Source organism: Triticum aestivum, chromosome 7A (genome assembly GCF_018294505.1).
Source record: "Triticum aestivum cultivar Chinese Spring chromosome 7A, IWGSC CS RefSeq v2.1, whole genome shotgun sequence".
NCBI classification, from domain to species: domain Eukaryota; kingdom Viridiplantae; phylum Streptophyta; class Magnoliopsida; order Poales; family Poaceae; genus Triticum; species Triticum aestivum.
Genome location: NC_057812.1, coordinates 36138535 through 36210197, shown reverse-complemented (window position 1 = coordinate 36210197; position 71663 = coordinate 36138535). Strand labels below are relative to the sequence as shown.

At 45.8% G+C, this 71663-nt stretch overlaps 2 protein-coding genes across 7 annotated transcripts; one reads left to right on the top strand and one right to left on the bottom strand.

Moving 5' to 3' along the window:
* Positions 1-43052: 43052 nt before the first annotated feature.
* Positions 43053-48230, top strand: LOC123149796 (uncharacterized). 3 transcript variants are annotated; one of them, XM_044569536.1, is made up of 6 exons: positions 43053-43212; positions 43307-43482; positions 44134-45400; positions 45595-45748; positions 45826-45887; positions 47787-48230. In XM_044569536.1, exons 3-5 carry the CDS (start codon positions 44180-44182, stop codon positions 45849-45851), a joined length of 1401 nt encoding a protein of 466 aa, XP_044425471.1. In that variant the 5' UTR covers positions 43053-43212; positions 43307-43482; positions 44134-44179; the 3' UTR covers positions 45852-45887; positions 47787-48230. The 3 variants fall into 3 exon arrangements, with proteins under 3 accessions (XP_044425471.1, XP_044425469.1, XP_044425470.1); XM_044569534.1 differs by having other exon boundaries at positions 44131-45400; XM_044569535.1 differs by having other exon boundaries at positions 43055-43212; positions 43298-43482; positions 44131-45400.
* A 6005-nt stretch (positions 48231-54235) lies between these two features.
* Positions 54236-65317, bottom strand: LOC123154103 (protein argonaute MEL1). 4 transcript variants are annotated; one of them, XM_044572894.1, is made up of 24 exons: positions 64969-65316; positions 63496-63588; positions 63015-63135; positions 62744-62937; positions 62509-62652; positions 62051-62184; positions 61132-61241; positions 60921-61027; positions 60672-60810; positions 60489-60605; positions 58611-58712; positions 58470-58532; positions 58169-58288; positions 57550-57718; positions 57349-57473; positions 57145-57267; positions 56872-57014; positions 56716-56778; positions 56574-56637; positions 56344-56494; positions 55729-55799; positions 55541-55635; positions 55422-55453; positions 54236-54576 (listed from the first exon to the last, which is right to left on the bottom strand). In XM_044572894.1, the coding sequence occupies exons 2-24, from the start codon at positions 63501-63503 to the stop codon at positions 54407-54409; spliced, it is 2565 nt and encodes an 854-aa protein (XP_044428829.1). In that variant the 5' UTR covers positions 63504-63588; positions 64969-65316; the 3' UTR covers positions 54236-54406. The 4 variants fall into 4 exon arrangements, 3 of the variants coding, with proteins under 3 accessions (XP_044428829.1, XP_044428830.1, XP_044428831.1); XM_044572895.1 differs by having other exon boundaries at positions 63015-63132; XR_006476672.1 differs by lacking the exons at positions 54236-54576; positions 55422-55453 and adding an exon at positions 55986-56257 and having other exon boundaries at positions 55578-55635; positions 64969-65317.
* Positions 65318-71663: the final 6346 nt, after the last annotated feature.

The window sequence follows — 71663 nt, the reverse complement described above, 5'->3', positions numbered from 1 at the left end:
TGAACCCTTCGAAGATCAAATTGAAGGAAATATGCCCTAGAGGCAATAATAAAGTTATTATTTATTTCCTTATATCATGATAAATGTTTATTATTCATGCTAGAATTGTATTAACCGGAAACATAATACTTGTGTGAATACATAGACAAACAGAGTGTCACTAGTATGCCTCTACTTGACTAGCTCGTTGATCAAAGATGGTTATGTTTCCTAACCATAGACATGTGTTTTCATTTGATTAATGGGATCACATCATTAGGAGAATGATGTGATTGACATGACCCATTCCATTAGCTTAGCACCCGATCGTTTAGTATGTTTGTCGGTGTCAAAACCGGCGGATCTCGGGTAGGGGGTCCCGAACTGTGCGTCTAGGCGGATGGTAACAGGAGACAAGGGACACAATGTTTTACCCAGGTTCGGGCCCTCTTGATGGAGGTAAAACCCTACGTCCTGCTTGATTAATATTGACGATATGGGTAGTACAAGAGTAGATCTACCACGAGATCAAGGAGGCTAAACCCTAGAAGCTAGCGTATGGTATGATTGTTGTATGTTGTCCTACTGACTAAAACCCTCCGGTTTATATAGACACCGGAGAGGGTTAGGGTTACACAAAGTCGGTTACAATGGTAGGAGATCTAAATATCCGCATCGCCAAGCTTGCCTTCCACGCCAAGGAAAGTCCCTTCCGGACACGGGACGAACTCTTCAATCTTGTATCTTCATAGTCCAGGAGTCCGGCTGAAGGTATAGTCCGGCTATCCGGACACCCCCTAATCCAGGACTTCCTCAGTAGCCCCCGAACCAGGCTTCAATGGCGACGAGTCCGGCGCGCAGATTGTCTTCGGCATTGCAAGGCGGGTTCTCTTCCAGATTCCGTGTACCTGTTGAATAATGTCCTTTTTTGTTAATGTAGCGCTCCTTGGCTTCTACGCCCAATAATGGCCTCCTTCCACGTGACAAACGAATACGAAAAGTCTGGGTGTTTTTACATTCACACCCCTAGCCGCGTAAATGAGCCGCCTATTTAAAGGGATGGGGATTTAGATCCAAACCACACCTTCTCCCCTCCGCGAGTAGTCATCAGAGCGCATCCAACAAAGGTCCATTCCACCATGGCCAGCCGTCGCAAATCCTCCTCTCGCCCTTCCGGTCCTAAGCCTGGAGACTGGGAGAGGTGATCCATCCCGCATAGCGAGCTAGTATCGCTTCAGACCAAGGGATTCCTCCCTCCGGCCTATATGGTCCCGGTTCGAGCCGGACTCGCCACCTATAATGGCGGAGAGCAAGCGGAGAGCGCCCCCAATCCCTCCAAAGGAGAGCGAGTATGCCTTGTCCCTTATCTAATAAGAGGACTCGGATTTCCAATTCATCCGTTTCTCCGGGGGCTTCTAGAGTTCTATGGCCTCCAGCTGCACAACCTCACGCTTGCCTCTATATTCCATATCGCGGGCTTTGTAGCCCTTTGCGAGCTATTCTTGGGTGTTGAGGCTCATTTCGCGCTGTGGAAGAGGCTATTCTGCCTGGTGCCCCGCTCTCAAGAGGGGTCAATATATCAAGTGGGCGGAGCCGAAGTGTGGCGCATCACCGGGACCGGATATCTATCCGGAACCCCAAAGAAGGCGTCCAAGAATTGGCCTTCGGAATGGTTTTATATAGAGGACGTCCCGCTGTCGGACCCTGTTCGGATCGGCCTTCCTGAGTTCGACACTGCTCCCCTGAAGAAACGCCTAAGCTGGCGTCCACGGAGCCCTCAGAGGGAAAGTGACAGGGACGTCCTTTACCTAATGGGCCGGATAAGATTATTAGCTCATTCAGGACTAACCATGATAGGAGTCATGGCCGCATGCATCATGCGGGGGGTGCAACTGCTTCAGTATAGAGGCCACCCCATGTGGGACTTCAACAGGGAGGACGACGCCACCCGTTACGGCCGTAAGGGACCGGACTCAGCTGTCGCTCTAATAAAGATCTTGTCCGCTTTGTATAAGGGAGAAGAGGAGGAATTTCTCCGCGTCAACCCTCAGGGTTGATTTACCATGTATAATCCTCCCAACTGGGTAAGTGGACACTTTCACTTGTCCATCCGTTTTGTATTCCCATTGTCAAGTATATAGTCTAACGACTTAAACGCAGGAGCTGCGCCAGGCTGTTAAAGAAATAAACAGCCCCCCTCCACAACCCGAGGATCCGAGACGGTCCCTCGACCTGGCCTCCAAAGAGGATCCGGACATATCTGTGGAGCTAATTGATGGGGTGTTTCATCAATTAAACAAGGACAACGCCTTGGTGGCCATTACGGCCGGTTACCCAGGGCTACTCCCAGCCTCCCAGGTAACTGAGATCGAAATCCTAGCACTTCGAACGAGGGCCCGTCCTCGCGTGTTTTCGATTACCGTATAACAACCGCGTTTTGCAGAGGAGGTCCCTGAGGCGGGAGGCCGAGCTTGCGGCGACTAGCCAACGAGGGGCCGCAAGGCCCCAGGGGCTGAAAAGGAGTGTGGTCTGGACTGACGCCGGCGCAAAGGTATAACATGCCATCTCACCCCCTGATGTTATTCCTTCAAGGCATGTTAACATTCGTGCTCTCTTCAGGACAAAGAGACCTTGCCGGACGATATCCGGAGAGGCTGCCAATCGCGCCCCCACTAGCGAGGCTCCAAAGCCTGGTCCGGAGGCGGAAGTGAACACGAGGCGCGCGCCGGATGCTCCTGAAGGAAATATGCCCTAGAGGCAATAATAAAGTTATTATTTATTTCCTTATATCATGATAAATGTTTATTATTCATGCTAGAATTGTATTAACCGGAAACATAATACATGTGTGAATAGATAGACAAACAGAGTGTCACTAGTATGCCTCTACTTGACTAGCTCATTAATCAAAGATGGTTATGTTTCCTAACCATGAACAAAGAGTTGTTATTTGATTAACGAGGTCACATCATTAGTTGAATGATCTGATTGACATGACCCATTCCATTAGCTTAGCACCCGATCGTTTAGTATGTTGCTATTGCTTTCTTCATGACTTATACATGTTCCTATGACTATGAGATTATGCAACTCCCGTTTACCGGAGGAACACTTTGGGTGCTACCAAACGTCACAACGTAACTGGGTGATTATAAAGGAGTACTACAGGTGTCTCCAAAGGTAGATGTTGGGTTGGCGTATTTCGAGATTAGGATTTGTCACTCCGATTGTCGGAGAGGTATCTCTGGGCCCTCTCGGTAATGCACATCACATAAGCCTTGCAAGCATTGCAACTAATGAGTTAGTTGCGAGATGATGTATTACAGAACGAGTAAAGAGACTTTCCGGTAACGAGATTGAACTAGGTATTGGATACCGACGATCGAATCTCGGGCAAGTAACATACCGATGACAAAGGAAACAACGTATGTTGTTATGCGGTCTGACCGATAAAGATCTTCGTAGAATATGTAGGAGCCAATATGGGCATCTAGGTCCCGCTATTGGTTATTGACCGGAGACGTGTCTCGGTCATGTCTACATTGTTCTCGAACCGTAGGGTCCGCACACTTAAGGTTTCGATGACAGTTATATTATGAGTTTATGAGTTTTGATGTACCGAAGGAGTTCGGAGTCCCGGATGAGATCGGGGACATGACGAGGAGTCTCGAAATGGTCGAGACATAAAGATCGATATATTGGACGACTATATTCGGACATCGGAAAGGTTCCGAGTGATTCGGGTATTTTTCGGAGTACCGGGTAGTTACGGGAGAAGTAATGGGCCTTGATGGGCTTTAGTGGGAAGAGGAAAAAGGCTGCTGCGCCCCCCCTCCCCTTTGGTCCGAATTGGACTAGGGAAAAGGGGGCCGGCCACCTTTCCTACTCCTCCACTTCCTTCTCCCTTCCTCCCCTCTTGATGGACTCCTACTAGGACTTGGAGTCCTAGTAGGACTCCACACCTGGCGCGCCTCTCCTAGGGCCGGCCTCCTCCTCCCTTGCTCCTTTATATACGGGGGCAGGGGGCACCCCATAGACACACAATTGATCATTGAGATCATTCCTTAGCCGTGTGCGGTGCCCCCTGCCACCATATTCCACCTCGGTCATATCGTTGTAGTGCTTAGGCGAAGCCCTGCGTCAGTAGAACATCAAGATCGTCGTCACGCCGTCGTGCTGACGGAACTCTTCCTCGACGCTTTGCTGGATCGGAGCCCGAGGATCGTCATCGAGCTAAACGTGTGCTAAGAACTCGGAGGTGCTGGAGTAATGGTGCTTGGATCGGTCGGATCGGGAAGAAGACGTACGACTACTTCCTCTACGTTGTGTCAACGCTTCCGTTGCGATCTACAAGGGTACGTAGATCATAGTCTCCTCTCGTTGCTATGCATCACCATGATCTTGCGTGTGCGTAGGAATTTTTTTGAAATTACTACGTTCCCCAACAGCTCCTCCAACAGAGGATGCGGACAGGTTGTCTGCCACCAATTCCGAGGTGGAGAGTGCCATGAACCACAGGCGTTGCCGGACAGTTCTTCGCGACGCTTGTTTCTCCCCCGAGGCATTGGATGCCTTCAATTCGGGAGACACGTACCTTCGTGCTGCTCAAGATGGTCTAGCCAGAGCCATGGAGCAGTATGTGAAAGACATACGTGTGAGAAAATTTGATGGTCATATATCTCAGTAGCCCTGAGACTTGAAACAGTTAGAATAACTGATTTAAGGATCATGTAATATGGAGGTTCTTTCAAAGAAGAATACCCAACTGTCCCAGGAGCTAGAAGAGTGCAAAGCCCAACTTGAGGCCGCACTAGCCGCGACAGGGGAGCCCAAGGAGACCCCCTCTGGTAATATATGCTTCAAAAAAGATAAGTATTATGTGAAGTGCGGCGTGTGTGCAAATCTGACAAATGAAATTGCAGATAGCGCCGGATTAGATCCGGAGAAGCAACAACTCCTACGTCAGCTAAAGGCTGGTAAGATCGTGCTGACAAAGGTGAGGCGGGAGAAGAATGATCTCCAGGATGCCAACACCAAGCTGGGCGTTGAACTAAAAGATGTTCGTGCCCAGCTGTCGGACTCCGCTAAGGAGAATCAGCGCCTTCGACACGGCATATTTAGTAAGTGCTTAAACGAACTTTGGAAAAAGAGTTCGGCGAGGAAGTCGACTAACAGAGTAATGTATGTAGGTGTGTTAACAGGTCGTCCTGCAGAGGAGATGCCCAGTTCTGCGGGTGACCTTCTTCCCGAGCTCTTGCAACTGCATGAGCGAGTTCGGCGGGTGATGCAAGGCGTCGCCCAGGCCTTGTGGCCATCCATCTCCATGCCCGAAGGCCTTGGAGAGCTTGCAGAGAAGCTGAAGGGAGCGCGGCGGCGCTTCCGATTGTGGAAGATATCGGCCTGCCGTCAAGGTGCTAGGGAGGCCTGGGCTATGGTGAAGATGCGGTACACGAAGGCTGACCCGAACCACATGGCCGAGGTCGGACCTGTAGGGCCCGATGGGAAGGAGATCCCTGTAAGCTTAGTATACGGCCAAGTAGAATTGGCCGCAAAGTATTCCCAGCAGGACTATAAATTAGACAGCCTGTTAGATGGTATTGAAGAGGAATACAATCAGTCAGAATGAGTATGTAATTTAATTGACATTTTTAATGCCTTCTAGCCGGATTGTAGATCGTTTGTCATGGCCGACCTTTTCGCTTCAACCTCGGGACCCGACGGTCCGGAGTGTGTCCAAATACCCTCGTGGTTATATAAGAACCGGAGTATGCATGGAGACCAGGCGTAGGGGTCATTAGTGCTTGAACAGATAAGTGCCCAACTAGTTATGTTATATTACATGGTTAGTAAGAAACATCTTCCAGGGAGTATAGTTTCGTTAAGGGTTCCTTTCCCTGGGAGGCATGCCCTAAAGTGCATGTCCATGCTGCGAAAAGAGACGCAGAAAGAAAATCGCCTGGGGGCGCATAAATGAATAAGTTAAAAGATCATCTTTAGTTCACCGAGCGAATATTCCCTTAAGAACGCTAGCTTTCGGCTTCACCTAGTCTGAGGTACACATCCGGCTGACCCGGCAGTAACAATCGCAGAGGTGCTCCCTTTACCACCTAGCCGAACAATCGGGAACGTAGGGGTAAGCACAGGAGCCAGGCAACCCAGCTTGGCCAAAACTTAAGTCATATCGATGCATATAATGGTGAATAAAGGTACATGCGGAAGTGTGACACATGTATTGGGCATGAAGCCCGTATGAATAAGCTTCTGTTCAAAGAAGCCCCCAGGTGTAATGAGCGCGGATAGCGCGTCACTTATTGGGCCTTTAGGCTATAAGAAAAAAGAAGGGGAGAAGGAGAGAAATGTAAGATAGAAAATATAAAAAATGGACAGAGGAAGGAGACGAACACAGAGTCCGGCGCTAGGCATAGAATCTTCGGAGACGGGTTGCGTTCCATGGGTTCGGCTCGAGTCGGTTATCCGATGCATCTCGCAGGCGGTACGCTCCACCAGTCAGGACTTGGTCAATTATGAAGGGACCTTCCCACTTGGGCTTGAGTTTGTCCTTTTCTTGTCCGGCAGGCGTAGAACTAATTCGCTGACGTTGTAATTTTTGGCTCGTACTTCTCTGCTTTGATATCTTCGAGCCTGCTGTTAATACAATGCGGAACGGGCTTTTGCCACGTCACGCTCCTCCTCCAAGGCATCCAAATTGTCCTGCCGATCGAGCTCGGCTTCTCTTTCTTTGTACATGCGCACTCGAGGTGATTCATGAATTATATCGCAGGGCAAAACTGCCTCTGCGCCGTACACCATAAAGAATGGTGTGTATCCGATGGTGCGATTCGGCGTGGTCCGCGGCCCCCAGAGTACGGAGTCGAGCTCCTCTACCCAATGCGTATTAGATTCCTTAAGGGACCGCACTAATCTGCGTTTGATGCCGCTCATGATAAGACCATTTGCGCGTTCGACCTGTCCGTTAGTTTGTGGGTGGTAGACAGAAGCATACTCGAGCTTAATGCCCATGTTTTTGCACCAGAGTTTTACCTCATCGGCCGTAAAGTTCGTGCTGTTATTAGTGATGATGCTGTGGGGGACGCCATAATGGTGTACGACCCCAGATATAAAGTCTATCACCGGTCCGGATTCGGCCGTCTTAACAGGCTTGGCTTCTATCCATTTGGTGAACTTATCCACCATGACCAGTAAGTATTTTTTCTTGTGGGTTCCGCCTTTAAGGGGTCCAACCATGTCAAGCCCCCAGACCGCAAAGGGCCAAGTGATGGGGATAGTTTGGAGGGCGGTGGGTGGCATATGGCTTTGGTTTGCAAAAAGGTGGCAACCGACGCATCGTTGGACCAAGTCCTGAGCGTCTACCCGGGCCGTCGGCCAATGAAAGCCTGTACGGAAAGCCTTGCTTACAAGGGACCGAGCTGCAGCGTGATGACCACCGAGTCCGGCATGAATTTCAGCCAACAAGTTCCGCCCTTCCTCTTCGGAGATGCACCTTTGAAGGACTCCGGTAGTGCTCTTCTTATAAAGTTCTCCCTCATGGACTTTATAGGCTTTAGATTGCCGCACTATGCAGCGTGCCTCGTTTTGGTCCTCTGGGAGTTCCTGCCTAGTAAGGTAGGCTAGGAATGGTTCTGTCCACGGGGCGATGACAACCATTATTACGTGGGCTGAACTTGTAATTTCATTGGCAAAGCCTCCAATTATGTCAGATTGTTCGGTGTCGGGCAGTGCGGTTGGGTCCGGGCTGTTATTGCCAGGTTCCCCTTCCCATGCTACGGACGGCTTGAACAGCCTTTCCAAGAAGATGTTGGGGGGGGGCTACATTGCGTTTTGCGCCGATGCGTGCCAGGACATCTGCCGCCTGATAGTTTTCCCGGGCTATATGGTGAAATTCAAGCCCTTCAAACCGAGCTGACATTTTTAAGACGGCGTTGCAGTAAGCTGCCATTTTTGGATCCTTGGCATAGAAGTCTCCATTTATTTGGGATATCGCGAGGTTCAAATCCCAGCGCACCTCTAGGCGTTGAATGCCCATGGATACTGCCATCCGGAGGCCATGTAACAGGGCTTCGTATTCGGCTGCATTGTTGGAGTCTGTGTACATAATCTGGAGTACATATTGAACTGTGTCTCCTGTGGGGGACGTCAAAACCACGCCAGCCCCTAGACCGGCCAACATTTTGGAGCCGTCGAAATGCATGATCCAGTTTGAATATGTGTCGTACTCTTTAGGGAGTTCGGCCTTCGTCCATTCTGCGATGAAGTCGGCCAAAATTTGCGACTTAATAGCTCGCCGTGGCTTATAAGTTATGTCGAATGGGAGGAGCTCGGTGGCCCATTTTGCAATCCGGCCCGTTGCGTTGCGGTTGTTTATAATATCGTTGAGTGGTACTTCCGAGGCTACTGTTATCGAACACTCTTGAAAGTAGTGCCGCAGCTTCCGGGATGCCATTAATATCGCGTATGCAATCTTTTGATAATGCAGGTACCGTGATTTTCATGGAGTGAGGACAGTGGACACATAGTAGACCGGCTTTTGAAGGGGGAATTCGTGTCCGTCCGTTTCTCGCTCGACGACGAGCACTGCGCTTACAACCTGATGGGTTGCTGCAATGTACAATAGCATTGGTTCGCCGATGTTTGGCGCGGCCAGGACTGGGTTTTCTGCCAATATGGCTTTTATTTCGTTGAGTCCGGCCGTGGCGGCATCCGTCCACTCGAAGTGTTCGGTGCGTCGAAGGAGGCGATAGAGGGGTAGTGCCTTTTCTCCCAAGCGGGAGATGAAGCGGCTTAGAGCCGCCACGCATCCGGTTAATTTTTGTATTTGTTTGAGGTCCTTAGGGATATCCAATTGTGACAAAGCTCGGATCTTGGCTGGATTTGCTTCAATTCCTCTACCGGATACAATGAAGCCCAAGAGCTTTCCGGCGGGAACGCCGAAAACGCATTTGTCTGGGTTGAGCTTGATGTCGTATGTTCGGAGGTTATCAAATGTAAGCCTCAAGTCGACTACTAGAGATTCAACATGTCTTGTTTTTACGACCACGTCATCCATGTATGCCTCCACTGTTTTGCCGATTTGGTTTGCCAGACATGTCTGAATCATGCGCTGATATGTTGCGCCGGTGTTTTTGAGCCCGAAGGGCATTGTGTTGAAGCAGAATGGGTCGTATGGTGTGATGAATGTCGTTGTGGCTTGGTCTGACTCTGCCATCTTGATTTGATGGTAGCCAGAGTATGCGTCGAGGAAACACAACGAATCGCGTCCTGCGGTAGCGTCGATAATTTGATCGATGCGGGGGAGGGGGAAGGGATCCTTTGGGCAAGCCTTGTTAAGGTCTTTGAAATCAACGCACAGGCGCCAGGATTTGTCCTTCTTTGGTACCATCACCAGGTTTGCTAGCCAGTACGGATGTTTTATATCTCTGATGAATCCGGCCTCCAATAGCTTGGCTAGCTCCTCTCCCATGGCTTGTCTCTTAGGTTCGGAAAAACGCCGAAGAGCTTGTTTGGCAGGTTTGAATCCTTTTAGGATATTTAAGCTGTGTTCGGCCAGCCTGCGTGGGATTCCTGGCATGTCTGAAGGGTGCCAGGCGAAGATGCCCTAGTTTTCACGTAGGAATTCTCGCAGTGCGGCGTCTACATCAGGGTTTAATTGTGCCCCGATAGAAGCTGTTTTATTGGGGTCCGTTGGATGCACCTGGAATTTGACTATTTCGTCCGCTGGTTTAAAGGAGGTGGACTTGGATCTCTTGTCGAGTATCACATCGTCCCTGTTCACCGTGGAGTGCAGCGCAGTCAGTTCCTCAGCCGCTAGGGCTTAGGATAGTGCCTCAAGGGCCAGTGCGGCTGTCTTATTTTCAGCGCGGAGTGCTATGTCCAGATCACTAGCGAGAGTGATGATTCCGTTCGGCCCGGGCATCTTGAGCTTCATGTACCCGTAATGGGGTATTGCTTGGAAGATTGTAAATGCTTCCCGCCCAAGCAGAGCGTGGTATCCGCTACTGAACGGGGCCACATGGAACATGACCTCTTCGGACCTGTAATTATCCGGCGTGCCGAACACCACATCTAGTGTGATTTTTCCTGTACAACGCGCTTCCCGACTAGGTATTATTCCTCTAAAAGTTGTTCTGCTTCGCTCAATGCGGTTCCAGTCTATTTCCATTTTTTGAAGGGTTTCCTCATACATGAGGTTTAATCCGCTGCCTCCATCCATGAGTACTTTGGTGAGGCGAAAGTTGTCCACTACTGGACTGAGGACCAATGCGGCTGGTGCTCAGGCTGTTCGGAATTTAGGTTCATCACTGGCATTAAAAGTAATAGCCGTGTCACTCCATGGGTTTATTGTTGCTACTTGGTAGACTTCGGCAAGGCTGCGGAGTGTTCTTTTTCGCATATTATTTGATGCGAAAGTCTCGAAGACTGTTAGTACTGTATTGGTGTCCCTGGGGTGGCTTTCTATGGCCTCTGGAATTAGGAGATCTTTGCCAATTTTGGCCACCTGCCGGAGTATCCAACATGCTCTAAGGTTGTGAGTTGGTGTGGCGCCCTCTGTACTGTGAATTTTACAGGGTCCATTAAGCCATCCTTCCAGTACGGTTCCATGCCCTGTAGAGGGTTTTTGCTTTTTGGTGTTTAATCCGGGTGTCTGGCGATGATGCACCCTTTTATATCGGATTGGGTTTGTATTCAGAGCCGGATCGTCCCAAAATTTTATTTCGGTTTTCCAGGCGCTTTCCATCGCACAGTACTTTTGTACTATGGACGCCAAGTCAGCGAAGCGTGTAATATCACGGCAACTTATGGCGTGGAGGATTCCCTTGTCCGTGCAATTATTGCAGAAAATTGATATTGCGTCTTCCTCGCGGCAGTCCTTTATCCTATTCCTAACCAGGAGGAATCTGGCCCAGTAATGATGTACTGTTTCTTTGGGCTTTTGCCTGATTTGGGATAGATCACTTATGTTCGGGTGGGTGGGTGGAATTAGATCCGAAACCTCGCCCAATCTGAGACTCAGAGGCCAAGAAGTTTCCGAACTCAAAAGTTTGGATTCTTGGATGTTGTCCAATGAATCCAGCCCGTCGCCTGATTCTAAGTTCAGGTTTTGAGTCATATCCTCCCCTCCGTGGGTATCCGGCTTGGAGGGATCGGGAATCCGGACGTAGTTAGTCCTTAAGATAGATGAAGGGTCGCCGCACTGCCCCTCTACCACGGCAACATGATGGGTGACTTGGGGAGAGTTGATCTCTCTTGGATCAGGTTTAGGCCCAACCTGGTCGTAATCCGTAGCGACCCGCAGGGCGGTGATGCGATCCAAGAGCTCGTTTATGGAAGAGAGATCCATTGGATCTAACTGCTCGGCGAGTTCCGAACTGACATGAAGATTGCTTTTGATGACCCAAGAGGTCATCGTCGGCGCAGAAGCCGAACAGGCGGTCATAAGAAAACCACCTAGCCGGAGAGTTTGGCCGACAGCCAAAGCTCCCTTAGCAACGGTGCCGTCTTTAAAGACGGGATGAGGCATCCTTCCTGATGGCGACGGCACAGAGGAACTCTCAATGGAAGCACCAATGTCGGTGTCAAAACCGGCGGATCTCGGGTAGGGGGTCCTGAACTGTGCGTCTAGGCGGATGGTAACAGGAGACAAGGGACACAATGTATTACCCAGGTTCGGGCCCTCTTGATGGAGGTAAAACCCTACGTCCTGCTTGACTAATATTGATGATATGGGTAGTACAAGAGTAGATCTACCACGAGATCAAGGAGGCTAAACCCTAGAAGCTAGCCTATGGTATGATTGTTGTATGTTGTCCTACGGACTAAAGCCCTCCGATTTATATAGACACCGGAGAGGGTTAGGGTTACACAAAGTCGGTTACAATGGTAGGAGATCTAAATATCCGCATCGCCAAGCTTGCCTTCCACGCCAAGGAAAGCCCCTTCCGGACACGGGACGAAGTCTTCAATCTTGTATCTTCATAGTCCAGGCACTACTAGAAAAAGGGCTATAGATGGGATTGACACTAATGGCGCACCAGACAAGCGGTGCGCCATTAGTATATACTAATGGCGCACCACCTTCTGATACGCCATTAGAGTTGAAACTACTAATGGCGCACCTGGCCCAGGGTGCGCCATTAGTATCAAAAAAAATTTTGAACTAGTGTGCCTGTCCAAACATACTAATGGCGCATCCAGACACAGTGCGCCATTACTAGTTGTAACTAGTAATGGCGCACCTGTCGGAAAGTGCGCCACTAATGTTGTTTTTTATTATATTTTTTATTCCTTTTTTTGCAAAACTACTAATGGCGCACTGTTCCACCGTGCGCCATTACTAGTTTAAACTAGTAATGGCGCACTGTGGGACAGTGCGCCATCAGTATGTTTTTTTTTGCAAAACTACTAATGGCGCACCACCAGAAGGTGCGCCATTAGTAACCTGGAATACTAATGGCGTATTTAGAGTTGGTGCGCCATTAGTAATCCCTCCCCTGCCTCGTCTCACCCACGCCTGACCACCACCGCCCACCACTTCCCCTGCCGTGCTCGCTTCCCCCGCCGCACCCGACCACCTCCCTCACCATCCCCCCTCCGCCCGCGCCCGCGCCCTCGCCGTCCCCCTCCCCCCGCGGTCCCGCCTGCGACAGCTAGGGTTCCTAGCCGCCGCCACCGCTGCCGGCGCCCCCGCGCCCCCACGACCCCCACCACCGCAGCTCCTCCATCGCCGACGCCTCCGCGACCTCGCCGTGGCCGCCGGCCTCCCCACGACCAACCGAGGCATCCCTTCGACGCCGCCGCCGCCGACCCCGACACCAACCCCGACCCCGACCCCTCCGGCGACCGGCCGCGCCCGCCCAGGTACCTCTCCTCCTTCCTCCTTCCTCCCTCTCCACCCTTCCTCCTCCTTGTCGCCTCCAAAATTGGCCATGACCCAGTGCACTTTAATTTGTTAGAAAGATAAATATTTTGTTGGACAAAGTAGTTCAACATATGCCACACATGACATTTTTACAAATCTACATGGGCATTGTACACATTTGGTAAAATTTTGCCAATGTATGGTACACTAGTTTGGCACACGTGGGCAATCATCTACACATTTAGTATAATTTTAGCATTGTTTCTCAGTTTGGCACACTACACATTATAGCAAAGATTCTCTATCTGGCACACTACACATTTTAGCATACTACACATTTTAGCACTGTTTTGGCAATGCACTGATTTGGAGTGATATCATTGGCTCATTGCTGCCTTTGTGCAATGCAGAACTGTTAAGAGTGATCTGGAGCAGGAGGGCGACGCCGAGCTCGGTTGGGGCCTCCTCGGCGACCGCTGCAGCGAGGTCTGCGCACTCAGTCTCTGAGTCCCCGCCGCGGAGAGTTGTACATACGCCAAGACCTTCTACCGTGAGCCCCTCACTCACTCAGCACCGAGTACTCTGCAATCTGGTCCTCTATCGGTAGCTTTTGTAGTAGTTCTTGCAGCGAATATGTCTTCCTGTTCAAATACAGAAGCAACACCCGGCGAGTACACAAACAAAGACAATATGTATTCACAAACTGCAGTATTTCTTCCTATTCCACAACTTTGACGAGTCTGCTTGATCAACTGAATTTAAACACTTGCAGTAGTACTTTGACGAGTCTGCTTGATCAACTAAATTTAAACACTTACAGTCTTTCTACTGCTGCTTGATCAACTGGAGTACTTTGGTACTTGATCAGTAGCTTTTTTGGTGTAGCAAGTGCAGCAGCTGTAGTACTCCATTTGGTACTCCATCTGGAGACTTTAACTGGATCAGATTAGGTACTCCATTTGCTGTAGTACTCTAGTTAACTAAAACTAGTGACATCACTTGAAGCAACTTAAGTCTGAATAATCAAATTCATCATACACTATTACTTGAATAAAAGATTATGTGCTTGCAGTGGAGTGCATGCGTTTTGGAGTAGCATCAGTAGCTACTGTTACTTTTCCACATGAAGTACAGTACTGGAGTAGCAAGTGTACTAGTATTATTGGAGTAAAAAATTCAGTTAAGTTGTGCAGTAGTGTGCTCCTGCTTGCTCTTCTCTGAATCTTTTAAGTTAAATGAAACCTTTTTACTCCAGTAGAATTAGATGAATTTTGTCAGTACTGTGTATTTAAATGAATCTTTTGTTGTGTATTTAAATGAAAGGGGAGTATAAATACTGTTTGGTTAAATTTGACTTGGTGTAGTAATCCAATACTCCAAACTGTTGATGGACAGATGGCCATTAGTTGGTGTAGTACTGCTTGGAGTAGCTTGCTGTAGAGATTTGTGTATTCTGTTTACTGAATTTTGTTTCCAGTAGATGCACTATTAGAGTATTGGATTACTGCCTCTGTTTTTAATTAACAGTAATCCATGATCAGCAACAGTTTCTTTCACTAATTTTCAGTTAACAACAATCCATGATTTTTTCAGCTAAAACTATTGATGATTTTTTGTTGGGTGACCTATTAGATCTTGAATGGAATCTCACATAAGTTGAGCTGATTTTTGTCCATATGAAAGCAGAGGACCATATGGTCTGTGGCCTTTTCATCCATATGAAAGTAGAGGCACATTGTGGTGCTAGTTTGCTGGCTTTTGTCTCTGACCGTCGTGTCGTGATGATTTTGCAGGTACCCCGAGAGGCCCTTGAGTTTGCCGGAATATCGATTAACTTCCGTTCCGGCAAACTCGGGTACTCCATATGTCCTATTTCCAGCAAAGGTCATGCTGAAATTTTCCGTGAATTTTAGCATGACTTTTCTAAAAATAGGACATATGGGGTACTTGCGACTAATGCATGGGCCGGGTTATCTTAGTACTTAGTTAAGTAGGATCAACTGCCCCGCCATTCTTGCTGCATTAAACCATAGGTGGCAATAGAGCCAAGTGATTAGTGCCAAGTGATTAGGCCCAACCTAGGGTGCCTCGGCATCGATAAACCCTAAATGATGAAAACTTAACTTGGCTGCCCCGGATGCCTCGGTGTCGATGAGAACCTAAATGATGTACGCTTAGGCTTTTAGGGTGCCTCGGCGTCGAAGCCCTAAATGATGAAAGCTTAGGCTTTTAGGGTGCCTCGGTGTCGACAAACCCTAAATGATGAGACCATGATCTTGTTCCTTGACAATAACCAACTTTTTGACCAAACTTTTTTCCTATTTAGAGCGAAACATGGCCCACAACGATGAGGCCGGTGGTTCGGGCGGCAAGCAATTCTGGGAGCTGTCCCAGGATATGTCGTCATCATCATCGGATGAAGAAAGTCTCCCGGCGGAGTGCGACTGGTGCCATGACAATCGAGGTCAGTGCGACATGCCTCACCTGGACGATGATCGGCGCTTCAGCATTAAGCTCGAGGAGACCTTCGAAGTCGAAACGGTACACAACGACGACAAGTGTTATTTTCATAATTAAGCATTACTTCAACTATTTCAATGTGTAATTTTCATCTTTTTCAATTCGAGTATAGCTTATCCCATGCCATGCAAGACGCTATGTCTTGGAGAGGATGGATTTTGAAGACCATGAAATTTCTGAAATAAAGAAAATTCACCTAAGGACTCATCACGATGTGGACTTTGAAGTAAATCTATATAATTCCGAGAGCGTAACCCATTTTGGTTGCAAAAATTGGGAAGCATTTTGCAAGATGTATGGTTTCGATGAGGGTATGCTTATCACCATGGATCTTGGTAATCCTGACATCAACCAAGACAATATGGACATTTGGGTCCTTGTTGATACGCCTCCAGTTCTACCGCTATGTGAGTTTCTCAAACATAGTTATTAGCTAATTTATATTGTTTATTTCAAAATAGTTGACAGCTTATTTCCATTGACAACTTATTTTTATTGTTCAAAGAATGTGCGGGAGATGGTAGAAAAAACCCACTACACCGATGGCTCCGAATTAACAACTTACAAGGAGAAAAATCATCTGGTCAGATTTTGTACTGACATTGAAAATTACATTATCCACAAACAAATTCCTCAACATTATGGTAAATATGTGCCACTAGTGCATGTGTTCAACTACAGTAACTACCATGGAGATACCCTGGTAAGATTTTTACTATTACGACATCCGTGCATCTTTTGCATACTTCTAAAACTAGTACATCATTGCTAACTATGAAGTTATTACTATGTTTTTCAACAGATAATCCCAGAGAATTGTGTGCCTCATATGATGTATCTGAAAGGTAGTGTTAATGTTTTGAACATACAGCCAGGTCATCCTACGAATCTCAACTGTCCATACAAGATTTCTAAAAGAAGTGGAGACATGAAAATCAAAGGACGGAAAAATGTATGGACAGTCATAAGGAGCTTCTTGGAAGCAAAAGGAAGCGAAGCGCAAGAATTGGAGACAGGATGTTCTCCATTCTCCATAATGGAGAGTCAGGGTCTATATTGTTTTACGCTATTTTAGCTTAAATAGGGTATTTAGGTCCTGCCTAATACTGATGATCATGTGCTGATGAACAATTAAGTAGGGTTGGTTCGAAGACTATCAAGATGATGATCGTATGACTTGTTATGAATAACGAGTAGAAGTTGTATGATGATGATTAGTAGGACTTGTTAGGATTAGTATTACTTCCGACAAACTCGATACTCGCGGTCTTGAGACTTGTAATGTTTTATCTTTCTTCGGTCTTTTCAATTCGGAGACTAATATGATGAATTGTATTCGGAGACTAATATGATGAATTGTATTCAGAGACTAATCTTCTATTGTATTCGATGAATCTGTTGTTGATGTGTGCGGTCTATATTTTGTCCAATTATACATTTTGTAACATTTGCAAAAAACAGAAAAATAAAAAATAAAAAAAACCTAATATTCATACTAATGGCGCATCACATCACAGTGCGCCATTAGTATGCCAAAGGATACTAATGGCGCATCATTAAACAGTGCGCCATTAGTATGCCGAAGTTACTAATGGCGCATCTTGTTGTCGTGCGCCATTAGTATGCCAAAGCACCTGGGTATACATGGCCCCCTGGGAGGCATACTAATGGCGCACTGTTGTATATACTAATGGCGCATCTGAGGTGCACCATTAGTATACCAGATACTAATGGCGCACCAGTGGTGCGCCATTAGTAAAATATACTAATGGCGTGGCACTAATGGCGCACCACTAATGCGCCATTAATGGCCAAATTAGGTGCGCCATTAGTAGGCCTTTTCCTAGTAGTGAGGAGTCCGGCTGAAGGTATAGTCCGGCTATCCAGACACCCCCTAATCCAGGACTCCCTCAATGTTGCTATTGCTTTCTTCATGACTTATACATGTTCCTATGACTATGAGATTATGCAACTCCCGTTTTCCGGAGGAACACTTTGTGTGCTACCAAACGTCACAACGTAACTAGGTGATTATAAAGGAGCTCTACAGGTGTCTCTGAAGGTACATGTTGGGTTGGCGTATTTCGAGATTAGGATTTGTCACTCCGATTGTCGAAGAGGTATCTCTGGGCCCTCTCGGTAATGCACATCACATAAGCCTTGCAAGCATTGCAACTAATGAGTTAGTTGTGAGATGATGTATTACGGAACGAGTAAAGAGACTTGCCGGTAACGAGATTGAACTAGGTATTAAGATATCGACAATCGAATCTCGGGCAAGTAACATACCGATGACAAAGGGAACAACGTATTTTTTATGCGGTCTGACCGATAAAGATCTTCGTAGAATATGTGGGAGCCAATATGAGCATCCAGGTTCCGCTATTGGTTATTGACTACAGACGTGTCTCGGTCATGTCTACATTGTTCTCGAACCCGTAGGGTCCGCACGCTTAACGTTACGATGACAGTTTCATTATGAGTTTATATGTTTTGATGTACCGCAGGTTGTTCGGAGTTCCGGGTGAAATTGGGATTTTACCGGAGTACCGGGGGGTTACCGGAACCCCCCCCCTCGGGGGGGGGGGGGGGCGGGGTTAATGGGCCTACATGGGCCCTAAGGGAGAAAAGGAGGGCCGGCCAGGGCAGGCCGCGCGCCCCCTCCCCCTAGTCCAAATAGGACAAGGAAGGGGGGCGGCGCCCCCCTTTCCTCTTTCCCCCTTCCCCTTTCCTTCTCCAACAAGGCAAGAGGGGGGAGTCCTACTCCCGGTGGGAGTAGGACTCCTCCAGGCGCACCCCTAGGGGTCGGCCGCACCTCCCCCCTCCCCCCTCCCTCCTTTATATACGGGGGCAAGGGGGCACCCCAAGACACACAAGTTGATCTTCGTGATCGTTCCTTAGCCATGTGCGGTGCCCCGTTCCACCATATTCCACCGTGTTCATATCGTAGCGGTGCTTAGGCGAAGCCCTGCGATGGTAGAACATCAAGATCGTCACCATGCCGTCGTGCTGACGGAACTCTTCCCCGACACTTTGCTGGATCGGAGTCCGGGGATCGTCATCGAGCTAAACGTGTGCTAGAACTCGGAGGTGCCGTAGTTTCGGTGCTTGATCGGTCGGGCCGTGAAGACGTACAACTACATCAACCGCGTTGTTATAATGCTTCCGCTTTCGGTCTACGAGGGTACATGGACAACACTCTCCCCTCTCGTTGCTATGCATCACCATGATCTTGCGTGTGCGTTGGAATTTTTTTGAAATTACTACGTTCCCTAACAGTGGCATCCGAGCCAGGTTTTATGCGTAGATGTCATATGCACGAGTAGAACACAAGTGAGTTGTGGGCGATATAAGTCATACTGCTTACCAGCATGTCATACTTTGGTTTGGCGGTATTGTAGGATGAAGCGGCCCAGACCGACATTACGCGTACGCTTACGTGAGACTTACCGACATGCTTTGCACACAGGTGGCTGGCGGGTGTCAGTTTCTCCAACTTTAGTTGAACCGAGTGTGGCTACGCCCGATCCTTGCGAAGGTTAAAACAGCACCAACTTGACAAACTATCGTTGTGGTTTTGATGCGTAGGTAAGAACGGTTCTTGCTAAGCCCGTAGCAGCCACGTAAAACTTGCAATAACAAAGTAGAGGGCGTCTAACTTGTTTTTGCAGGGCATGTTGTGATGTGATATGGTCAAGACGTGATGCTATATTTTATTGTATGAGATGATCATGTTTTGTAACCGAGTTATCGGCAACTGGCAGGAGCCATATGGTTGTCGCTTTATTGTATGCAATGCAATCGCCCTGTAATGCTTTACTTTATCACTAAGTGGTAGCGATAGTCGTAGAAGCATAAGATTGGCGAGACGACAACGATGCTACGATGGAGATCAAGGTGTCGCGCCGGTGACGATGGTGATCATGATGTTGCTTCGAAGATGGAGATCACAAGCACAAGATGATGACGGCCATATCATATCACTTATATTGATTGCATGTGATGTTTATCTTTTATGCATCTTATCTTGCTTTGATTGACGGTAGCATTATAAGATGATCCCTCACTAAATTATCAAAGTATAAGTGTTCTCCCTGAGTATGCACCGTTGCGAAAGTTCTTCGTGCTGAGACACCACGTGATGATCGGGTGTGATAGGCTCTGCGTTTAAATACAACAGGTGCAAAACAGTTGCACACGCGGAATACTCAGGTTAAACTTGACGAGCCTAGCATATAACAGATATGGCCTCGGAACACGGAGATCGAAAGGTCGAGCGTGAATCATATAGTAGATATGATCAACATATTGATGTTCACCGTTGAAACTACTCCATCTCACGTGATGATCGGACAAGGTGTAGTTGATATGGATCACGTGATCACTTAGAGGATTAGAGGGATGTCTATCTAAGTGGGAGTTCTTTAGTAATATGATTAATTGAACTTAAATTTATCATGAACTTAGTACCTGATAGTATCTTGCTTGTCTATGTTTGATTGTAGATAGATGGCCCGTGCTGTTGTTCCATTGAATTTTAATGTGTTCCTTGAGAAAGCAAAGTTGAAAGATGATGGTAGCAATTACACGGACTGGGTCCGTAACTTGAGGATTATCCTGATTGCTGCATAGAAGAATTACGTCCTGGAAGCACCGCTGGGTGCCAGGCCTGCTGTTGGAGCAACACCAGATGTTATGAACGTCTGGCAGAGCAAAGCTGATGACTACTCGATAGTTCAGTGTGTCATGCTTTACAGCTTAGAACCGGGTCTTCAACGACGTTTTGAACATCATGGAGCATATGAGATGTTCCAGGAGTTGAAGTTAATATTTCAAGAAAATGCCCGGATTGAGAGATATGAAGTCTCCAATAAGTTCTACAGCTGCAAGATGGAGGAGAATAGTTCTGTCAGTGAGCATATACTCAAAATGTCTGGGTATAATAATCACTTGATTCAGCTGGGAGTTAATCTTCCGGATGATAGCGTCATTGACAGAATTCTCCAATCACTGCCACTAAGCTACAAGAGCTTTGTGATGAACTATAATATGCAAGGGATGGAAAAGACTATTCCCGAGCTCTTCGCAATGCTTAAAGCTGCGGAGGTAGAAATCAAGAAGGAGCATCAAGTGTTGATGGTCAACAAGACCACTAGTTTCAAGAAAAAGGGAAAAGGAAAGAAGAAGGGGAACTTCAAGAAGAACAGCAAGCAAGTTGCTGCTCAGGAGAAGAAACCCAAGTCTGGACCTAAGCCTGAAACTGAGTGCTTCTACTGCAAGCAGACTGGTCACTAGAAGCGGAACTGCCCCAAGTATTTGGCGGATAAGAAGGATGGCGAGGTGAACAAAGGTATATGTGATATACATGTTATTGATGTGTACCTTACTAATGCTCGCAGTAGCACCTGGGTATTTGATACTGGTTCTGTTGCTAATATTTGCAACTCGAAACAGGGACTACGGATTAAGCGAAGATTGGCAAAGGACGAGGTGACGATGCGCGTGGGAAATGGTTCCAAAGTCGATGTGATCGCGGTCGGCACGCTACCTCTACATCTACCTTCGGGATTAGTTTTAGACCTAAATAATTGTTATTTGGTGCCAGCGTTGAGCATGAACAATATATCTAAATCTTGTTTGATGCGAGACGGTTATTCATTTAAATCAGAGAATAATGGTTGTTCTATTTATATGAGTAATATCTTTTATGGTCATGCACCCTTAAAGAATGGTCTATTTTTGTTGAATCTCGATAGTAGTGATACACATATTCATAATGTTGAAGCCAAAAGATGCAGAGTTGATAATGATAGTGCAACTTATTTGTGGCACTGCCGTTTAGGTCATATCGGTGTAAAGCGCATGAAGAAACTCCATACTTATGGACTTTTGGAACCACTTGATTATGAATCACTTGGTACTTGCGAACCGTGCCTCATGAGCAAGATGACTAAAATGCCGTTCTACGGTACTATGGAGAGAGCAACAGATTTGTTGGAAATCATACATACAGATGTATGTGGTTCCGATGAATGTTCAGGCTCGTGGCGGATATCGTTATTTTCTCACCTTCACAGATGACTTAAGGAGATATGGGTATATCTACTTAATGAAACATAAGTCTAAAACATTTGAAAAGTTCAAAGAATTTCAGAGTGAAGTTGAAAATCATCGTAACAAGAAAATAAAATTTCTACGATCTGATCGTGGAGGAGAATATTTGAGTTACGAGTTTGGTGTACATTTGAAACAATGCAGAACAGTTTCACAACTCACACCACCCGGAACACCACAACGTAATGGTGTGTCCGAACGTTGTAATCATACTTTACTGGATATGGTGCGATCTATGATGTCTCTTACTAATTTACCGCTATCGTTTTGGGGTTATGCTTTAGAGACGGTCGCATTCACGTTAAATAGGGCACCATCGAAATCCGTTGAGACAACGCCTTATGAACTGTGCTTTGGCAAGAAACCAAAGTTGTCGTTTCTGAAAGTTTGGGGCTGCGATGCTCATGTGAAAAAGCTTCAACCTGATAAGCTCGAACCCAAATCAGAGAAATGTGTCTTCATAGGATATCCAAAGGAGACTATTGGATGCACTTTCTATCATAGATCCAAAGGCAAGACTTTTGTTGCTAAATTCAGAAACTTTCTAGAGAAGGAGTTTCTCTCGAAAGAAGTGGGTGGGAGGAAAGTAGAACTTGATGAGGTAACTATACCTGCTCCCTTGTTGGAAATTAGTTCATCACAGAAACGGTTTCTGTGACACCTACACCAATTAGTGAGGAAATTAATGATGATGATCATGAAACTTCAGATCAAGTTGTTACTGAACCTCGTAGGTCAACCAGAGTAAGATCCGCACCAGAGTGGTACGGTAATCCTGTTCTGGAAGTCATGCTACTAGATCATGATGAACCTACAAACTATGAAGAAGCGATGGTGAGCCCAGATTCCGCAAAATGGCTTGAAGCCATGAAATCTGAGATGGGATCCATGTATGAGAACAAAGTGTGGACTTTGGTTGACTTGCCCGATGATCGGCAAGCAATTGAGAATGAATGGATCTTTAAGAAGAAGACTGACGCTGACGGTAATGTTACTGTCTACAAAGCTCGACTTGTCGCAAAAGGTTTTCGACAAGTTCAAGGGATTGACTACGATGAGACCTTCTCACCCGTAGCGATGCTTAAGTCTGTCCGAATCATGTTAGCAATTGCCGCATTTTATGATTATGAAATTTGGCAGATGGATGTCAAAACTGCATTCCTGAATGGATTTCTGGAAGAAGAGTTGTATATGATGCAACCGGAAGGTTTTATCGATCCAAAGGGAGCTAACAAAGTGTGCAAGCTTTATGGACTGGTGCAAGCCTCTCGGAGTTGGAATAAACGCTTTGATAGTGTGATCAAAGCATTTGGTTTTATACAGACTTTTGGAGAAGCCTGTATTCACAAGAAAGTGAGTGGGAGCTCTGTAGCATTTCTGATATTATATGTGGATAACATATTACTGATCGAAAATGATATAGAATTTCTGGATAGCATAAAAGGATACTTGAGTAAGAGTTTTTAAATGAAAGACCTCGGTGAAGCTGCTTACATATTGGGCATTAAGATCTATAGAGATAGATGAAGATGCTTAATTGGACTTTCACAAAGCACATACCTTGACAAAGTTTTGAAGAAGTTCAAAATGGATCAGGCGAAGAAAGGATTCTTGCCTGTGTTACAAGGTGTGAAGTTGAGTAAGACTCAATGCCCGACCACTGCAGAAGATAGAGAGAAAATGAAAGATGTTCCCTATACTTCAGCCATAGGCTCTATCATGTATGCAATGCTGTGTACCAGACCTGATGTGTGCCTTGTTATAAGTCTAGCAGGGAGGTACCAAAGTAATCCAGGAGTGGATCACTGGACAGCGGTCAAGAACATCCTGAAGTACCTGAAAAGGACTAAGGATATGTTTCTCGTATATGGAGGTAACAAAGAGCTCATCGTAAATGGTTACGTTGATGCAAGCTTTGACACTGATCCGGACGATTCTAAATCGCAAACTTGTTACGTGTTTACATTAAATGGTGGAGCTGTCAGTTGGTGCAGTTCTAAACAAAGCGTCGTGGCGGGATCTACATGTGAAGCGGAGTACATAGCTGCTTCGGAAGCAGCAAACGAAGGAGTCTGGATGAAGGAGTTCATATCCGATCTAGGTGCCATACCTAGTGCATCGGGTCCAATGAAAATCTTTTGTGACAATACTGGTGCAATTGCCTGGGCGAAGGAATCCAGATTTCACAAGAGAACCAAGCACATCAAGAGACGCTTCAATTCCATCCGGGATCTAGTCCAGGTGGGAGACATAGAGATTTGCAAGATACATACGGATCTGAGTGATGCAGACCCGTTGACTAAGCCTCTTCCACGAGCAAAACATGATCAGCACCAAGGCTCCATGGGTGTTAGAATCATTACTGTGTAATCTAGATTATTGACTCTAGTGCAAGTGGGAGACTGAAGGAAATATGCCCTAGAGGCAATAATAAAGTTATTATTTATTTCCTTATATCATGATAAATGTTTATTATTCATGCTAGAATTGTATTAACCGGAAACATAATACTTGTGTGAATACATAGACAAACAGAGTGTCACTAGTATGCCTCTACTTGACTAGCTCGTTGATCAAAGATGGTTATGTTTTCTAACCATAGACATGTGTTGTCATTTGATTAACGGGATCACATCATTAGGAGAATGATGTGATTGACATGACCCATTCCATTAGCTTAGCACCCGATCGTTTAGTATGTTGCTATTGCTTTCTTCATGACTTATACATGTTCCTATGACTATGAGATTATGCAACTCCCGTTTGCCGGAGGAACACTTTATGTGCTACCAAACGTCACAACGTAACTGGGTGATTATAAAGGAGCTCTACAGGTGTCTCCGAAGGTACATGTTGGGTTGGCGTATTTCGAGATTAGGATTTGTCACTCCGATTGTCGGAGAGGTGTCTCTGGGCCCTCTCGATAATGCACATCACATAAGCCTTGCAAGCATTGCAACTAATGAGTTAGTTGTGAGATGATGTATTACGGAATGAGTAAAGAGACTTGCCGGTAACGAGATTGAACTAGGTATTAAGATACCGACGATCGAATCTCGGGCAAGTAACATACCGATGACAAAGGGAACAACGTATTTTGTTATGCGGTCTGACCGATAAAGATCTTCGTAGAATATGTGGGAGCCAATATGAGCATCCAGGTTCCGCTATTGGTTATTGACCAGAGACGTGTCTCGGTCATGTCTACATTGTTCTCGAACCCGTAGGGTCCGCACGCTTAACGTTACGATGACAGTTTCATTATGAGTTTATATGTTTTGATGTACTGAAGGTTGTTCGGAGTCCTGGATGTGATCACGGACATGACGAGGAGTCTCGAAATGGTCGAGACATAAAGATTGATATATTGGAAGCCTATATTTGGATATCGGAATCGTTCCGGGTGAAATCGGGATTTTATCGAAGTACCGGGGGGTTATCGGAACCCCCCCCCCCCCCCCCGGGGGGGGGGTTAATGGGCCTTCATGGGCCCTAAGGGAGAAGAGGAGGGCCGGCCAGTGTCGTGGTTCTAACTCTGACAGTGATGTAGGGGTGTGAGTATGGAGAGGCTAGATCTTAGCTATTGGGAAGTTGTTGCACGCAAGATTTACGAGTTCAGGCCCTTCTCGGAGGAAGTAATAGCCCTACGTCTCGGAGCCCGGAGGTGGTCGACCGGATTTACGCGTGTATGGATTACAGGGGAGCCAACCCTTGCTACTGAGGAGGGGGGTGGCTTATATAGAGTTCGCCAGCCCTCTCCTGTCCTCAGTAATGCAGGGTTTAAGGTACATTAAGGCGGGGCGTTACTGGTAACGCTGGTAATAAAATGCTATAATGACCATAAAGACTACTTAACAGACGACTGTTTGCCTACGGAGTGACTTTAGGGCTTCTGGCAGTCGAGTGGTTAGCTTTATGGTCGAGTGACAGCTTATTGGTCGAGTGTCTTGAATCTGTCGAGTGGGTACCTTCGAGTCGACTGAAAGGTGACTTCTTCTGGGGATGTCCTTGGGTAGGGCTCTTTAGGACAGACCCGTGCCCCTACCCTAGGTACATAGCTTCATCATTAGCCCCCGAATGGATCGAGGTTAGAGTGGGAAAGAGTTGGGGATCTTTTCCGACTGGTTCTTTGGGGCTGCATGAGTGCCTTGTCTCGGGCCAACTGTCACGGGTGACGTCATCAACCTCTTTCAGTCGCCTTGATCCATTCCAGGCCTTTCGTCGAGTGAATACCTTCGCTTGCGACATGCCGAGTGTTGGCGCGAGCGGGATCTTCTGTTTTGGCAAGTTATTCTGCAGCCCGCGGATCTCGCGGGATTCGGATTTTGGGAAGCGCGCGGGACAGGAGCAGCCGTAGTAATCGGAAGCGATAAAGCGGAAGCTCCTCGATCTCCACGTCGCCTTTTTCGCCACGTACTGCGCGCGTGTCTGCTGCGGGATTTGACTGGATGGCCCTGGCCTACCAGTCAGCCACTCAGGAGCGGCCCCTTATAAGTTGCCGGCTTGGAGTTCCCAAACCGCACGCTCTCTTCTCCTTCCTGCTTCCTCTCTCTTTTCACCAGTCGTTCCGCTTCCTCCGCTCTCCTTTCGCCAGCACCGCGAGCCCGTGAGAGACCTCGCCGGCGACGATGGCGAAGGGCAAGACCACTGCTTTGGAGCGCGCGAAGAAGGCGGCGGCGGCGGGGAAGGGAAAAAGGTCTGCACGGGGCGGGTCTTCCTCTCGGACCGCTCTGCCCCCGGGTTGGATCCAGGGCGACTAGATGCCGTCGGCGCTCCGGCAGGAAGATCTCGACGACATGGTCGAGGGGGGAGCCATTCCCCACGAAGCTGCGCGTCTCCCGGGGGGGAGATCGAACCTCAGCCCCGCGACGGTGAGTGTGTGCTCTTAGCCACCCACATCGACCGCGGGTTTTCTCTGCCGCCCCATCCCTTTTTCCGGAGTTTCTTGAACTTTTTCGGAGCGCAGCTCCATCACTTCACTCCCAACTCCATCGTATACCTTGCCGCTTTCATCTCCATGTGTGAGGCCTTCTTGGGTTGTCGCCCCCACTGGGGGCTCTTCAAGCACATTTTTACCTGTCGCTCTCAATCGGTCAAGAAGACCAAGTCGAGTGACGAGAGGACGCGGGTGATCCAACTGTGCGTGGGCCTGGCGATCCAGACGAGGGCAAAGAGCTGTTTTCCATCAATCACCCTCCCGGAGTCGGTCCGTGGTTGGCAGTCGACCTGGTTCTACTGCCAGGACCAGGTGACCCCAGGACAGTCGACTGGTCTTCCTCTTTTTTCCCTCGACCGAGCCAAGAAGCCTGTCTCTCTGAAGGTCGCGCCGGAGGAAAGGGCCCAAGTCAAGGTGTTGGCCGGTCGAGTGGTTGAGCTTGTCCGTGAAGGTGTGACTGGTATGGACCTGCTGGAGGTCTTCCTCCAAAGGCGCATCCAACCGCTCCAAGCCCGCGACCACCTGATGTGGCTGTATTCGGGCCTCGACGACACCACTCGGATCCACCTGGAGGAGGTCACCGACGAGATGCTGGAGGGGTGGATGATAAGTATTACGGGGAACAAAGACAACCCCCGAGGAGCCAGGAGGGTAATCCCACTCGACAACTCGTATGAGGTGGACCAGGTAAGTCTTTGTGCTCCCGACTGATATATTGTCTTATGTCTCGTTCTTCTTCGAGTTAGTTGATTGACTTTCATCTCGTATGTTGTTTCCCAGGCGACCACCGAGATGTACTCGACGCCCAACGGGGCACAGGGGTCGACTGAGGAAGGGGAGGCAAGCGGAGGCGAGAGCGGGGACGACCAAGGCGAGTGGGAGTCCGACGGTGAGGGAGAGGGAGGCGACGACATCTTCTCCAGCGAAGGGGAGGAGGAGGAGGCTGAACCTCCCCGCCTGGAGGGGCGATCCAAGCTCACCCACGATCCGGCGCGGGAACGTGGCAAGGTGACTGCTCCCGTTGGGCAGTCATCAAAACGCCCTCGGACCTCCTCTCCTCCGCCGACTGAGAAGGTTTCCAAGCACCCACGAGCGACGCCATCCAAGCCGCCCAAGGCTCTGCCCAAGATGAAGATAGTTGTTCCCACCATTTCCTGGTAATAATAAGACTTGCTTTCTTTTGTCAATCGTGGACGGATCCTTGGTCGATTCACTGAGCCAATTGACTGACTTTCGAGATTTGCAGCGGTGCTACTTCTGAGGTCTCCGCCAAGAACGACGACCAAGAGATGGAGGACGCCGTCACCTCCAACCCTGGTACGATCGCTGACGTCCCGCTTTTGAGTCGACTGAACCTTTATTGCAACGCTGGTCGATTGAATGTTTTCCTTGCAACTCTTCCCCATGTTATCGACCTCCCGGACGATGATGACAACGAACCACTGAGAGCGAGGAGGAAGAAGAAGGCGTCGGCTGATAAGACCCCACCATCCACTCCGGCGCCTGAGACCGCAGCTCGGGATGATGGTGAACCCACTCGGGCTACCGTGACCTTCGCCATTCCTCCGGCGAGTGTGCAGCCTTCAGCGTCGACTGCGGATCCGTCTTCGCTTTTTGCTGCGTACCCCGTCCCTGAGGACCAAGCGGCTGCTGCGAAGGAGGCTGTACGCCAGACGGGGATCATGATGGAACAAGTGAAGGTGGCTCGAGAAGCCTGTCAGGCGGCTTATGACGCAAGCTCGGCCCTTCAGAGCAACGTCCAGGTTAGTCGACTTCAACACTTGGTCTGTTACGATATGTTCTTTGAAGAATCTCTTTTCCGAAGATCTTTATGTTTGTACACCCAGTGGGTGTGTCTGCCAATTCTTGGACGAGTGGGGGCATGCTAAGTGCACCCACTGGGTGTAGTCCCCAAAACTATGGTGGACCGCAGGCGGTCGACTGTAGTCTTTCTGTTCGGGCCATATCGAATGGAACGGTATCCTGTCGACTGCGGGCAGTTGACTTTCTTCCTCTCTTTTTTTACAGTGGGGGCATGCCGAGTGCACCCACTGGGTGTAGTCCCCGAGACTATTGTCGAATGTTTTTGCTTCGGCTATAGTCTTAGAAACGTCGTTATTGTCTCTTAGTTACTCGGAAGCAACTCATCTTGGACTCGACTTTGGGGGCCGGTCGGGTGGGATAGGAACCGGTGGGGGCATGCTAAGTGCACCCACTGGGTGTAGTCCCCGAGACTATGGTGGACTGCTGGCAGTCGACCGTAGTCTTAGTATTTATTGCCTTCATTGTTTTTTACTGTAATGATAACTCCTCCCCTTCGACTTCAGAAATCTTGTGATCTTGGAGCCTGTTTGGCTGACTTGGAGAAGCAGCAAATTCAACTGAACCTTGATCTGGAGCTGGCCAGAACAGAGCTGCAGAAGGTCAGAGACGGCGCCGCAGGTAAGAAGCCTTTGTCGACTGGTTAGTTTCTAGGCTTGAGTATCCTTCTGCTATTTCTGAATCAATCATCATTTCTCTGCAGAAAAACTGAACGAAGCTCTTGTGAAGAAGGATCAGGACTTGGCTGCCGCCCGTAAGGAGGCTGATGACAAGACCGCTCTGGCCGTACAGAAGCTGGCTTCGGTCGACCAATTAGAAGGAGAGAATACCAGGTTGAAGACCGCTCTGAATGAAGCCAACAGGCAGACTTCACGTTGGAAGAAGGAGAACCTCATCCTGGGCGAGAAGATGGAAGGCATCGCTCGCAGGAGGGACGACCTGGAGAGCTACTTAAGGAGCCTCGCCAAGAAGCTGTACATCAAGCTCGAAGGTGCGCATTCAGCTCCGACTGTTTTTTGTATCGACCCAGTCTTATGAAAATTGACCTATCCTTGGATCGTGTATGCAGAACTTTGCCAGAACTTTAAAGAGGAGACTGGGCGGATCGAAACAGGTTTGGATCCAATCAACTCTCCAGTGAAAGACGAAGCTGCCATGAATCTGCTCCGACTGGAATCTCGTGTTGACGGCGTCGTGGATTACCTGGCTCGGCTGAAGGTTGCCATGTCGCGGATCGACCCGATGCTTTGGCCAGAGTCTGCGCTCCAGAACGATCTCGAGTCTCTGATGACTCGACTCAACGGAATCCCTGATCGAGTGCAGGAGTGGAAGAAGTCTTCCGCTCGGTGTGGCGCTGATGTGGCTATGTCTCTGGTCCGTGTCCATTGCAAGGAGGCGCGGGAGGAGAAACTGGCCGCCATCCAAGTTGCCAACACGAGGAAACACAACTTCCAGGACTTCATGGAGACATTCATCGCTGCTGCTACCCGCATCGCAGACGGGATCGACTTGGATGAGTTCATCGCCCCTGCCAGTCCTCCGCCTGAGGAATGAAAAACTTTTAAGCTCTACTTCAATTTTCCTCGGAATGCCGGGTGGATCTATAACCGTTGAACCTCTGCCTTGAATTTGCCTCGGAATGCCGAGTGGAATTGTAATAGTTAAACCCTGCCGAGCCGAGGGTTCGAATACTTTTGATCTGAGGTCTGGGACTCTTTAGGCTTTATTTGAACTTGATTTATCGTTGAATATCTTTGTGGACGATCCGTCGAGTGGAACTTGGCCTTCACTTGAAGGAGAGGGTGGTGGTCGACCCACACCCCGTTACTGCAGAGTGGGATGGAGCGCACATTGTATTTGTGGCGAAGCTCTCTAGGAGAAGGCGGCGGTCGACCTACACCCTGTTACTACGGAGTGGGACAGAGCACACATTGTATTTGTGGCGAAGCTCTCTAGGAGAAGGTGGCAGTCGACCTGCCCCTCGTCGTCCTTGAGGAATGAGATGTGTTTCATACTTAGGCGAGCACTGGGCTGCAGCTAAGCCCCTGAGTGGGAGGTTTGCTCTCACTCGGTAGGATTTTGTTAACACTTAGGCGAGTGCTTGACTGCAGCTAAGTCCCTTAGTGGGAGAACTTAGGCGAGTGCTGGACTGCAGCTAAGCCCCCGAGTGGGAGGTTTGCTCTCCACTCGGTAGGATTTTTTCATACTTAGGCGAGTGCCTGACTGCAGCTAAGTCCCTTAGTGGGAGAATTTAGGCGAGTGCTGGACTGCAGATAAGCCCCCGAGTGGGAGGTTTGCTCTCCACTCGGTAGGATTTTTCAAACTTAGGCGAAATGGATCCGCGGCTAAGTCACCCACTGGGGGATTTCGTATGCAAACAGTTGTCTTTGATAAAAATGAACTGCGGAAGTTTCTCTTATTACATCTTTTAGACTAAGGAACTTAAGTGTAAAAGGGGCGGAGCAGTTCCGCATTCCAGGCTCGTGGCTCGTCGATCCGGCGATCAACATTGTAGAGGTGATACGCTCCATTGTGGAGGACTCTGGTGACGATGAAGGGACCTTCCCAAGTAGGAGCAAGCTTGTGTGGTTTCTGTTGATCCACTCGGAGGACTAAATCTCCTTCTTGGAAGGCTCGACTCTTCACATTCCTGGCGTGGAATCGACGCAAGTCTTGCTAATAAATGGTCGATCTGATCATGGCCATTTCCCTCTCTTCTTCTAGGAGGTCGACTGCGTCTTGCCGGGCTTGTTCTGCTTCATCTTCGGTATAAAGTTCGACTCGGGGTGCGTTGTCGAGAAGATCACTCGGCAGAACTGCTTCGGCTCCGTAAACCAGAAAGAATGGAGTTCTTCCAGTCGACCGGTTCGGGGTGGTCCTCAATCCCCACAGAACTGACGGAAGCTCGTCGACCCAAGCACCTGCTGCATGCTTGAGATCACGCATCAGTCGAGGCTTTAGTCCTTTGAGAATCAGACCATTTGCTCTCTCGGCTTGCCCATTCGACTGGGGATGGGCGACCGATGCGTAGTCGAATCGCGTGCCTTGAGAGGCGCAAAAGGCTCTGAACTGGTCTGAATCGAAGTTTGGCCCACTGTCAGTGATGATGCTGTGAGGGACTCCATATCTGAATGTTAATCCTCTGACGAAACTGATAGCAGTGTTAGCATCAAGGTTCTTGATGGGCTTAGCTTCAATCCATTTGGTAAACTTGTCGACTGCCACAAGCACATGAGTGAAACCGCTCCTGCCTGTTCTCAGTGGGCCGACCATGTCTAGCCCCCAGACAGCAAAGGGCCAGACGAGTGGAATGGTCTTCAGGGCTGATGCAGGTTTGTGCGACATGTTGGAGTAGAACTGGCACCCTTCACACTTGTCGACTATCTCCTTAGCCATCTCGTTTGCTCTTGGCCAGTAAAACCCTGCTCGGTATGCTTTAGCCACAATGGTCCGAGAGGACGCATGGTGACCACAGGTTCCCGAGTGGATATCATCAAAGATTATCCGACCCTCTTCTGGTGTTATGCACTTCTGACCGATTCCAGTCGCGCTTTCTCTATACAATTGTCCCTTTATGACTGTGAAGGCTTTGGATCGGCGGACGATCTGTCGAGCCTCTTCCTCGTCCTCTGGGAGTTCTTTCCTTAGGATATATGCGATGTATGGTATCGTCCAGTCGGGGGTGATGGCCAAGACTTCCATGATCAGGTCGACCACAGCAGGAACTTCGACTTCAGTCGGATCTGTGGCACTTTTCGGCTGCGGGGCTTCTTCTGTAAAAGGATCCTCCTGGACTGACGGCGAGCGGATGTGCTCCAAAAACACATTGCTGGGAACGGTCTCTCTCTTGGAGCCTATCTTTGCCAGATCATCAGCTGCTTGATTTTTCAGTCGGGGGATGTGATGAAGCTCTAACCCCTCGAATTTCTTTTCTAGCTTTCTCACTGCATTACAATAGCCAGTCATTGCCGGACTTCTGACGTCCCATTCCTTCATTACCTGATTAACCACCAAATCTGAGTCGCCATAGACCATGAGGCGATGGACGCCGAGTGAAATGGCCATGCGCAACCCGTACAAAAGAGCTTCATATTCTGCTTCATTATTGGAGGAATCGAAGTGAATCTCGAGAACATATCTGAGCTTATCTCCTCAGGGGGAGACCAAAACTACCCCAGCACTAGAACCATTCAGCATCTTGGACCCATCGAAGAACATGGTCCAGTGCTCCGAGTTAACTTGAGTCGGAAGCTGCTGTTCGATCCACTCGGCGACGAAATCTGCAATTGCTTGGGACTTGATAGCCTTCTTTGCTTCAAACTTGATATCTAGGGGAAGGAGTTCAATCGCCCACTTCGCCACTCGACCAGTTGCATCTCTGTTATGCAGAATCTCTGACAGTGGGGCGTCGCTGACGACTGTAATGGAGTGATCAGAGAAGTAATGTGCAACCTTCTTTGTGGTCGTATAAATTCCGTATACAAGCTTCTGGTAATGAGGATATCTTTGCTTTGAAGGTGTCAAAACTTCAGACACATAGTATACTGGGCGCTGAACTCTGAAGGCCTTTCCTTCTTCTTCCCGCTCGACCGTAAGTACTATACTGACAACTTGTCATGTGGCTGCAATGTAAAGCAGCAAGGGCTCTTTACTGATTGGGGTAGCAAGCACCGGCTGGGTGGAGAGCAGAGCTTTGAGGTCTGCAAATGCCGTATCAGCTTCTGGAGTCCACTCGAACTTGTCAGACTTCTTCATCAGTTGGTAAAGAGGCAACGCCTTTTCACCGAGACGAGAAATGAATCGACTTAGAGCGGCCAAGCAACCTGTAAGCTTCTGGACATCGTGCACACGCACGGGGCGCTTCATCCGGAGTATGGTGCCAACTTTCTCGGGATTGGCGTCGATTCCTTGTTCGGAAACGAGAAAACCGAGTAACTTTCCACCCGGAACTCCGAATGTGCACTTTGATGGATTAAGCTTGATATCATACCTCCTGAGGTTGGCAAAGGTTTCAGCAAGGTCAGTCAGCAGGTCGGAACCTTTGCACGACTTGACCACAATATCATCCATGTATGCTTCCACGTTCCGACTGATCTGAGTGAGCAGGCACTTTTGAATCATCCTCATGAACGTGGCTCCAGCGTTCTTGAGGCCGAAGGGCATGGTGACATAACAGAAGCACCCGAAAGGAGTGATGAAAGCTGTTTTGATCTCATCGGGTCCATACAGACGGATCTGATGGTACCTAGAATAGGCGTCTAGAAAAGGCAGTCGCTCACACCCCGCGGTCGAGTCGACTATTTGGTCGATGCGAGGGAGAGGAAAATGATCTTTCGGGCAGGCCCGATTGATATGTTTAAAGTCGATGCACATGCGAAGCGACTTGTCCTTCTTGGGGACCATGATAACATTGGCGAGCCATTCGGAGTGATAAATCTCTCGGATGAACTCCGCTGCTAAAAGCCGAGCCACCTCTTCGCCAATAGCTTTCCTCTTCTGGATGGCGGACCATCGAAGATGTTCTTTCATAGGCTGAACTTTGGGTCGACTCGTAGACGGTGCTCAGCCAGTCCCCTGGGAACTCCAGGCATGTCAGAGGGCTTCCATGCGAAGATGTCCCAGTTCTCACAGAGGAACTGGACGAGCGCTTCTTCCTATTTGGAGTCGAGCGTTGTTGAGATGTGATTCGGGGCAGCATCGGGGTCGGTCGGGTGAATGTGGACTGTCTTTGTTTCACCGGACGACTGAAAAGCTGATTCTGAAGCAGGCTTCTTGGCTCGTAACAACTCACTCGGATCTGCAGTCTTTTGGTACTCTTGCAGCTCGACCACTGCCATCTGCGCATCTGCAATCTTTGAGCCCTTCTGAAAACACTCTTCTGCCTTCTTCCGGTTGCCTGTAACAGTGATCACACCTTTGGGGCCAGGCATCTTCTTTTGAGATACACGTAACATGGTCGGGCCATGAAGCGTGCGTAAGCTGGCCTGCCCAAAATGGCATGATAGGCACTTTGGAAGTCCACAACCTCGAATGTCAACTTTTCCTTGCGGTAATTCTTGGAATCACCAAAAACCACATCAAGAGCAATCTGGCCGAGTGATTGGGCTTTCTTCCCGGGAATGACTCCATGGAAGCTCATGTTGCTGGTACTGAGCCTGGACATCGGAATGCCCATCCCTTTCAATGTTTCAGCATACAATATGTTCAGGCCACTGCCTCCATCCATCAGGACTTTGGTCAGTCGAGTGCCTTCGACAACCGGGTCGACCACCAAAGCTTGCCTCCCAGGGGTGGCAATGTGCGTCGGGTGATCAGACTGGTCGAATGTGATGGCAGTCTGAGACCATTTCAGGTAACTGGGTGTTGCCGGGGCAACCATGTTCACCTCGCGGTTAATGACTTTTAGTCGACTTTTGCTTTCGACATCAGCAAAAATCATCAGGGTGGAATTGACTTGGGGGAATCCATCGTCACTATCTTCTTTGTCCTCAACTCTGTCTGGCTCTTTTTCTTTGTCTTTGGACTACTTGCCCTGAAACTGCTGGATCAGGAGCCGGCACTGTCGAGTGGTATGTTTTGGGTAAATAAAATTACCCTCTTCATTCTTCTTGGTGTGGATGTGACATGGCAGATCCAACACATCATTTCCATCCTGATCCTTGACTTTTTTGGGCTTCCAGGCGCCCTTGGGTTTTCCTTTGAAGTTTCCCTGGGCCACGGCCAGGGCCTCTCCAGGGGCGGCCGGTTCAGCCTTCCGCTTTTGCTTCCGACTGGAGTTCCCTCCGGTTTCTTGGGCGACTGCCTTGTACTTGCCGCTTCGGAGTCGATCTTCGTCTTCACCGTTAGCGTACTTGGTGGCAATCTCCATCATCCGATTCAGAGACATCTCTCCAGTTCGACCGAATTTCAGATTCAATTCTCTGTACTTGACGCCTTCGTTGAAGGCGCAAACTGCTTGATGGTCTGGCACATTCTCAACCGAGTGATGCAGTGTGATCCACCTCTGGATGTAATCCCTCAGAGTTTCATTCGGCTTCTGCACACAAGACCGCAATTCCGTAAGGCCCGCGGGTCGCTTGCATGTTCCCTCGAAGGTTGTGACAAACACTCGGGAGAGGTCCTCCCAAGTGTAGATGCTGCTGGGTGCCAACTGATTTAACCACGCTCTGGCCGAGCCCTCTAACATGAGAGGCAAATGCTTCATGGCCACTTCGTCATTGCCACCGCCAATCTGTACGGCCACTCGGTAATCTTCGAGCCAAGTGTCAGGCTTGGACTCACTGGTGAACTTGCTGACTCCAGTCGCCAACCTGAAGTTGGGGGGAATCACTGCGGCTCTGATGGCTCGACTGAAACACTCTGGCCCCGAAACATGTACTCTGCTGCTGCTGGCAGGTGCATCCCTGTTGTGACCTTCCCGATGAGCTCTAGTCCTGTCAACCAAACCTTGAACGAGGATAGATCTCGCATCAAAGCCTGGGTCCCTGGGGTCGACTGGTATCCTCTGCCCAATACTGTGAGGGCGTCTGTCATCTCGCCACCGAGGCGCATATGACCCACTCCTCGAGGGAGGGGTTGGCACTCGACGTCGGTCATCACGATCGGGTCGGTAGTCATACTGCTCATTCCTCCTGTACTGATCACGCCGATCACCACGTCCCTCATGCCTCGGGGGCGAGCTCGGGCTATGAGCTGACTGGACTGTTTCTGTTGCAACGGATCGACTGTGGATCCTATCTCGCGACTGAGAAACAGCCGAATTCTAATCACCCGCCGCCCGGAGCAGCGCTCTGATCTGCAACAAGCCCCTGCCGGCCTCCGATTGGGAGGGCTGAATTGATTCTGCTATACGGGCTGCGGCGGCCAAATTCTGAACTGGGGTTCGATATACCTGGGGCGGCGAGAATAGCTGACGCCGACTGGACTCGGGAGCTCGCTGACATCGACTGGACTCAGGAGCTCGCTGACGTGCTTGCTCGTCGAGTATTCGCTAGAGATTCTCCAATCGAGTGCGCTCGGCCAGGTTAGCCAGGCGCGCGTCCTCCAAGGCCCGGGCCTCGGGCGTTTCTCCGATAATTGGAGTGTGGAGCGCGTCCATGTTCCGGCGGCGAAGTTCCTCTCGCTGTAATGACGTGAGAGGCTCGGGGAGATACTCATCGTGGGGACGCGACGGGTCGCTCCTACCTATGCCCCCGTCAGCGCGAGGGAAACCGGGCGGACTGGGTGTTCCATCGACCGCCAGGACCTCAGCCGCCGGGTCGCTACTGTCGCACTCGGATGCGGTCTCCGTGGAGCCAGTCGAACAGGCCGTAGAGCGATTCGACGGGCTTGATTGCCGTGACTTGTGGGGCTGCCGACTGGCGGGCCACGGCATGTCTCACCCACCGCTGGAGTCTCGACCGACCAGAGCGCTTGCGCTGGTGGGAGACAGGGTGGGGAGACGACGCAGGGGCCGACCGATACTGGGTCGACGGCTGCCGCAGGAGGACGCCACGAATGTAAGCGCGGAAGTGCGTCGCACCGCGGACGGGGAGCGCGTCGATGTCGAGTGGTGCCTCCTGAAGCCAGGCGGAGTCATCGACGGTGAAGGTGAGCGCGCCGAGACGGATCTCGCGGCCCTCCACCAAAACTCCGCAGGAAACCATGATAAAAAAGGATCGGAAAAGATTGCAACTTCTCCAACTAAGCGCTAAGATTCCTGCCCCACGGTGGGCGCCAACTGTCGTGGTTCTAACTCTGACAGTGATGTGGGGGGTGAGTATGGAGAGGCTAGATCTTAGCTATTGGGAAGTTGTTACACGCAAGATTTACGAGTTCAGTCCCTTCTCGGAGGAAGTAATAGCCCTACATCTCGGAGCCCGGAGGCGGTCGACTGGATTTACGCGTGTATGGATTACAGGGGAGCCAACCCTTGCTACTGAGGAGGGGGGTGGCTTATATAGAGTTCGCCAGCCCTCTCCTGTCCTCAGTAATGCAGGGTTTAAGGTACATTAAGGCGGGGCGTTACTGGTAACGCTGGTAATAAAATGCTATAATGACCATAAAGACTACTTAACAGACGACCGTTTGCCTACGGAGTGACTTTAGGGCTTCTGGCAGTCGAGTGGTTAGCTTTATGGTCGAGTGAGAGCTTATTGGTCGAGTGTCTTGAATCTGTCGAGTGGGTACCTTCGAGTCGACTGAAAGGTGACTTCTTCTGGGGATGTCCTTGGGTAGGGCTCTTTAGGACAGACCCGTGCCCCTACCCTAGGTACATAGCTTCATCAGCCAGGGCAGGCCGCGCGCCCCCTCCCCCCCTAGTCCGAATAGGACAAGGAAGGGGGGGCGGCGCCCCCCTTTCCTCTTTCCCCCTTCCCCTTTCCTTCTTCAACAAGGCAAGAGGGGGGAGTCCTACTCCCGGTGGGAGTAGGACTCCTCCAGGTGCACCCCTAGGGGTCGGCCGCACCTCCCCCCTCCCTCCTTTATATACGGGGGCAAGGGGGCACCCCAAGACACACAAGTTGATCTTCGTGATTATTCCTTAGCCGTGTGTGGTGCCCCCTTCCACCATATTCCACCTCGGTCATATCGTAGCGGTGCTTAGGCGAAGCCCTGCGACGGTAGAACATCAAGATCGTCACCACGCCGTCGTGCTAATGGAACTCTTCCCCGACACTCTGCTGGATCGGAGTCCGGGGATCATCATCGAGCTGAACGTGTGCTAGAACTCGGAGGTGCCGTAGTTTCGGTGCTTGATCGGTCGGGCCGTGAAGACATACGACTACATCAACCGTGTTGTTATAATGCTTCCGCCTTCAGTCTACGAGGGTACGTGGACAACACTCTCCCCTCTCGTTGCTATGCATCACCATGATCTTGCGTGTGCGTAGGAAATTTTTTGAAATTACTATGTTCCCCACAACACAAATCTCCTCGGATATCAGCGACATAGTTTAGGTTCCCGAAACTGATCTGGTGACCAGGGGCGTAGCTGTCGATCTGTTTAAGGTGGCCAATCAAGTTAGCACGTAGAACGAAGCCACCGAACACAAATATCTGGCCGGGGAGGAAAACTTTCCCAGAAACGGCATCATTGTTGATGATCGAACGAGCCATCGAACCTTCCGTTGATGGCACAGTGGAACTCTCAATGAAAGCACCAATGTCGGTGTCAAAACCGGCCTATCTCGGGTAGGGGGTCCCGAACTGTGCGTCTGAGGATTGAAGGTAACAGGAGACAGGGGAGACACGATGTTTACCCAGGTTCGGGCCCTCTTAATGGAGGTAAAACCCCACATCCTGCTTGATTGTATTTGATGAGTATAGGGGTTACAAGAGTTGATCTACCTCGAGATCGTAATGGCTAAACCCTAGACGTCTAGCCTATATGATTTCTGATAGCCTCTACGGACTAAAACCCTCCGGTTTATATAGACACCGGAGGGGCCTAGGGTTGTACAGAGTCGGTTTATAGAGAAAGGAAATAATACATCCGAACGCTAGGCTTGCCATCCACGCAAAGGAGAGTCCCATCCGGACATGGGGGAAGGTCTTCTGCCTTGTATCTTCACGGCCCATCAGTCCGGCTCATATCAGATAGCCCGGACACCCGAGGACCCCTTAGTTCAGGACTCCCTCAGAAACCCCTTATTAGCTGCGTGCAAACTTGCTCTCCAGCCGCATTCGAGGTGGACACCAGCAGTACAACGATGTGGGTAATGCCCCTTTAGCCGCGTGTGTCATGCACACGGCTGGTGGTATACGTTTAGTAGTGTGTGCAGCGCACACGACTATTGGGCCATATTTAGCAGGGTGCGCAGCGCACGCAACTAGTCTGTTGATAACCAACAACGTTCCCTCCCTATACACGTCGGTAGTTCATCAGACAATAGCACCATTCGATATGCTAGACATGGCTGGTGTCAGAGCTAACTTGCAGCATTCTGTTCACCCGAACATTGCTAATCTGCTATACTGTTAGTATCGTTTGCTTAATTGCTACTAGTTTGTTTTGTAGAAGGGCAAATAAAAATGCTGGCACGGTGACATTTTTTGTTAGTAGCATCTGCACATTTCATACATATAGAAATACTCATGTAACTATATAATGAATGTTATTTTGTAATACATTTTACATGAATTCAAGTTGCAACATATGCATATACACATTCAATCCACATAACACATTGATATTGTTGAATTACAAGCATATGCATTCCGCGTGCCAAATTTATAAAAGAATTGCGCATTTGACAGCCACGGCTTGGTCTTGGTGCGGGGGCTTCGAAATATTGAAGTTGCATCGACGAATCATCTGAAAAGAACAATGTGAGCATGCATAGAGAGCAAATTAACATAGCACATGCATGACAACCTATAAAAAGATTAATAGCGAAAGATGGCATCAGTTATGAACCAAATTAAGGGTTAACTTTGTTGTCCTACTTGAGTCATCATGTCTCAATACATGTCTCTATACCTGCAACAAGTACTAACATTACAGACTTAAGGGCTTAACTAATTTTAGAATGACACGAAAGTTATGGTACAACTACCCAGTCTTGTTTAGAACAACGTTTTCAACACGACCATTGTTGTTCTACAAAAGACCATGAGTCAACTATGCATGAATGTCCTTCATTTAATGGACATGGTCGTTATGTTGTCGCTTTTGTCGATCCCACCACTCATCAAGGGGTTTGTCGGCGTCGTAGTACATCCCCTCCTTGCTGACAACATCGTTGTTAATGATGGTTGCAAGGGTGCTTGATGGATCTATATTTTACACATTTTTAGAGCTCATTTGTTGTGTGTTCACTATATTATGTCCCATTGAACCAAATATGTGTCCATTATGCATGATTACCGGGTTTTGCACTTCTCCCTTCGTGGCACCGGCGCCGACTCTACTACGGGTTACTTGACTAACTCTGTTGTGATAGAATCACCTACATGATCATCCCCGCGTGAATCTTGAACTTCTTCGAGTCGGACTGACCTCCCATTAGCCTTTCGACTGAGAAACTCTTTCTCAAGGAAAACTCCATGTTGAGCGACAAGCACTTTGCCCTCTTCACACTTGTAGAAGTAATATCCCAAGGTTTCCCTCGGATATCCCATAACTAGCACTTGTCCGACTTGGGTGTGCGCTTGTCCGACTAGAGTCACTTGACATATGCCTCACAACCCCAAATCTTAAAAAAAAGATAAAATGTGACTCTTCGCAGTCCATATCTCATACGGTGTCTTATCTACGGACTTTGATGGTACCCTGTTTAGTGTGAAAGCTACATTTTATAGAGCGTATCCCCAAAATTACAAGGGTAAATCTGACTGACTCATCATTGACCGAAGCATGTCTAACGGAGTCTAATTCCTAAAGGTAAATTAAGTTGCATAGTGTCGATGGCTAATGCAGCAACTCTTATTCCAATGGTGTATGTCAACTTCTCCTCTTGTGACATTCCTAGTTCTTCTTAGCCCCGACATCGAATTGCATATGTGAACAACTGATCCAATATCATATACCCAAGACATACTAGAATCATCAGCAAGATAAAATGTCTATAACATATCCAATAAGTGTACCTGAAGAAGAATTCACACTTCCAGTCTTCTTGCCCTTCTCGCCAAGCCACTTGTTGCGGTTCCTTTTCTAGTGATCGGGTTCCTTGCAATGAAAGCAAACGGTCCCCTTGTCTGGTCCTATCTAGGGTGTAGCGGTGCTAGTTGGACTTGCCTCCTTCTCCTTCTCCTTTGTCTCGGCGTTTTTTGGACCGGATCTTCTTGAACTTAGTTGAGTTCCGCACCATCAACATTTGATGATGCGTGACTTTCTTGATATCCTGCTCTGCCACTTTTAGCATCACATGCAATTCAGTGAGCTTCTTCTCCATGACATGCATATGGCAGTTCGAGATGAGCATCGCTTAGCTACCTGGAAGAGAACCTAGAATTGTATCCATGGACAACTCGTCCCCAAGTGGGAAGCCTAACTGATCCAAAGTTCTCATGTACCCGATCATCTTGATCACATGCAGGCTCAGTGGATCACCCTCTTTCAGCTTACAATCCATCAAGGATTGCCAAATATTGAACCTTTCAGTCCTAGCCTGGATTTGAAACATACTCTTGAGGTTCTCGATCATATTGAAACCCTCTATATTTTTGGACAACTGTTGTAGATCAGGCTCCATACAAATCAGCATGAGATAGAGGATTTCGTTTGATTCATCAATGAGTTTCCGATGGGCGGTCCTGGTTGTGGCAGTAATATTCTCGGTAGGTTCCTCTAGAACATGTTCATTTTTATCATGCCTGAGAACAATTCTAAGATTTCTATACTAGGTGGTAAAGTTTGTTCCATTCAATTTATCTTTTTTCAAGATTGATTCAATGCAAAACTAGCTTGAGCAGGTGTTGACATTGATCTACAACAGAAATATGCAAAACACTAAGACATGTATTGATGAAGAGTAATTCACATTAACATTATAATAAGAACATTACTCCCACTAAAATCAACATCCCTCTGTTGATACTTGGCGATTCAAGATCCAAGATCAACATGTCAACTACTGAGCTTTTGCATCACTACTAGAAGACTAGATTACTCGGTTAGGAACACTTGCTAATCGTATCTCTATAAGACTCTTGTTTGTTGGGGACATCTCATCCCACACCAACTTCCATGACTCGAGGCCCAAAACTGTTTTGATAGCCACAACAAGTTAACCAATGCTTCGCTCGTAAGTGCCCAACACGAACATGGAGAATTAGTATCACCCTAGTTTTATAGTCCCGCCACTAAAAATACTTAACATGTGATGTTGCAGCAATTGGGAGGCAATTTTACTTGACATTCTATGAGGGATCATCCTACTTCAAACATCACAGGCAATTTATACATGTGTGGTATGGTATTGCTCCTTAGTAACGCATGGTGATCTCCATCTCCACGTCTGCTGCCTGCCCATGATGATCTCCCATCTCCATGCATGGTTGTCCTTGTGGTGATCTTCATCTCCACACCACGACATCAACTGCCAAGTGCTGCATAAGATACTACGCTATTACAAACTAATAGTTATTGAAAGTAAATTACATCATAAGACTTCTCATGTTAACACGCAAGTCATTATAATTCAATAATGGGACAACCTATTGCTCTTGTCCACTATTCCACTTCACCTGCTTCATTTCCACGCTCCAGCTCCTCCCTCATGTCCTCGCTTCAGCCAACAACATCGATGCCAACATTTCCTGTAAGAATGTTTTGTTCGACCAAATATGTCACATACTCCAGTTCACATAACTTGCAATTGTGCTGCCATTTTGCAAGACAAGGATGAGAAGCATACATGACATAGGACAAGATTCAAGATTCTTTGCAAATAATCAAGGAATAGAAACTAGAATACACTTAGACCATGCTTGGGCATCTGTAGAACACCCATCCGTTGTGGACGTTGGAGCCAGAGATGTAGTGCTTGACCGGCTACCCACAATATGGGCACTGCATAACGGGGATCAACGAGCCACGCCGGCGGTGAGCAGAGCAGGAGCAGCTCGGCGAGGACACATGTCGACAAAGAGAGGTACGCTCTTCAACGAGGGCCGGCGACGGTGACGAGCAATGGGGATTTGGCTGAATTTTGGGGGGAGGGTTGACGTAGTTAGGCAATTTTGTGTGTCAAAAAGTGGCACGAAGGTAACACGCTATTCTCTAAATATATGCAATGATCAAAGTGACTTTGTTCATTGCACAAGACATTTCACTCCAGACTAGAATTATAGATGCGCCCTTGAATTTGACCGATATGCGAGATGCGACCCGGTAAGACACGGGAAACGCCCCGTCTCCATCGCGGCTCCAGGGGACGTAGCGTAGCAGCAGGGCCAGGCGCGAGGAGCCGCCGCCGCGCCGCGCCGCCGGCCGCCCCCGCGCACGCCCGCACCTCCCGGCGCCGCCTCCTACCAGCGACTCAAGGTAGATTCCGCATCTCGGCGCCACCCCGTTTGAGGGTTTCGATTGTCCTATTTTTTTCCCCCACCCCTCACGGGCCGCGCGCTAGGGTTTGCAGGTTAGGACGGCGCCGGCATTGCGGCAAGGGTTGGCCGAGACGGAGCCCTCGCCCCTCACCTGAACTGCCCGCACAGCGAGATCAAGCGCCCCTGCCGAACTCGCTCATCGCTGGCTCTCCCTGCGCCCCCCCCCCCTTGCCTCGCCGCCTCCCACATAGGCCTCTCCCAGATCGAGGTACCGCAAATATCTCTTGCTAATCCACTTGCCCCTTGATGGGCGCCTTCCTGATTTGGTGCTAATTGTTTTCCCTTCGATTGTGCATAGTTTGTGACTACAGAAATGATATATGTGATGAGTTGACACATAGCACCAATGCGCAAATTCTGCAAGCCTGTTCCTGTTTATTTTTTGTATGGCACAGCCTGATTTTGCGTCTATTTTGTTCGTACTCGTTCCCTATGACGATTGATGAGTAGTTGAGTTCTGTAGTTTTGTATGGATCGTAACGGTGCCTACATTGTCCTGTACACAGCTTATTTGTGATCTGTTACTGCTAGTACAGCAAAGGCTGCACGTTGTCCACTTCTTGAATGGTTTAGTTGTTGGAGACATGTGTACAATGTAGTTTCGGTGATCCTCTTCGTAGCTTATTTTGTGATCAATCTGCTAATTGTGCAAGGCAGTACCAAGGTCCTTTTTCTTGAATGTTGTAACCTGATAATCTGAGTTGTTGACATGTATATGTTGCAGTTCAATAGGTGATAACCTGATAATCTTTTTCATTTGACATGCAAACATGAATGCCGTTTATAAGTTTCCGCTGATGCCTTGATGAGCTTTAAACTTTAATGCCCTTTTGCATGATTCATGTGTTTATTGCAGTAGGGCAGTGCACTGACTTTGTGAAGGTTCCTGGAAATACTTGTTTCAAATGGCTCAGCAAGCGGATGGCATTTATGATGTGCCGGACGGGCCTCCTTTGATGACTATCAACTTGAAGCTGAGCAGCGAAAATTCCTTTTCAGAAATGCACCGCTCCTACGCAAGCCAGATGGAGCGCCTACGGAAACATCTCAAAAAGAAGTTTAAGACCCTCGTGAAGGGCAAGAGGAAGTTTCATCTCACCCCAGATGGGTTAGCTGTTTTCACGGTTGCATTTACTGATGGTGAAAGGACTGTCAGGGCGATCATTGAAGGAAGGCATATGTGGGTGAGAGGATTCGAAACTACAGATGGACAGGTGTATGAGTTCAAGGAGAAGAACCAGGGACATGAAACAAAGAAGTATATCAAAGGGTCAATTTTACTTTCCCATGGAGGAGGGTATCCCACGCTACTACGTGAAGGCCCTCCACTTGAAAACTTTGAAGTGGGCTATCCTGCTCTAAAAGATATGCTTGATCAGCTATCTCATTTTGATCCAACCAAGTCTTCTGTCAAGTCTCTGCGTGCAATGGCGGCACTGATAATACACACTGCTGAGAGCATAAAGAACAACTTCATCTGCTTAATTGTTCTGAAATCGCTCGATCCAAAGCTGGGTGCAAGGAAGCAAGAGTTGACAGATCTGGGAAATGGATACATCCGTAGCTGGGCAAAGATATCAAAGCTAATCCTGAGATATCTTCACATTTCAACCAAGGTTTGGGATGTAAATGAACAGAAAAAGGTTAAAAATGAAGAGTTCTATAAAGTTCCATGCTGGACAAATGATCCCAAGGATGTGCTCAATCATATCATATTCATAAAAAGTGATGAATATCTGGATAATGTTCTGCATGTACAAGATGGCCAAACACGAACCCTACCAGATGTGCTTCAAGCTTCTACAGGTGTGGTTGTCGTGGGAGGGGTGAACCTTGCCTTAAATTATGCAACAGATATTCCCTGTGTTGCTCAAGTGCTACTGCGAGCAACTTCATTGTCCTCAAATGTCCAGGTCATTGAAGGAGAGTTTCCCATCTACACAGACGGACACATAGACTTGTGTACAATGCATCTGAATTTGAAGAAAAAGGAAGGACATCAAGAGGAAGTGGTTAAGTTAACACTAACAGTGAGTGCTTTGCGACAGGCGACTGCAGATGCAAACCAAGTCCATGATGAGGGTGTGTACTGTAAAACGACTAAAGGATGTGTTAAGGACAGTAAGGTACTCCCTCCCTTCTATTCTCTTTGATGTTTAAGAGTTGCGCACAGTCATTACCACATTAAATTTGTCTCTTTCTATTTATTTATTACTCTAAAAGCACCCGCGATTAGCGGGCAGTGAAAAAGGTTGACTAAAATCTATGAAATAAACAACCTTTATGTTGAATTGTCAGCTAATACTTTTCTTAAATATAGATGAGCACCGCACAACTGGAGCTATATTCAGAAAACAGAGAATTATTCGATAAACTTGTAGACGAAAGAGTTGCGGAATCTCAAGCAGAGTACCCAACGATGGATCCAATGCTGCTGCTATGCAGTAAGAAAGAGTCGCCACTAAACTTACAAGGTAAGACTGTAAAACAATGTATTTGCATCTTGTAGTGTCAATAAAACTTATTAACTGTGCTGATTTCCATGTTCCAGACATTGGTGTTGGGCTGGTGTGCTGATACTACCATGAAAAGCAGCTGAGTTCCAGGCCATTGGTAATTCTTGGAGCCCTTGCTTTGTTGATTTGTCGCCTATGCATGTGTGTGCAGCTGCCTGCCCTTGCTTTGTTGGTTTGTCGCCTATGCATGTGTGCGCAGCTGCCTGAGTGTGGCTCTGTCTTGGTAAATTTTGTATCTGTGGCTCTGTGTGTACTTAATTTACGGTTGCATGTGTTGCTTCACACGAACATTGGGAAGTTATGATACTTTTCTTATGGTGTTTCCCTTTTAGTTGTGATGGGTACGAGCAGAATTGAACTTGTGCCTGCCTGGAGGCGTAGTGAAAGCTGCAGTTCAGATCACCATTTTTCGGTCAACCTATACTTCTTTTGTTTGTGTATTTTTTGAATTTTCTAAAACATATGTGCCTTCTGTTAATACTGTCTGTTGCGTCCTACTATCTCATGTTGTGTGCCCTGACACCATTTCTAGTGCCATCGTCATCTGGTGCTATATTAGGAGAAAAATGGAAACAGCAACTACCTCTGCTTTTATGTTGTTGGTTGGTCTTGATGATTGTCAAACATCATATTGATAAACCAAAAGGTTGTGTTTTCAATCCCTTCTGAAGTACTGAAGATAAAAAAGTTTTGGTGGTGTTTTATTGTCTGTTGCCTACGTTACACTAGCGGAGTTAACACATATTGTTGCATGCTCCACCAGTGTGGCCAGTTGGCCATCATGAAACTTCAAGTTGTTGGTGTGTAACTTCGAATTTGATTTCTTCTATACTGTATATGCGTGTGCTTTGTGCTGACAACTGGTCTTGTGTTTATTGAAAACTTTTTTCTGATCATCGGAAATCTAAGAATGATGGGAATTTGAAGTTCATTTTTAACGGACTTCTCCCTTTATCATGTAAACACCCTTGACCTATGTTAATTTAGTCCGGTTAGTTATGTCTCAGTTGATCAGACTGATTATGTGCATGTGATCAGTTTGTTGGCATACTCTTTTCAAGAGAAAATGGGTTTTCTACGATTGAATATCAATTTTATTGTTTACAGAGCATCATGTACACAGGCACAGAAGTAAGACTAATCTTCATATTGAAAAGGAAAAATGGATGTTATAGATGAGGCCTATCTAGCTTCTTTCATATAGCTGAAGTTTTTTTTTTCTCTTGTAGACAAATCATTTGCCGCTCTTCAATTAAGCAAGACTTTCCACTTATTTGCGTCCCTGCTTCAGTAAATTGCTAATATGCATGTAGTTTGACCATTTACTTATGTATGGGTCATGCATTACTGAATTAGGTACCGCAGCATAAGCTAGCCCATGGCATTTTAGCAAATTCATTATGTGTGATATCTGTTGAGCTTTCTATAAGCAACCATTTGCAGCCAGCAGCAAAAATGCAGTACTTCTTACAGTATGAGTTTGCAATAGAGTCTTTATGTAGCAGCAAATCTCGATTTTTTGTCCTTTGTGCTTTTGATCCTGATGGTTTTTGGCATAGCAATGTTTGTTTACCATCTTGATGCTTATTTGAATCCGTTACAAGTCGCTACTGTACTTGGATTCCCCACAGCCCCAGATTTATGGAACCAGACTGAATTCTGGATTGGATTGTGGTGCAGAATGTACTAGCATAAGACAGCCCCACTGAGAATCATATAACCACATTCTGTTCAACTTGTTAAATGCATATTTCTTCTGTCCGTGCATTCCCTGCTCAGGGCACACATTCATTTGTGTGGCTGAGTTAGATAAACGGACAAATATCTCTGCAGTTACCTGGTATATGGATTGATACAACTAGGTTTGTGCTCATGAAAAAATCTTCCTCTTGAGGTCTCCAGCTACTCAAGATCATTTTGATGCCTTTGCTCTTTGAACTTGAACTGTGGTCATTCTGTCAGATACTTATGAGCATGTACATTTTTCTTGGTGCAGGCAATTAGATAATGTAAGCTGAAAGAACGAGTATTCCTGAAAGATGATGAGTGCGAAGAAGTGGTCCAGGGGATTTTATTCTCTTGAGAGGATAAATTAGACAATCGTTGCATTTCTTGAATGCCTTGGAAGAACATAGGCCACTGAAAAATCTTGAGTTCTTCAGAGACATGTCTTGGAAAAGATTATGCAACTACTCTCCTGGAAATTTTCTATATGGAGGAGACGTGGAAAAATTAACTGGTGCAGTCTTGGTGACGAGAACTCAACGTTCTTGTATGTTGCTGTAAATTGCCAAGCGAGGAGAAATAAATGAGGTTGCTGGTACATAATGCATCAAGCGCTTTCATATTTAGCAAAAGTTACAAATTGCCACTGTCTCGGGAACCTGTCGGGCTCTCCCCCGCACCGACTACCAACAGTAAATGTCAGTCACCTGTGTCAGTCTCGGTGGTCTATCCGATACAGTCTCTTGGAAGGAGATTGTTAAAAGCGCTCAGGTCCTGATGGATTTACATATGATTTCTTCAAAAACAAGCTGATGTTAAAGAAAGAGGATGTGATATCCCCTCTTTAGAGAGTTCCATGCAAACAAGTTCAACCTAAGGAGGTGTTTGTTTCGGCGAAATCATATTTGCCCGTCCCCTGTTTACGCCGTAAAGGAAAAACGTTGCTCGTGTTTGTTTACTCCACGACGTAAACGTATCCCTCTGTAAACGGGTCCGGCCGCCCACCCCTCACCGGTAAGGTCGCGGTATCCTGCCCCACGAGCCCCCTCCTCCCCGCACGACCCCTTCATGCTCTTCCGCCGCCACCGCCTCCCCAATCTCCTTCGAGTTCGGCGCCGGCGCCTCCCCCATCCCCTTCGAGCCCCCCTTCGTCTCCCTCGCAACAACTGCCTTGCCCAACCGGTCATAGTCAACTCCTTCGCCATCAGCCATGGTTGCCTGACGAACAGGAAGAGTTTCAAATCGGAGCAGCCGGCGGCGCTTGAGATCGGATGCGGATGGCAGCGGCGCAGCGCACATGCTCGGGGACAGCCAGTGGTGCAGCGCACAAGATCCGAGTGGCTTGCAGGCTTGATTTCGGAGGCGGCCGGCGGCGTTTGAGATCTTGGCGGCAGGGGCCGAGCAAGAGCAGGCCATCTACGGGAATGATGGTGGCCGGCGGCGTTTGAGATCTTGAGCGGCTGGGGCCGAGCAAGAGCAGGCCATCTACGGGGACGATGGTGGCCGGCGAGCAGCAGGAGCGGCTGGGGCCGAGCAAGAGCAGGCCATCTACGGGGACGATGGTGGCCGGCGAGCAGCAGGCGGGCCGAGCAAGAACAGGCCGACGTCAACAGATCCTTCATTGTTTTCACACCAAAGATTGAATGTTTCCTGAGACCGATTTCTTTAGTGCACAGCCTGATGAAACACAAGTCATGACAAACAGACTCCAGCTTCTGATTTGGGTCCTCATTGATATGATTCAATCATGGGTTATAAGGGCTGCTCAATTGTTGAGAACTTTGTTCTGGCTTCTGAATTAGTGCGGTCTGCAGATAAAGAGGAAACCAATGACTGCTAAAACTGGACTTTCAAAAGGCGTTTGACACAGTGCTTTGGGATTGCCTCTTCCAGCTATGCAGCACCGGAATTTCCCTACGGATTGGATCAAATGGGGTCAGTGTATGTTACAGTCAGGGCAGGCTCAGGTCCTTATCAGCGGTATGGCAGGTGAACCCATTTCCTTCCTGGAGGGGTTAGACAGCGTGATTCCCTGTGGCCCTACCTTTTTTATTCTGGCCGGCAGTGTCCTTCAGAGGATGACTACCTCAGGCACCCGTTCCATAGCAGTAACGGGCTAGCGGCAATGGCCCACTTTCAGTTTACACAGTAAGCTGATGACACAGTCCTACTGCCACACGGTTCGGTTGATCAGGCTAGAAGGGTTAAGCAAATCCTGCAGGCCTTCTTGGACTTTTCTGGTCTCAGTACTAATTGTCATAAGAGCACCTTATTATTCATATCAACAGTGAGGAGGCTGCTGAAATTGCAAGTGTTTTAGAGTGCCCCATCAGCTCACTGCCTTGCACTTATCCTGGCCTCCCACTATATAAGCAAGACTCCGCAGGCCGCGACATCTTCTCCAACCAGTGATACAGAAGATTGATAAGAGACTAGCTGGATGGATGATGCCATGATGATCAATGCACTCTTTCAGCAATCCCAAGTTACTACAGACGAAAACATCAGCAAGGTCAACAAATTAAGACGCTCCTTTCTCTGGTAGAACAAGAAGAGAACTCACGGCCGACAGTGTTATCACCTGGGAATATGTTATCACACCTAAAGAATCTGGGGAATTAGGATTCCGAGATCTGCTTGCTCATAGCACCGCTGTCCTCTGCAATTTGCCAGCATGCTCCTCCATGGCAACACTATCCCGTGGCATAATTGGCTCTTATCTGTCTGTTCAGTCCTTTGAAGCATAGAAATGACACGGCCATCTGGGCAACCTTCAAGTCAGTACTCCTGCTGGTACAAGATGCGACTAAGTGTTGTACCATTCCCGATTTTCCCTGTCATCTTCATGTATGCGCAAGATCAGTACTGCTGGGTTAATCACAGGTCACTTCCAGCGGCTGGGAGCCTAAACTGAGACCTACTCGATCTGCTACAGGCTACAGCCTCTCCGAATTGCTGCAGATTCTGGAAAATTTTCTTGTGATTGAAGGCCGCGATGCTGGTAGTTTAGAAACTACAAACTACTTTTATTAGATGCTAACTTTCAGAAGAGTATCCTGAAGTTGCTACTTTCACCTGGCATCCCATAATATGATGACGAAAGGGTTGGTGCCAAAGATGCATGGTGCAATATTTGTCCAGGTGTTGAATCCATTGAGCATATTACGTTGAGGTGCAGATTGATGCAAAACAATTTGTCAGCATTTGAATCTTCAGCAGCCAGCTGCACGAGCCACATCTCTACTGCAATTCGTCCAGGGCCAACACCTCCAAGCATGGCCGCTCGTCTCCGCGGCCTGTGCTGCTGAACTATGGCACAGCCCTAATGAAATGGTTTTCAACAGTCAGCATTTCTCTGCATGGACATGCTGTTCCAAAGAGAAGCTGACTCTGTAGCACTTCTTCTACGGGCAGAAAATTTGGGCGCCGCACAGTTGCCTATGTTTGCCTTATTCCTTCGGTTTCTTTCTTCTTTCTTCCTTCGTTCATTTGTTGCCGTTGTCTTCGTTTCTGTTCTGTCCCCAGTTTGCTGGACTGTTTGGTCCATGCGGTCTCTGTAACACTAGGCCTTTTTGCCTCTCATGGCTGGCGATCTTGCTCTCTTCGGCGAGCTCGAGAGTGGTGATCAACGGGTGTGCGGGAGAGAAGTTCATGCATGCGTGTGGGCTGCGGCAAGGGGAATCCCTCTCCCCAATGTTGTTCGTTATTGCGATGGATGTTTTGACAGCGATTGTGGTGAAGGCTCATGACTCTCAAGTCCTAAGTAAGATGAACTGCTGCAGCCCATTGCAACGTCTATCTCTTTATGCGGACGATGTGGTGATGTTTATCAAACCCTCAAGGACAGGCATTAGATTGGTGGAGGAGGTCCTGCAGATCTTTGGTGAAGCTTCTGGACTCAAAATCAACTTTGCGAAATCCTCGGCCATTCTGATCAGGGCCGAGGAGGGATATGAAGAACTAGTAAGAAGTGCAATGCCCTGGAAGATTGACCGGTTCCCGTGCAAATACTTAGGTTTGCAGCTGAGTATCAAGCAATTAAAGAGGTCTGAATGGCAACCGATGGTGGACGCTGCAATCAAAATTTTGCCGGGCTGGCAAAGGGGAATGATCACTAGACCGGGCAGGCTCATACTGGTCAACCAAGTGATGCGTGCAAGACCCACACACCACCTGATTGTTTCGGAAGCACCTAAGTGGGCATTGGACAAGGTAGACAAGGGTTGCAGAGCCTTCTTCTGGGCGGGCTTGGAGGAAGTCAGCGCAGGCAAGTGCGTGGTATCTTGGCAGAGAGTATGCAAACCAAAATACCTTGGAGGACTAGGAGTGATGGACTTGGGCAAACACGGCCTTGCGCTTCGCTTGCGGTGGGAATGGTTAAGAAGAACAGATAGCTCACGGCCGTGGCAGGGACTCAACTTGACGCCAGATCGAAATTTACAGCAGGCGTTCAACAGTTTAGTCAAGTGGAAGCTAGGAGATGGAGCTCAGATTCTGTTCTGGAAGGACAGATGGATCAATGGTGCATGCATTGCGGAGGTGGCACCCTTGATCGTGCTCAAAGTCAAGACCCAAGTGAGGAACAGAAGAGTGGTGCAGGAGGGTTTGCTATCCCATGCTTGGACTATGGATATCACAGGTGAGATGTCCACAGATGAATTGGCACAATTCATCCGGCTATGGGAAGTGCTGATTGAGGTACATCCAATCCCGGATCAGGAGGATATGGCTGTTTGGGAGTGGTGTGTGGACCGAAAATACACAGCAGCCTCGGCATACAAAATGTTCTGTGAGGGAGGGATCCGGTTCCAGTCGTATAGAGGCATATGGAAGAGTTGGGCTCTGCTATCTTGCAAGATATTTATGTGGTTGGCAGTTCAGTACCGAGTCTGGACTTCGGATAGAAGACTCAGACATGGCCTGCAGGAGGAAACCTCACCGTGCTATTTTTGCGACCAAGAGGAAGATACGGTGGATCACTTGCTGCTGCAATGCGTGTTCGCGAGGCACGTGTGGTATCTATGCTTTGCTAAAGTTGGGGTGGAGCTGGCACTCTTACCCTCGGTGCAGTCCAGGCTGGAAGAGTGGTGGGAGACGATAAGGAAGCGGATTACCAAAGCTAACAGGAAAGGTTTTGACTCCTTCGTCATGATGATCTGTTGGACACTTTGGAAGCAGCGAAATGCACGAGTATTCAGAAATGCGAATGTGAGGGATGCTCGGGGTACTATGGCAATCATCTTTCAAGAGTTGAAGTTGTGGGAATTGGCAGGAGGCTCGGGAGTGTCTACGTTTTGTGAGTAATCGACTTAGAGAGTGGGAGTGGAGTGGGTGTAGTGCATCGACGTGTGGTGCCGACCCCTTGTAACCTCTTGTAAATATTTTTCTGCCTTCTATAAAGCTAAGGTTTGCCATTGGCGTACTCTCACAAAAAAAAAAGAATATAAGGCAGAGATCTCCACCTTATTTTCAAAAGTAAAAGACAATATGAGGCAATTAGACAGTTTCATTATGCAGTTCCTTCTGAAATTTTTCTTGAGAGAGAATTTCTTCTGAAACTAGTATTACACTAATGTGGTATATTACTCCACGGAGTATGGACTACCTGTTAGCTGTTACCCGTAGCACATAGGTGGCTTTCAACACCTTCACGTTGAAATTTTTTGACTGAACCCTGTCATTCCTGGACTGAAATTACAAGCCCTTTCTTTTGCCTGTTCTTAGAGATGTGTAAAAGCTAGTATTTTGCACACTTGGTCCATACTGCACTACAAGATGAGATGAATGGCAATAAATTTCAAGGTTTCATCCTGTCAATTTGCCATGTGTGTTTGAAAAGGGAATGACATGTTACAGTTGTTTGAATTGGAGAATCATACATATCTTATGGAACTATATGTACCGCTCTTATTTTCTAGTATATGGTTGGTTGAAAATTCAATCCAATTTTTCTCATTACTGGCGATCCATTGTGTGGAAAGAAAGCATGACCGATGAAATAGCGCATGTCTATTATCTTTTTTTTTTTTGAAATTTTAGCATATCCCAACAATTTTTGTATTACATAATTTTGATCTATGTACTTGGGACAATGAGGTTTTACATGCTGAAAATTAACATTAATATACTTCTCCAAATTTCATAAGGAAAAAGCTAAATTTAAATTTGTTAACTATAAGGTTAACATCACGGAACTCAAAATTCCTAATTTCAAACATTACCGTTGAAGTCCTGAATTTTGAATGTTGTTAATCTGAAATTCTTCAAAACTGACAAATTCAAAAAAAATGAAAATAATAATAATTGAATTCTAAATGCTGAATTTTATCATGATTGAAATATCGAAACATTATAGAACATTTGATTTTTGTGTTGTGAAAATTTAAAATTTTCTCTTTCAATCCTTTTCATGCATGTGCAACAACAAAAGTCCTTTCACCTTGATTGTTTAATGTAGTTGTCGCCGTAGTCCTATGACAGATTCCACCAGCTAAACTCACACTTGAAGAGTGCGGTCATCAACATGAGAACAACCAAAGCTTTTGTACATAATGAATGAAGATCTTACAATTGTCAAGAGTACATGTTACTTGCCGCTGGTCAAGGAAATTCAAATGTAATCCTCCAATATGGATGTAAATAAAAAAGGAAAGAAATTTTACTCAATAAAACTAGTTCCATTTAGAAGAACAAACCACTCTAGAGATAACGACAGGTACATGCACAACCGGTGATATCTGAATCTTCGTATCCAAAACTTTTGAGCCAACGTTAGCAAAATTTTGAGCCAGTGTTATCGGCCTCACAAGTCGCGACTCTGAATATACAAAAGGTGACCGAGGGCCAAGTTTCGGAGCAAAGACGATAATAGTTCGACCCACCACCTCGAATTCAGCAGTAAAACATGACCTCCGACACATTCTCGTGGATCTTTGGGACTTGTAGGAACTCAGGTAGTTCGTCACCTGGTGTTGTTTCCCTTATGCTTGAACCATCACCAAAATTGCCCTGGTAGCTCCGCCCCCGTGACGCAGCAAGATGCGCGTAGTACACCGGCGGAACTGCACAGTGATAATTATAAGTACGAATGAAGCTGCTTTCAAGTTTCAAAATCATGTGTTACACTAGTAGTAGGTTTTATGAGACACTAGGCAGACGTATATGCCATCCAGTCCTAAATTAAAACCTAACACACTTGTTTGTGAGGGTTGGGGCAAGCTTTCGCCCCATATCATTCTCATGTAACAAAGGCATACAACCATAATCATGGCGAGGTAGTCCATCAGCTTCAATTAGAACACTCGTGTATCCAATTAAGTTTTCGTTCAATATTCAAGTCACACGAATCATTTGTTGTTACTTAATTTTCCTTTGCTTTTCTAAGAAAAAATCCTGCCACTGTCACAGGTATCATTGGCGTATTAGCAGAGGGTGTCTGGTTAGCCCTGCAGTAGTAGTTCTTGACTGGAAACACCTAAGTAATAATTTTATAAGTAGGTCGTAACACTAAAAACTGGAAAAAGGAAACATACCACAAATACTCCAAGATTGTTAACCCACAAATCGGTGCCATGAAAAACATTATCACAGAAGCTCATAAAGCCAGTAGTATGCCATGAAACCCATGTGCATAACCTGACAATATAGATAAGCATGCATCCAATTGTTGGGTTATCAAAAAGGTTATGTCAACCCTCATTTGAGTTTCAATGACCTGAGCAGCACTATGAAAAATAATACAATTATTTCAGCGCATTATTTTTAGTCCAGTTTTCCATTAAATTACATGCCCCATCCATTATAAGGGATTTCCATTTGGCCTTTCTTGTAGGGTACCATCTCATGTGGCCTACAGCTACTAATCACACATAAATAGAGAAGAAATCATTGCAAGGAATGAACTTACCTATAGATACAGAACGTGTACAGCGAGCATAACTGCATTTGGAAAAGGTCAGAGTTAAACAAAGGTTAGAATCAAGTTGAGTACCTAAACAAACTCAATGAATAGAGATGTGAGCATACGTGTAGCACAGATTATATGTGATGGACTGGAGGGCACCAGCGGTAAAGCGGTTCTCATCGAACAGCACATGGTAGTGCGTGGGTCTACAGCTCCCCTGAAAATGGCATTATATATTCACTTGATAGTTTATAAATATCCATCCATAAAACAAAACCATGAAGATACAACGGCACCAGATACTATATACCTCAGAAGCATGGCTAGTTAGGTAAAAATCAAACCCACAAGGGTCGCAGATTCCATAGTCGACAACGGTTCCTGCAATCTCAAAGGCATTATGTTTTCGCCGAAGAAAAATAAGGAAGTGAACACAAATGGTTAAAAAGGCAAACAACTTAGAAATTAACGGTTTGAAGAAGGTTGAACATGATGTGGTCACCAGTAGAAGATAAATACAAAAGAAGATAAATGCAGCTCAGTTTCAGTTCTGCTAAATTGATTCACCTGTAACCTTGTCTATGATCAGTTTGGCTATGCACTGCAGAATGCTGGAACCCCCAACCAAATTTAGTTTGGCTGGAAAAATTGCTGAACTGACCCAGCATGACAAAGATCACCCGTTACGTTGGCCGATTTTATTTTCATATCTATATCTATATTTTTGATTCTCAAGTCTATGCCCTTGCACAGTTTACATTCTTTTGTACCAACCGAAAATATCACTGATCCAGAGAGTACCAGAACTTTTATCAAATTACAAGCAATCAAGCAGCATCCTGAAGAAATTTAAATAAGATAAGCCAGATGCAACACTGAGTGGAGATTGGGAAACTAAAGTATAAAAACTGAACAGCACACTGACCAGGGAGGATTCCTTTGGGCTCAGGTTTCCTGATTCCTTTGGGTTCAGGTTTCCTGGTGGTCGGCATAGGAAAGAGCCTTGTCTGGTGTCTTTTTTGGACAACCAGAAACGTAATTGGTGGAACATAATGCTCATCCAAAGAGATACATGCCTTGAAAAGGGAAACATATTATTGTGAATACAACAAGGTAATAAATTCAAAACTAGACAAATTAGGCTGAAGGTGTCACCTTTCGGATAGCATCTACTTCATGAAGCAGAACTGGGCTGAACTGGCTTTCGCTTACTCCATCTCTAAGCACAACAACGACCAGTCAAGAGGCTTGTCCAAGAGCACAAGACAACAGAAATATCATATTTTGGTAAACACACCTGTAGAAAATGATGCGTTCAGGCTTACGACGATTCTTCTGGTAGAAATTCAACAAAAGCTCCCTACAATGAACAAAAGGCACACCTCAGTTTCCACATCAATTATGTGAGGATTCAGAATGGACAAATCAAAAGCGCAGATCAAAGCATCCTTACTTTATCATGCTATCAGTTTTTACACACCCATTTGAATCTTGAGTAACCTGAAATAGATTTGTTATAATCTCCTGCTTTGGCTGTTGGGCGGAGATTACACATCTATACGTTGCAACTTCAGGCCAGTCCATCGATGCAACAACCTACAAGCATTTGTTAAATAGTGATAGTTGTGCTTTATGTATTGAACCAAAATATGCCGCTTAACATTGTATTCAAAATGCAGTGACAGTAAAACAAAAAGAATATTGTAACCAACATTAAGGTACTCACCGCCGAAACAGAAGATGAGTACACTCCTGGTGGGGGATGGCTGACATCAGCACCAAAAATAATTGTTGGAATATCTGACAAGAATGGCAATCCTTCCTGGAGAATTGCATTCCGTCCTCCGGCCTGTTGCAATGAATTTAGTAACTACCAACAATACAACATACAGTCAGACATGTGAAACAAGGGGTGTGGATACAAATATACCTTCACATTAATTTTAAGTGCAACATTTTCAAGGTATTCCACATTTACTTTTGCTTTCACATACTTTGGTAAGCAACATTGAGATACTATTCCAAGTTGTGTCTCGCAAATGCGCTTAATAGTACCTACAAAAATATGCAGCATACATCACAAGAAAAACAATTAAATCACAGAGCTTTTTACCAATAGTGATATACATACCATAGTGCCCTTTTTCTTCTGGCAAAACTACAATAAGCAATTGGAGCCGCTGGCAATTGCCCTCATCAGTGAATAGTTCCGAAATATAACTCAAAAGAGACTCCAAGGCGGATTGTATGTCCATAAAATTGCTTGATTGCTGGACTGCCAATGGCTTTCCTTCAAATACCTTAAGAGCGAAAAAAATGATCTATCTTAGTCAAATATCTGTGATAACCAGGTCGTAAAACATGTGCAAGCTGTGCAGATACACAGCCCCTCAAAATGTAGAAGCCTCACATTTTTTTTAAGCACTAATGTTTAGTGTTTATAATCAAGGGACTAATTAAGCATTAAACACTAAAGTACATAAAGAACTCTCCGCTGGAAAATATTTCACGTGAAGCTAGCCACTCCTAATCTGTCAAGACCCTTCAGCCGTTGCCCTTTTCCGGTCCCCATTTCTTTTTTGTTGGTGACAATAAATTGGCGCACTTCAACTTTTCAATTACTAGCTAACTGTTCATGCATTGCTACCCCATATTCTTACTGCATGAGTTGTCTATAAGCTGTTGGTTATCATAGTACCAAACTTTGTGGAGGTAGACTAGCATGAGAAGTCACTGAAAGAAGAACATACCATCCCAATTTTGTTACACATGTTAATCAATTCACTACAAAAATTATCCACCTCCAAAGCTGGTACTTTAGAAAAGTTCAAGCAAGCCCAGCGTTCCACCTTTCCTCCATCAATTATTTTCTGAAATAACAAAGAATCATACAGTCACCAAATATTGTCAATTGGACCAACACTATCCTGTTTTTAAAGAGAAAATTCATATATATGCCACTCCAAGACACTGCTGACAAAGTGTGTCTACAAAACATTAATAAAAGGTGCAGGAAACTAAAAACATGTATATTTGTAAATTTGACATCACCTTGTTAGCCATATTCCATTGTCCACCAATGGGCATAAAAATTTCTTCATTGCCATATTTCAACTGAAATGATGAAAAGGAAGCAAATCTTAGAACCAATAAAAATAGTAGTTAGAACATACAAGTATAGTGTGTGTATACCAAAGGGGCGGATAGAACAGATCCATAAAGCACTTTAGGAAATCCACTGGCCGAGAACTCCCCCTCTGTAAGCTCTTCAACATCAAAATTACCTCTCGCAGCCTGTGGAGAAAATCTCAGTAACAATAAGAGCAGCTCAAAATAAGATGCATATACAAGCTAAAATAGCACAGATGCCAGCAAATACAAATTTACACAAGCATATTAACATTGGTGGCTTTTTGGCCCAAAAATCAGAGCAACGATACACAAGAACTAGCAAGAAAAATTCTCCGGCGCATAGCTTGGGGCAGTTTTCTCCTTATTTCTATGGACTTCTATTACCACTCAAAGTTGTTTAATCTAATTTGGACGCTTATCTAGCTCTTTTCAATACCGGTGTATATCTGCATGTTCAGAGTTGAGATCCAACTAATCCATATCTGTCCATCACCTTTAAACTTTAAACGACTTCAACTTGAATACAACAAGTTACCAGACTCATGCAAACCTCCGTCCCAAAATAAGTGTCTCAACTTTAGTATAACTTTGTACTAACTTATTTTGAGACGGAGTCACGGAGGAGTACATGATAAGCTTGTTCACTATGTCACCAGAGATACAAATAACAGATTGCTTGCCGTTGACTAAGGTAGGGTCTAGCGGTGAGGAATGGCAGTGATTCAGTTGGGGTGGAAATATTTTGTACCGCAGTCTGACTGTTTGATCGTTTTTAATCTGGTTGAATGCATGGGTGGCCACTCACATATTTCAGTGTAACACGATGAAGAGTCTCCTTACGCTTTTAATTTCATGCACGCTGGATAGTTTTTGCTGAATATTTGTTTCTGTACGGATTGCCTATGTAGTAGGAATTGGACCATCGAATAAGGGAAGATACAAGTCTAATTGAAGTGTAGCGTGTTCTGAAATAGCAGGTCTACCGTACCTAATACAGGAAAGGTACACTAATTTTAATTCAAAGTGGACCATAGACGAAAAAAAACGTGAAGCAAAATGTTAGCATAGATGTTTCAGCTCAAATAGCATCACAAACTACGGGCCTGATTAATTTCCAAATCATTCTCAAACCCAAGTTGTCTTGGTGCTAATAATCTGTTATGAGGCTAACCAGTGGCGGAGCTACTAGCAAAAAGCTGGGCGGGCCAGGCTGCTAAACATGGCCCTAAACTTGAATCGGTGCATGCTCACTCGTCTTGTGTGTCTGTGGGCTGAGCAGTAGGCTTAGGTATAAATATTTTTTTGGAAAAGCTGGGCGGGCCACGGCCTTGTTTGGCCCTAACGTAGCTCCGCCGGTGAGGCTAACCACAATAACTAGTCTCCTGAAAATGGGGTTGCCCTTTCTGTTCTACAAGAAAGGCAAACATTGATGGACAAGTCAGGTGCAGCAATTTCCATCATGTTCCCTTTCAGTGTTGCTTTCGGTTGAATAGCAGGCATATTTAATACTATGTTAAACCTCATTTTATACTACAGGGCGAAATAGCCATTTGCTGCTAGCTTTCACTATAAATCACATTGATCATATGTGTTGCCAAGATGCCCATCAAGCAAATCAGCATCGCAATGCTTCTCACCTTGCAAAGCATGCATTGTCGTAGGCATCAGTGATAATAGCAAGTGCAATCAGCGACTTGATAAAGCACTTTGGGAAATATATGTACTTGTGCTACTGAAGCATCAATTGTTCAATCTATAAGCTCATCCTGGTAACACCCAGTACATGCATCGCAACTTGGTTCGCAAACATACACGCGACACCTCTTATGTGTCAATGCCACTGCCTAATGCATGGACCATGATGGAAAGCAACTGACCATTACATTATCTAGAGAGCAAGATTAACTCTTAGCAAACAACTGTGATTATAAAACATACCTTTAATATTCCGTTCAGCCTATTCTGAGGACGTTTGCAGGTTATTTTCAGCAACTTCGCTGCTTGTGTGGTACTAAGCTTTTGCCGGTATCTCTGCCCTTGCACAAGCTTGCAAACCTAGAAGTAAATTATGCATCAGAAGCTAAATCGTCATGGCAGATGTTGAGTTCAGTAAATTTCTACCTCCATGGGTAAATAAATCTGACGGCCAGAGACACCGCACTGCAGACTTGGCCAGTGAATATATTCCAATTTGCAATTATACCGACTCTGATAATAATCAACAACGGTGGTCATGATACCATCATCATCTACAGAAAACCTAAAAATAGAAAAAGGCACAAGATCATGTCATGTATGGAGAACTTATAAATAGGAAGTACGAGCTTGTTTTAGCTGATTTATTTGATGTGTGAGATAAGAAAAATGTACATGAGCTCTTTCAAAGGGACAACACTAAGCCCTTTAATTCTGTACTTCATAGTTCTATCAGTATGATGGATAGTTTCAACTTGGACCCCTTTCAAAGCTCTTTCTATCTGCATATAGTGACCAAGTCATTACAAATTAAAATTCAAAAGCACTATTTATCTAATATTTGAATACCAACATAAATATTTATTTCTTTACTCAAGATTAATACCTTTGCATACTCTTTATGAGAGAAAGCCCGGTTGAAGTCAGTTCGGCCCAAAAATTCACCCACAAACTTGACCATGGAAATTGATTTATAAAAAGGTGCTACAGTTGTATCTGAATAGCAAAAACACATCCAAATCATTTTTTAGATAAATCATTAAAAATTAAGATCATACACAAGATTACAAATAGAAAACTGAATCCTAGGTCGTTTAGGAATAGGCTATTATGAAGTAAATCATTCAAATAAAGCACTGGAAAATTTGTTGGGTACGTAGTGTGTGTGAGTGGCCCAAGCATAAAAGCATCAAGAAGGAGAAGTGAATGAATCTAGATGATTGTACAAAATTCGCCACTGCATCATTGCAATCTGTGATGATCCTAATAGAATGGAAGGTGACAGAGCAAGATCCAAAGTGGCATGAGGCAATGTTTCCCCCGGTACAAAGGGAAATGGGTAATATACTACTCCCTCCGTCCCACAATATAAGACGTTTTTGCAAGTTGTTTTAGCTTGCAAAAACATCTTATATTGTGGGACGGAGGGAGTATAAAGCAAAATCTAGAAGGGCAGGTGCAGTGTTACACTGTGAGGTTCATGGTAAGGGGTTATAGCCAAATGTATGGGATTGAAAAGGATGGGATATTTGAATCTGTTACAAAGATGAGTACAGTAAGATCAACGATTTCTTATTGAGCTTGTTACAAGATCAAAACAAGAGATATCTATCACCTATCTTGAGGGGTGGGGGAGTTGGGTTGTGTGCGTGGATGATCCAAGTGGCCCATGTGCAACAAAGTATATCTATGTTTAGCATGCATCAAGAAAAAAGTGAATAAATCTAAAAACTTCCACCAAATTTGTCACATTGTAGGAAAGAGTTTGACTAATTTAGAACATAACATAAGTCTTCATAGAGTACCTATGGTCAAATCAAGACCATAATGTGACAAGCAAACTCCCTTGTAGCACCCCTGCCAAAGCTCGAGCCCCTCTTTAATGTCTATTATAGGACCAAACTTAATTGAAAACATTGCCCTTGGAGCATTGAGACAGCTGCAGTACGAATAAGTCACAAACAAATGAAAGCAAAAAAAAATATCTATCATAGTCATAGCCATACCCCATACTTGATGCATTGACTTGATCATTACAAAGAACAATGCACCACTTTTTATTTATCATTTTGAATTTTGAGTTCTCTTTGATCTACGGTTTCTTCCATATTTAGGATGTTTGTAGCTTCGGTGGAATCCTACCCATTTCACATAAATTTCTTCTATCAAGACACTTGCTGGAATTTGATCTTGCACTCTCTACTTTAGGTGTTCAAAGTTGAGTAGAAACATAATACCGCAACTTAAGATGGTGAATTCTTACCTTGAAGATAATGCTCTCAAGACAACATTAATTGCATGTAAAATATCCTGAGAAACATAACTTTGTTCTCCATTGTAATAGTCCTTCAACTCTTGCATTTTCAGTGACTTAGCCAAATGAATTGTGACACTATAACTAACACTCCTGTAAATTAAATCATGAAAGATATAGCTAGCAACTGAACAAAAAAAAGGAAATACGACATAGAAGTTATGTCAAAAGTTAATGTGCGGACCTCGACGCATCCTCACTAGCACCTTCATTCAGTTCGATGACATACTCTTTTTCATACTCAGATGGGAAAAGAGTGATTGTGTAGATATGCATGCCATCAAAAGCAATCACTTTATTTCCAAGACTCGTTTTCGTGAGTTCTTCTACTAATGCTCCTTTAATAGCTTTTGATTTTGTCTCGGGAGTCACAGAAAACTAAAACATCATTAGAATACGGAATAGAAGATGTGCGCATTTCCGAAAGTAAAGACAGAATTGCCGAATTAACTCACCTTGTACATATTGATAATTGTTTCTGGGCAAAAATATGTGATGTAGCGATTCACTAGCACAACCACTTTACTTCCTATCAAGCAAAAGCCTGGGCGTTCCGCTCGTTTGATCATGTTGCTGCTAAATAAAGAGAAATTCAGATACACATCAATTAGGTGTTCGGTGTTCCATTATTTGGTAAGCTGAGATATAGTATTGCATAAAAGAATTAAATCAACAAGACAATGACTTGCAATGTCCTCCTAATAACTAAAATGTAAACATGGCTATTAAAGAATGTCCATTTATTCGTAAGAAAGTATGTAGGATGCTGAAACATTAGGATTTAAAATTAACATTCTACTGGATACATAGACACAGTTTCTTCTATTTCGTCTAATCTACTTCTTTAGGAAAGAAATGATAATGGAATCAATAGCAGAGAACTTGCAAGTTAGAAAAAGAAAATTCACGCTGATGAATACCATAATACTAACTTACTCATTCATGATGGAGCCCTACAGATGAATTTGTTCCCTTCCTGCGGGCCTAAGATAGGTTAAGCAATTGTATTTTCCAAATAGTTGACTATTTCTGCATACAAACAAAAATAATTAAAAAAGCCTTGGTCAATCTGAAAACATACAGCTAGAAGTAAAGCCATGTGACAAGTACAAGCATTTATTATTTAGTATAAATCAATTTACATGCATTCACATGAGCGAAAGCATCGTTGAACATGGCTGGCCAGAATATGAGCACCCTCACTAACATCACCTGCTTTGTTAATTCTCATACATTGGTATGAGCATCATCATAAACAAATTTCATCATGATTGCCAAACAAAATTATACAGATAGACCATCTACTGTTGTCCAGCAAAAGTTGTAAACAATGTACTCCTACGACCATTCTCAATAAACACGTTCTCCGATAAAAAACTTAATAAACTAGAAAATATTAATTTCATATCTACTTTCAGGACCAACTTGGAGACAAATACATGTCACAAGAGCAGAAAAATAATCCTCACAATCAAAACAGAAATTACAACCTACAGCTAGAGCTTTTGGTTTCGCAATCTTGCATTATGAATGATGAAAGCACCAGGTTATGTAAAATGTGCCAGTGTTAAACCATCAGCTGTCAATAACAGTTCCCTTATTAGCACAGTTAAGAGAAACCAGGTCCTGCGTAGAGACTTTCTACACTTTTTTGGTCAGCTGGTCATGCCAATGGCACCTGCCAAAAAGAATCATGGTGGAGCCATTTTGTAGAAATGGAAAAATATTTAAACGTAGGGATTCTTTCTAATTCTACCACTTTGCTCAACAAATGGGGTTGCTGATTGACAATAATAGTACTAGTATTTAGTACACACTGCTGCAGAACCTGAAAGTTGTCCTTTTGCATAGTTACTCAATATATGGATGAGATGTATTTCTTTGCCAGGGTCATGAATGCGTCTAAATAAAACAGCTATTCATAAGGAGATACAAACATGTACGTGTTCCAGTCTTTAACAAATATATGCTTAAACAAAATTTTGTTGGGAGTTCGGACTCCTACTGAAGATTCAGTCTTTCTGTCCTAATTCTTCTAGTATATCATTAACTTGCGCTTTTATGTTTTGCAATCATCTGGCTTATTTCAGCAAGTGTTCATGTCATGCTTGACTAGGCAAGTGGAAACTAACTATCTCTCCGCGCCTTCCAACAACAAAGGCTTGGACTTTGAAATACCAATGAAACAGCACATCGGAGTTCGTTTCAGAAACAAGATAACTGAGCAGAGCCCGAGGCATTGTCCACACTCCACAGACCAAACACAACGACAGAAAAAACAAAGCATTCATGAGAGAACTGTAGATGTAGTACATCAGTTCCCTGCCGCAACGCGTATTTCCCATGATATCGTAACTCCTGCACCTGAGATCCGCACATAATTAACAAAAGGAAGGAGAAAAAGGCAACCTTTTGTCAACCTCCGGAGGACGGAGGGGGTGGCCGCCGGTGGAGCCGGGGCAGGGACGGAGGAGGTGAGGGCGGGTGCGGGTGGTGCAGGGCCGGAGGAGGCGGCTGGAGGCTTGGAGCTCGGGCCGGAGGAGGTGGAGGCGGGAGGCCGGTGGAGCTCGGGAGGAGGGGGCAGAGGGGCGCGGGGGTGGGCGATGCTGGCGGAGATGCACCGGGTGTGGAGCGGGAGGTCGATCACGGCCAGAGAGGGGCGGTGGAGGCCGGAGCTTGTCGGGGAGAGGGGCGGCCGCTAGCCGGGAGAGGGGAGAGGCGCGGTGGCCGTGGCAGAGGAGGAGGGGGCAGTTCAGCGGGAAGGCTATATCTCGCTTATAGCGAGCATACCTTCCGTCTCGCTAAAGCTTCCCCCGACGTCTTAAACTGGGCTGGCCTGTTTCGATTGTTTTTTTTTTTCGATCGCTGGCTAGGTCGATCGCTCGCCGTAGCTTCCTGTTTGATCAGCTTTCCGCCAAGTCCCAGTCGATTTTTTATTCGTGAGATCTTACACCAAGATCCGTGCAATTTAGTTTTAGATTTTCTTTTTCCTCTTTACATGTTATATTATTTGACTAAGACTTGGTAAAATCTCGGTCGACTAAGACCTTGCCACACCCTTATTTGATTTTGTTTTTTTAATTGCTGATGTGTTCGTTCGTCGGTCGCTCGTTACTGCATAAGTTCAGGTTACTTTGGTTTTCATATTTCGTAATTATACTTGTTTTTTGTTTTCTCTTTCGTTTTATTTTGATTTCTCTTTTGTTTCTTTCAAGGTTTCCATCGGGGATCTTTTTTCTTTGTTATTTGCTTCTTTCTTGGTTTTTAATTGTTTTCTTTTATTTTTCTTTGTATCTTTATCGATTTTCACTGTTCTCCATTCTTCTGCACTTGTTTCTTCGGTTTGCCTTTTCGTTTCTTTTATCCTGTGGTTTCTTTTTGGTTTTTATTGTTTTCATTTTTCTTTATTTCTTTTGATTTTCATTCTTTATTTTTTTATAAGTCAAGAACATTTTTCAATACACATTTAGCATTTATTAAATAAAAGTTTAACATTATTATAATGCATGGTTGGCATATGTCCATACACATTTTTAACATTTAAATATTTTATTAATATTTTTAATATAAAATTACATTTTTTTAATACATGGTTAACATTTTATTATACACATTTTAACTATTTCAAATGTTCGACTAATATTTTGCACAAACAAGATTAATATTTTTTAATACATGGTCAACATTATTTCTGTACAAATAAATGCTTGATTAAAAATTTCAAATACTTTTTAAACTTTTTTAAAAATCTTGATTAAATTTTTCTAAATACATGATCAACTTTTTCCACACACATTGTATATTATTTGTATATATAAGAAACATTTTTTATACACATTTAACATTTTTCAAATACTAGATTAACATTTTTTAATACTTGGCCAACATTCCTTCTATGCACATTTTAAACATTTTCCAAATGCTTTATTAACATTTTTTAAATACAAGATTGATATTTTTTTAATACGTGGTCATCATTTTTTCTATACACATTTTAAATTTTTGTAAATTGTTGATAAATATTTTTCAAATACAAGTTTGATATTTTTAATACATGGTCAACATTTTTTCAATACACATTTAACTTTACTCAAATGCTTGATTAATATTTGAAACATTAATCAATGTTTCTGCAGGAAATATTTGAAACATTTAATATTTCATACAGTGTAAATGCTTGATTACAAATATTTCATACAGTGTAAATGCTTGATTACAAGTTTGGCATTTTTTAATACAGTGTAATACTAAAAGCCATTTCGCTATACTCCTTTTTAAGTGAGCTTCTGCGGGAAGCTGCCCTCCCCCTCAACGTTTTTCATTGTGAAGGAAGTCTGGTGAAAATAAGTTAGGGCATGTTCTTTTAGGGCTTTTAGTAGCTTCCTTTGAAAATAAGCATGAAGCCTACAAGGACTCGTTTTGGAGTATAAGGAGGGATTATGTTCATATCCCTCACGACAACGGTCCATATCAATAGTAGGGGATCTCCTGTACGGCACACAACGCCCTGCTAGAAGTGAGCGCGCACCCGCCCTCTCCCCCCCCCCCCCCCCCCCCCCCCTCCGCGCACTTCTAGACCGGCCCATGTGCGGGCCGGGACGCTACCTGTTTTCTTTCTTTTTTCCTTTTTTCAATAATTCCAGGAGGGGGGTGACGCTACGCGTTCGCGGTAGAAATTCAAAAAGGATCTGCCACCTTACTGACCATTGGATTGACACATTAATGATCATCTGATCTACCAACGTAACGTAAGCAGCCACCCTTTGCAATAAGGGTGGTGTTTATGCAACAGTCTGCTTGCTGCAATTACTCGAGCGTGTATTTTTTTATTTTTTGCAACATATATCTTATTGTAGAATTTTTTGCAATAGAGATCTTGTTGCAGAAATTTTAAAGATCACCCGTGGCTGTGTTTTTTTTCTGCAAAAGAGATCTTGCTTCATAATTTTTTCGCAACAAAGATCTTGTTGCAGAATTTTGAAGATTTCTGCATATGGTCCCTCTTTGCAACAAGAGCTTTGTTTCAGAAACACGCTGACTATTGCAACAAGAGCTTTGTTTCAGAAACACGCTGACTATTGCAACAAGAGCTTTATTCAGAAACATGCTCCGCCGAAACCGTTGTTCACCGCGAGCTTCGCCGGATGGTGGTGAGCGAGGATCGGCGCCGCCCGTCCCCACCTTTGCGCCGCCGCCGGCAAGCACTGTCCTCCGGCCAAAGTCATCTCGCCACCATCCGCCTCTTCCTCATGTTTTTCTTCATCTCTCTTTATCTCTCGCCGCAGGAGCGCCGTTCGCCGGTGTCGTCGCGGTCCTTGCTATGAAGCTCGCCGTCAACCCTGCCAGACCTCACCGAGGCGAGCTCCCGCCGCTCCCAGGAGTCCCCACCTCATGTCTGCGGGTCATCCTCGTCGGATCCAGCGAGACTCGATTGGAATCCTTGACGTCGTCGCGCTCCTAGCCACACGAGTCTCCACCGCAGCGGCTCCCGGACATCCCTGCCTCCTGCCTGCGCGCCATCCTCATCGGATCCAGCGAGATTCCTCGCCGCCATCGCCCTCCCGACCACACGAGTCACCGCCGTTGCAAAAAGTTAGGCAGTTGCAAAACTCTCTTTTCGAAACAAAGGCTCAGTTGCATAAACACATGAACACAGGGGTGCTCTCGTCCATCTGATCAACAGAGGATCTGACGAACATGAGCTGGTGGATGCGCCTGCGCGATCAACCGGCTGAAGGTAAGCTTTTCCCTCGGGAATATAAAAAAAGTTGCTAATTTTAATAAAACTATCATGATTTCAAAACAAATATTCATGATTACAAAATATGCTTTGGAATTCAAAAAATCTTCACAAATTTGTAAAAAAAATCACAAAACTCAAAAATGTTCATAATTTTTTTAAAATCACGATCCAAAAAATGTTCGCTAATTCAAACAATGTTCACGAATTTAGAAAAAATGTTCACGATTCAAAAAATATTCGCTACTTCAAAAATTGTTAACGAATTTGGAAAAGATGTTCATGATTCAAAAAAATGTTTGCTAATTCTAAAAATGTTCATGAATTTGAGAAACAAATCATGATTTTGAAAAAATAGTCTTTAATTTTAAAATATTCATGAGTTGATAAACATGTTCATGACTTAAGAGAAAGTTCACAAATTTCTAAAAGATGTTCACAAATTTAAGAAAATGTTCACGATTCCGGAATTTTTTTTGTGAGTTTCAAAAGATGTGCACAGTTTCAAAAAAATGTTCATCATTCCAAAAAAATACGATTTTAAAAACAAATCGCGAATTAATAGATTTTTGAAAATCAAAAAACAAGATTAAAAATGAAAACATAAAAGTAAAGAAAAAATAAAAGGAAATGAAAAAAAAACTGAATGAGAAAAAAGGAAAACCCGGTTCAGGGAAGGTTCTAGAACCTTCCCAAAACCGGTTGGGGGTGAAACCCCAGAATGGGCCGGCCCATAGAAACAACGGTGAGCGGGGGGGTTACGCGCTACCTCGCTCGTCGGCGCGGTACGCGCTATATAGGAACCTGCCAATTGTACCAATCTCAATCTAGCACCGGCCTCAAGAAGCAATAGTTTCACACATTCCAAAAAGTGGCTACAAATTTAGAAACTTCACCCACGATGAATAGCTTGGCTCTCAGAAGACCAACAGATCAAAATCATCAAACATCGAAAGCTCAACCAGTTTAGCCTTATTTGGAAATCTCCAACTTAACATGTTGTTTAACCCCTAAAGAAATTTGATTTTCATTAATATTCCCAGACTTAACCCTAATAATATAATGGCCATACGGCTGGCATGCTCAACAGCCAACACATCTTTGGAGTTTTGAACCAGCAGCACTCCCAAACCTCTAGCAAAATAGGCAACATACTTTTGGACATGCTTCATTTGTTTGAGCTAAGCACAGTCATCAATGATGTGAGAGTCCCTACCACAAATCATGCAATGACCTAAACTTACACTTAGGGCTGGAATCCGAGCCGAGTCAAGCCAGCTCGGCTCGACTCGCTAGAGCTCGTTTCATTAACGAGCTAGCTCGACTCGACTTGTTATTATAACGAGCTCAAATTTAAGATTGGCTCGACTCATATAACTCACGAGCTGACTCGTTTAGCTCGTTAAGCTCGTTAAAGATATGAACATAAAGCCCTTAAATATTATAGAAATGAGTATGTATATATTAAACATATATATCACTAACAATAGTAATTTCCTTGTAACGCATGAGTCTTCTAGGCGGTTGGGCCTTCAATGGCTAGGCCTTGTGTTGTGCGCTTAGGACATAGAGTGCTGAGTGGCTGATCTTTTTTTGTATTGAGAGTGGCTGATCTTTTGTACCGAGCCTAACGAGTTACACGAGTACTCGTGAGATTGGCTCGTTTAACTTGGTCTATAAACGATCTTAAACTAAAGCTTGGCTCAATTCGTTATTTTTCGAGTTCGAGTCGATTCGAGCCGAGTCACGAGCTACTCGTTTAGCTCATGAGCTTCGAGGTTTTTTTTCAGCCCTACTTACACTCCTTTGTTCTATGTCTAGAATCTTTGCATTTATTGCATGGTTACCTGTTAGAATTACTAATTCCGTGACCATCATGCTCAGATCTACCACTAAACCTACCAGAATCAAAGTCATCTCTCCGAGAACTACCACCACGAACAACATTTCCCATAAAATTGTTCAGATTCCCAAATCTACCACCAGCCACACTATCAACAGAACTTGTCCCCTTGTCAAGATCACATCTTTGGAGTTTTGAACCAGCAAGCTCCAGGATCTGACCTCCAAAGTGCGAAGAGTTTGGTTTGATAGCTGGGGGCAATTGATGACTGCTCTAAGAAAGTTGAGCAAGCAAACCACTATTGTTATTGCGCCGGATCCGAAGCCAATATGCTCTGAAACTATTCTAAAATACTAGAGCTCGCCCTCTCATTCTGTTGAGAACAACCAACCTCTAGTTTACTTTTCTGCACTTGTGAACCTTGACCACCAGCATTGAGCACTTGTCCTCTATACTCATGGTAACCTTGATCAGCAGCGATGCTCCGCTACTGGATTAGCTCACCTACGTCGTCCTCACGCCACGAGAGAGCGCATCTGCACTCCTCGTCGTCGGACGCGACCGATGGCTACCCATCATTGTCGCATCTGGCCAAGCACGATCACCCACGAATGCTCCGTCGTCGGATTTGGCTAGGTACTACCACCCACGAGATGTCATCGCCAGATCAGCTCACCCTGGGATGCCCCTGCCGCCGTGACATTCTATGCGGTCGGCTCTGGTCGCCGTTGCCCCGCACCTTGTTGGAAAAAAATTGCAACAAGAAGCTTGTTGCAAAAAACTATAACAAGACCTGTGTTTAAAAAAACTACAACTTGATCTATGTTGTAAAATTTTCAGCAACATGACACGTGTTGTAAAAATTTATTGCAACACGACATGTGTTGCAATGCTAGAAGATAGCACTCAGTCGCTCGATCCACCAGATCCGGCGGCTCGAGAGGTGGCGGATCTTCTAAAAAGATTCGACGGCCGACGCGTAGCAGCCGCATCATCTGTGTTGCAAAAGTTCCATCTGCAACAACACATGTGTTGGAAAAAGTAAAGGAGTAAAAAAATTCTGCAACAAGACTTGTGTTGCAAAAGGAAACTTGCAACACGACCTTTATTGCAAAAGTGAGGATGACACTCGGCCACAAGATTACTCCAGATCTGACGGCTCGCAACCCGGCGGATCTTTTAAAAAGATTCGTTGACCGACGTGTAGCAGCCACAACATCATCTGTGTTACAAAAGTTCTGTCCGCAACAACACCTATGTTGCAAAAAAGTAAATACGTAAAAAATTCTGCAACAAGACTTGTGTTGCAAAAGAAAACTTGCAACACGACCTCTATTGCAAAAGTGAGGACAACCCTCAGCCATAAGATTACTCTAGATCTGACAGCTCGCAACCCATCAGATCTTTTAAAAGATCCGCCGGCCGACGCGTAGCAACGCAACATCATCTGTGTTGCAAAAGTTCCATCTGCAACAACACCTATGTTCTAAAAAAGTAAAAACGTAAAAAAATTATGCAGCA

Coding starts and splice junctions, on each gene's coding strand:
- LOC123154103 (XM_044572894.1), bottom strand. Junction 56,638..56,715: donor GAACGCATCATTTTCTACAG/GTGTGTTTACCA, acceptor TGTTGTGCTTAG/AGATGGAGTAAGCGAAAGCC. Junction 54,577..55,421: donor TACACGTTCTGTATCTATAG/GTAAGTTCATTC, acceptor ATCACTGTGCAG/TTCCGCCGGTGTACTACGCG.
- LOC123149796 (XM_044569536.1), top strand. CDS start 44,180: ATGGCTCAGCAAGCGGATGGCATTTATGATGTGCCGGACGGGCCTCCT. Junction 45,401..45,594: donor GATGTGTTAAGGACAGTAAG/GTACTCCCTCCC, acceptor TCTTAAATATAG/ATGAGCACCGCACAACTGGA. Junction 45,749..45,825: donor GTCGCCACTAAACTTACAAG/GTAAGACTGTAA, acceptor TCCATGTTCCAG/ACATTGGTGTTGGGCTGGTG.